This window comes from Dermacentor andersoni, chromosome 3, assembly GCF_023375885.2.
Source record: "Dermacentor andersoni chromosome 3, qqDerAnde1_hic_scaffold, whole genome shotgun sequence".
Taxonomy (NCBI): Eukaryota; Metazoa; Arthropoda; class Arachnida; order Ixodida; family Ixodidae; genus Dermacentor; species Dermacentor andersoni.
Genome location: NC_092816.1, coordinates 129216231 through 129288319, shown reverse-complemented (window position 1 = coordinate 129288319; position 72089 = coordinate 129216231). Strand labels below are relative to the sequence as shown.

Sequence of the window (72089 nt, the reverse complement as noted above, 5' to 3'; positions counted from 1 at the left end):
AAATGAATAAATCCGGTTTAATAAAAGAATGAATGCGTTTGAAGGCCTATAGTCTTCGTTGCAGTAAATATATTTAGGTAGCGTTTGTTGTTTGCTTGTTTAAGTTTGTAGAAAAGGCAGCTCGTGACCCACACATCTGCAAGGGTAGTATGGATGGGGACACTCATACGCGAACTCAATATATGTGTGCCATCCTGTGCAGTATTACCATATACTTTGAAACATCTCGGTAGAGTGAGATGAAAGTCGAAAATGTACCCGAACATACTTGGAATATCGCTAAAATTGTCGCTACAGCTTGGGAGTAAATTTTAGATAATGTAGGCGATTTTTAATTCTATATCATAAACTAATCTAATCTACATGTTTCATGTTTTTGCAGGGCCCGTGTCGGTTAGGAATAAGAGGGAACTTACTAGCAGTGTGTATTAGGTTTTTACTTGGCAATATACTTGCAACGAATGATAACAGCTGAAATTCAGCGTTTAGCTTTATATTGTGAGTTTACAAATGCAGGACGATCCAAGAGAATACCAGCGTGACGATCTCTCTAGCATGCAAATCCAAATACCTCACATCATCTATGCATATATTTGCGTCCTGACACCATTAAAAGGAGGCGTACATTTTACGACTTGCAATTCGCAGCATGTTAACATGGCGAGGACAATTTCGTTACCTCTGTGCAGTTCCAATGCAACGCTTCTGGCAACACTGGTCCTTCATTAAGCCATGTCGCGTGATGACGTATTTCCTTTGAACTTTATGTCTGCGAAAAACCTCGAGAAAACCCATTTATACAGTATAACCTATGCTAAACTTTTTTCCCAAACAATGAGTCTGGTCTGCGCCGTAAGCCACAATCTCGACAGTTGGGTTGTTGTTTGAGGCCTGCGTTTTCTCTAACGCTTAAGATCAAGAGGAAGCAAAGTCTGCTTCCACCATTCCCATTATTATCATCACCGTCATCTGCATCAGCCTATTTTATGTCCACTGCAGGACGAAGGCGTCTCTCGGCGGGATCCAGTTACCCCTGTCCTGGGCAACGGATTTCAAATTGTGCCGGCGAATTTCCTAATTTGATCACCCCACCTAGCTTTCGAGCGTCTTCGACTGCGCTTCCGCTCTCTTGGCACCCATTCTGTAACTAATGGTCGATCGGTTATCTTACCAAACGAATATATCGCCTGCCCAACTCCATTTTTTCCCTTTATAGTCAATTCCAATATCGGCTATCCCCCTTTGTTCTCTCATCCAAACCACTCTCTTCCAGTCTATTTACGTTACGCTAACAGTCTTCCTTCCACCGCTTTTTGGGCGCTCCTTAACTTGTTCTCAAGCTTCTTTGTCAACCTTCAAGTTTCCGGTCCATATCTTAGCACCGATAAAATGCAGTGATTATACATCTTTCTTTTCAAAGAGAGTGGTAAGCTCCCAGTCAGCATCTGACAATGTCTGCCGTATGAATTCCAACCCATTTTTATTCTACTGTAAATTTCCTTCTCATGATCAGAGTCCCCTGTGAGTTTACCTGTTGTCTTTGGTAAACGTACTCCTTCACCGGCACTAGAGGTGGACTGGTGATTCTGAACTCTTGTCTCCTTGCCAGGCTATATATCATTATCTTTGTCTTCTGTATAACATTCTTCAACCTCACTCTTCAACCTTCAACCTTCAACCTTACACTTTCTCTGTTAAGGGCCTCAATCATTTGTCGTAACTAATTCCATGTGTTGCTGACCAGGACAATGTTATCTGCAAACAGAAGGTTGTTGAGATATTCGCCATTGATCCTCACTCCTAAGCCTTTGCAGTTTAATAGCTGCATCGCTTGTATTAGGTGCCTGCTATTGTCCTAGATAGTTGCAGCTTGTAGTCGATGAAACGGCAATGCCGCCTTGTTTAGCAAGTCAGCCTGTTTTGTCATTTCCGCGCGTAGCTAAAGAAATACACGGGGTTCAGCAGCCACAGCACGATGGCTTATCCTGCCTGCAGCTCTTTTACGTCACACATAATTTGCTTTGCCATTGTCCAGCCGTATTTGTGATGTACTTGATATTGTTATCAGTGCCTGCGAGCTTTCTTTGTGAACTTTTGCTGCCTATACAGTTGACATGACAAGTTATTTATTGTCTGATTCCTTCACATTTCAGACCAACTTTGTCAACCCTTCGAAGTTTCCCAAGCTGGCAAGCTACTACGACCGTATCAAGCGTGAGCAGCCTTATTTTGAGGAAATTTACAAGCCCGCCATAGACAAGTTCAAGGGGCTGTTGGCTGATCTGAAATAGTCTCAGACACGTTAATAAAATGCGTGGCGGGATGATTGAGTACTGTTGTTGTTGATAAACCATACATACGTTCCAATTTGTTCGCAGCAATCTTTACAAGCTATGTTTGTAAAAAGCGCACTTTGTCAAGTGCTTTTTTTGTATTTGTGCTCTTTCCTTTTTAGCATGCTGAATCGGACATAATTAGGCTGCAGGCGAGGCACTGCATGGATATGGTCGACCACTTTGAAGTCAATGAAACGGTGTGGCGACCTGCTGCTTGAATGAAAGTGAATGCCTGGTCATCAGGGAATTAAGGAGGCGCTAAAATTCCTTTATATATGTGCATCGCTTGTATTACATAATTATCAAGGCGTAAATATTTATAGAGATTTAAATGAAAGTCAGAGAGTCAAAAAATATAGTGAAGAGTAAGAGAGAAAAATTTGTAAGTTGATTGGTATTGTTGACTAGTTGTAGTTGTAGTGACTAGTTGTAGTGTACCCCTGGCAGAACACTTTGCGAACAGTTGCCATAGTAACGCCGCGCAGCACATGCTCCCAGATGCTCCTTCGGTCCGCGACGCCTAGTATATATATATATATATATATTTTTTTGACGGATGGCAGTGGACTGAACTCAAGGATCTCATGCTGGAAATAGTACGGCTTCTAGAAAGGAACGGCTTGACCAAAAATAGCAAAAAGGAATAACATAAAAATTGGAACCAGTGATACGTTCCCTAGACGCTGCTCCTTTCTGAAGCAAACTGGTGAAATGCTGTTTAGGCACTGCCACCATTCCTTTACAAATTAGGAACAGGATCTTTTCGGTGCAGCCGATAAGGACCACATAATGAACAAAGCGCACTGCTGCTTCTGTTATGTGTATTACACAATATTTGCTGGCCCCATACACTTTGTGACTCCGTGGACCTGATACTTTCTGACGGGTTTCATCATACGGGCAATACTGAGACGCTGTTGATCGCATCCTCCAAGTAGAAGTTCAAGTGGAATGGTTTCCACTGAGAAGTACGAAACGTAACACTTCGCGTTTAACGCTTCAAGCATTTAGTTCTATTGAATTTTGTATAATTCACTTGCATAGGCATGGTCAATTCCAATTTCAGGTCAACGCGTAGGGAAATGTTTTTTAGAGTTTCCATTATTAGTAGCAACACCATTTTTGACGAATAAAAGTCAAGTTTTAATCGATGCTAATGTATTTTATTCAGTGGGATGGGAAAGTAGATAACGCCGCCATAATGCGTATTCAGCAAGCCTAGTTCATGCAAAATTATCTACGTTCCACCAAGAGTCCTTGCTCTCGTACTATGAACTTGTTAGGCATAGCGTCACCACCAAAAATAAAGCCCTAAATTATTTTGCAAAAGAATTTGTGAAAATCACGGCCGAGGAAAGCCACAAGCACAATTGGCTCACGGCGACAGCAGGAAAGAACGACCGGGGAGCACCAGTTACGGTGCGTGGATCTATGGAGTCCATGTCGCTGTTCACAATGCAGGAACAGGCCTTTACCTCGAGAGACTGCTTCCCTATGCAAGTGAACAGGCGCAAACATCCGAGAAACGTAAAACGGCAACCACGACCAAGCGCCGCAGCTAAATCATGTTCTGCATTCAATCACTTCAGTGTAGCTTGCGCAATGAATCAAGCTATTGAACAATCAGAGCAAACTATGCACACTAGGAATTACCTATGGGAATAAGAAAGCTTGCATTCAAGAAAGAAGCCACGCAGCTCTGCAAGCAGTGAAGGACAAGAGTATTAAGAAGACTCAATTGCTACATCGCACAAGGTGCAAAAGTGAAAGTCGTCCTGAACCACTTCTTACCAAAATGGAGAAAGACATTTATAGCGAAAATAGGCTATTTGAAAAATACTTTGCCGCAAACAGTTCTTCAATGCGTTGAGCAGAAGTGGAGTTATTGACACTCAAACGCGGCCTCCTCTGTGCTCCCGCTCCTTCTTGAATGCCTTGCACTGGAAAGGCTATAGCGCATTTGGGCGCGCCCACAACGCTACGCCTTCTAAATGTCACCATGGCGCACAGTTCAAATTTCATTTTAGATCTGAACGTAGACGCCATGGCTTCCGCCTTTGGTGCCTGCGACGAGCTAAACATATCCAAACGCGGTTGTCCTCAGCCAGCCGCAGTGCGCTTAGCCAGTGGACTCGAGGCGGCACCTCGCGGCCGCCGCGGTATCTACGCCATGTAGCCGACTGCTACTGTCAGCTATCGTCCAATAGCAGTTGTCTAAGCGAATGATGAAACATTGCGTACGATGAGGAAATAGTGAGCCTAGAAGAGAGTGAGGACGGGGCCTTATGTTGAAAAGACAGCGTTTTAGAGAGAGGTGACTTCGCGATGCGCTTGCGAACTCTACGCACCGCGTACGACAGCAAAACATGGCTGAAATGTTCACAACAGCGTATGCTACCCGCGGCCTATGTTATTTCACCAAACCCGAGGGGTGATACAGGGCCCCTTTGAAGGAAGACACATGCCGATACCACATCAGCTATTTCAGGTAAGGAATTGCCCGTGGCAATGGGCACTAGAATATGTTGCAACATATGTGTTGACCTGTATGTTGACCTGAATCCGTTGTCCTGTATGTTTTAATGAGGTAGAGGAATTATCTCTAATAAGAATGGCACAATAAAAAAAGCTCGCATTCATAGAAAAAAAAATATAGTTGGCATATATGGCATTCAACGTGGCCAGAGACTTGATTAAGGAAAGCTAAACTGATGGAACTCTCCTAGCGAGCGTCATCCACGCTTGTTGAGAGGTCGCTGCCGCATCTGAACACGAAAAATTTCTAGAAATTCTTAGTAAGGTACATGAATGATTCGGCAAATATCCGTGCTGGTGAAATGATAGCTGAAGCTCATTTCAGATTTTACACAGTCCTCCATAGGCTTGATATTCCATCGAAATACATCTGCACGAGCTTTGTTGTGGTTGTAAGAGCCTTGGCAATTCGGCTCCTGCCCCTTTCTGTTGGTGTAAATCAAGATGTTCTTGGTGCAGACTCTGTTGAGGCAAAAGAGTAACATGTGAGATACAGGGCAGATTAGCGAAATTCATGTTGCGCTTTCTTTTATGTTTGAACGAATTATGCTGAGCCGGAAATTCGAACAAGCATGCATGTCATCTGCGACAAACAAACGACATGCCTCTCAATACTAGCAAGCCAATACAGCATATACCAAGAATATTTATTTCTGAAACGGTCTAGTTTAACTTTATCATCAGCCAAAGTGCATACAATCGCCTTGTTGTTGCAGGCAGTAGCTTCTCTTTAGTGTGTGGGGTGTGTTGCATTACACTGGTGCAGTCCACTTTAATGCATGCCTGGGACAGAAATATCGACTGCATCAGAAATTGAACAAGCACAATTTTCAATATGAAATGCAGAGGTGTGAACTATATATTGTAATGGTTTGACACTTTAGAAAGCATGCAAATGTACACGGTTTGTTCTAGCCTGCTTAAGCAGTGTGTTAAATAAATATTGCTGCTGTCAATAAAATTGACGTCTATCTAACTACAATGCATGCCGATAGGTGAAGTATTTTAAGCTCACGACTGAGGAGATCTGTGCTCTCATTCATACACTAGAAGAGACAACACTGCTGGTTCCACAAGCGAATGAATGAAAGATATGAAGCTCTTGGAAATGAAGCATTCATTTTCGGCACGAACGGGAAACACCACTTCACTGCTGCAAAAATAAAAGCCCTAAGGTAAATAAAACTGGACAGCAAGACCATTTGGAACCGGCACGTAGCAATTATGAGTGACTTATTATGCGTGCAGCTGTTTAATACAATAAATTCACTATTCTCACTTTAAATTAGATAATGGTTATTTCATTTTGTGGACGAAGAAAGCTGTCGGCAGACTAGAAAAGAAGATATGCAGCGGGTCCCAGCTAACTTCAGCCACAGTTTAGAAATATGCGAATGCCACATAGCTGGACAGAACCAAGTTAATGTTGTTTGCGATGGCTAGGAGGTACTCAAATTAGGCTTTTCATTCTACCAAACTGAATAATTAATCTTAATTCACAAATCAACTTCTCCAATATTGTAATTAGGTGAGAAGTGTCAATGAGAAAAGTGTAGAGCAACATGAAAAACACCCGATGCAGCTTTTTGTTGCACAATACGTGCTACATCAAAGCGTTTTACCGAGGGTGAAAGAAGCCCGCAAATACGTGCAATATTTCCGCGTGAATGGCCACTCAAGGCACTTTGCGTGTATTCGCTGGCTGCTTTCACGCTAAGAAAAACACCTTTATGTAGTACATATTGATTAACAGAAAGCTTTATCGGGAGTTTTTCATCTCCTCTAAAATGTTATCATCGACTCTTTTCAACTAACTAGATTATTCCATAAGTTAATCATTTAATTAGGAATCATTATCTAATTAGGCGAAATAAAATACATAATTTGAGTATCTCCAAGCGACAGCAAACAACATTCATCGTTCTGCCCAGCTACGTGCCATTCTCATATTTTTTAACTCTCGCTAAAGTTTGCTGGGACGCCCTGTATAATATTAATATGGCTACTCAGTCGCCCAAGCTCACGGCTCCAATAAGATGAAAATTCTCACCGCGTTCCGATGTCGCTCTCTCTTTCTTTGGTGATTGTGTGTATAACGATCACCTCGCAAATAAAGGTCAAATTCAACAACATCGAAGGAGGATCGTGAGTGCCCATGTGTAAAGCCTTCTGTTATGTCTCACCGCCAATATAATCTCATATGAATAACTTGTCTCCGCCTGTAAATTAAAAGACGAATATTACATAACAATTCAAGCGGCGATGTTAAAAGCCTCACCTGTATTGCCGTCGTCAGCCACAGCATATTTCGGCTCGTAGTTTTGATGCGTATTTGTTCCGCATGGCTCACGACGAAAACCTAGCTTTTCGGCTTACATCTCCGCTGGCAACACGTCACTTTACCGCAAGTCAAATACCGCGAGCTATCGAAATGCAATAAAGTGGTTTCAGCACAAAATAAGCACCGAGCTGATGCGTATGAACCAATGAATCCGTACCTGCCGTGCGTGCGAAGATACCAGGTAAAAAATTTAAATCCAGGCCAGAGGTCACGTGGGAGGTCGCTTATGCTGAATGCTATTTTGCATTTATAATAGAAGAAAAAAACAACCCAGTTATTAATAAAGAGTACAATGTATAATTAGGAATGATAATTTTGTATTCTCTGTCATGTAACAAAAACGCTTCGATAAGTGTAGGAGAAAGTTTGTAGATTGAACGTGTGCTTAATGCCGTCTCTAGCGGGATATATTAGACTCGCGTAGGCAGACTTCAAATGGCTGTACTATGCCTGTTTCATTAGCAACGCCGGACGGCCGATTTTTTCGGCCTCTGTGGCCATTTGGCGAGCTTGAGAGTGCCCCACCCCTGGCTTCACTTCACTGAGCCCTTCTAGCCTCTGCCTTGCAGGCCTACGTGCCATTGCATTTTATGATGGCTGACAGGGCCAGAGTGTTTTCGGCGGTAAGAGCCTCTGATGATGATAGTTTTGTCGACGCACATGAAAAATTGCCATTGAACTCTAGCCACACACAGCTTCGCTGTAAAATCTGTAGAAAGCGTGCGTAGGCAGCAGAAATCGCTCGTTGAAAAGCGTGTCCCATCCGTAAGCGCAACTAATTGATTAGTGACTTCACGTCGCAGTTTGTGAGTCATTGCGAAGAGCTCGCACCTGCTGGTCCTCACCTACCAGTTGGTGGTTTGCGGTGGCTTCTCCTGCCGGTGCTTGTTCTCCACCGGGTCAAATATTCGGCGCGCTAACATTGATGCTCACGTGATCTTCTTGGCACCGTAGTACTTGTCACGCCACTTTTCGCTTGCGTCTGGTTTCAGAGCATTTCACAGTCCCAACAATTATCCGCCGTTGTTGCTTGCTAGCTATAACGTTGCACTGCTGCGCTAGATGTCGCGGGTACGATCGCGATAACGGCGGCCTCATTTCGGTAGTAGCTAAAGTTATAAAAACACTCGTGTACTTGAATTTAGGGGCACGTTATTGAACCTCAATAAACAAAATTGCGAAACAACTCGAACATACATGTACTAGACACAACAAACGCACACAGAGAATAATTGTGCAATGGAGTGTGGCAATACTGTGTACAATGATTTCGACTGAAATAACATGAAGCCCCATGAAGCCATCTTTAAAATCACCTGCGAAATATCTGTGGCATGGCTCGCACCTGGTTGCCTGAGGGAGGTGCAATAAAATAGCACGTGAACTTACATTGTGCTTATCAAGAAGAAAAAGAATGGTCGGCGCATAATTATTAATGGACCAAGCTATACATCGCGGCTAGTTAGCGACAAACACGTTTTCACAAAGTACACGAAGAAAGACGAAGAAATGTGTCGCGTTTCCTTCTGTTGATAAAATGAGGTCTACAATGCATAGCAGCAAGTGCGCCACATGATCTATGCATGCAGCGGCTTTGCAAATTCTACAATTTGCTCGACATCTGCGTTCCCTGCGTGAGCAGCCGGGTGTGAAATTTTATTCGACTTTAACGCGTTTACTCAGAGGGCGGAGAAAGCGGGCCGTTGTGATCGCGCTGTGAGCATGCATTTGCAATACGAAATAGTGATTGTTACATATAACCTGGCACATACTAGGAGGCCCAAGTTGTTTCTGGGTTAGATGGCGAATCCTTTATGAACGAGTGTTGACTACAAGCAACATTCCAGAAAACGAAATGTTTTGCTGAGTTTGGTCTTTATTACGAAGTTTCTACCTATGTGTCTTCGACTAACATTGAATGATATGCAGGAAGGGTAGTTTTCATGCAATTAGTATTATTAGCCTCCTACATGTATTGTGATCTATCTATCTATCTATCTATCTATCTATCTATCTATCTATCTATCTATCTATCTATCTATCTATCTATCTATCTATCTATCTATCTATCTATCTATCTATCTATCTATCTATCTATCTATCTATCTATCTATCTATCTATCTATCTATCTATCTATCTATCTATCTATCTAAACCAACCTCATGGGGCCAAGTGCACTGCCAGCTTGAGCGACAAGGCAAGTGCTCGGGGTCGTGACACCGTCGCGGTCGTTCGGTCGTCGCAATTTCAGCTTAGTCATCTGAGGCTCGTCATGCCATCGTCGTCATGCCTTCTACGCCGAGTCAGTGACCTAAATTGCCTACTTGCTTGTAATACAAGGTATTGCTTGTGGTCGTGGTGCCATCGTAGCCACAGCTTCGTCGTCAGTACTGCTGTGTCATCTGCCTCTCGTCATGCCGTCGTCAGCATGCCGTCGGCGTCGTATAGTCGTCGTGAATTTGTTGTCATAATGTCATCGGGACGCCGTTATGATCGTGCCATCCTCGTCACTGCAGCTTCGACTACCGACTCTCGTCATGGCGTGGATGTCATGGCCTCATAGTCGTACAGTTTTCGTGATACAGACGTCGTTATGCCATACTTAAACACCTGTCGTCAGCCCGTTGTCTCTGTTACACGGTACACCATTGTCGTTATTGCGTCATCCTACAGTCGTCGTGGATTCGATGTCGTACCATTGGCGTGATGCCTTCGGGTTCGAGGTCAGGTCATTATGCTGCCATAGTTGTACAATTGTCGTCACTCAGTTGTCACCGCACCATTCTGACCCTGCTGTCGTCGCCCCACTGTTGTTTTACCATGACTTAAAAAAACGCATTGTTCTCATGCCGTCGACATCATACCGCATTCAGCGATCCATCGACGCCATTTGACCTTCGAGATTCTATTGTAATGAGGTCATCGTTAAATGTTGTCATTTTACCGCTCTCATGCCTTCATCATCATTGCGTTGGCGTCAGATATTCGCTGTCATGCACGTGTTGTCACACCTTTGTCGTAGTGCCATTATGGTCGTGCCAACGTCGTCATTGAATCTTGGTCATAAGGTTGTTGTTAAGCCGTCGCCGTCGTGCAATTGTTGCCATGAACGGGTAATCATCTCATTGTCCTCATCCAGTCGTCCTCATTCGGCGGTCTTATACCATCACCATTGTTTCAGAATCATCATCTCATTGCCGTCATGCCATCATGCAACCTGTATTGTCGTATCGAGCTTATTCATATGGGGTCACGGCGTCATCATCATACGTTCATCCTCTCCTCTTGATGCTGATGTGTTACCTTTGAAAGTAAGTGCCATACTCAAGTGGGCTGATACGTCTGACAGTGCACATCACACACAGCCGAAGCAGCAGAAGTCTCAGACTGACCGATACATGTTTCAAATAAATGTTACTTCAGAAAGATAGTCGCTCAATCGCAAAGCCAGAATAATGCTGCGATCGTAATGCTATTCGGATTACCTTCGAAAGACAACACCAGATGAGTTCTGTGGTACGTTTTTTGGTTTAGAGCAGGAACACTGTACAAGCAAAAAACGTTTGGCACGTGACACACAGTCTTGAAAGCAAGGTCAGAAGAAACAGACTCATGCAAGCTATGCGGCTGCAATTTCGTCGCACGTGTTATGGTAAGTATATTAAACGTACACCTGGGGTTCACAAACGATGAGAGCTGTCGGTACAAATTGCAAATGAAGCCTCAGAAGAAACGCGATTAACTGAGGGGCCCGCTTATTTTTAATCATATCATAAGAAGCCAACATACAAAGACACCAACGACAAAACAGCGGAATTTACTGGCACTTACTAACTGGAATAAACAAATTATAAATTATTAGAATTGAAAGTGGTTGAAAAAACAAGTTGCTGCAAGTGGAAACGATCCCGCGTCTTCGCATTACGCGTGCTATGCTCTAACCAATTGAGCTACCGTGGCATGGTTTCCACTTCCTTGTGTATCACATCCACTTTCTTGGGTGTTTATGTTTTGCTACTGGAACTAACCTTGGGAATGTTAGCCACACTCTAAAAACAAAGAGAGTTCCGGGCACTCTCTTCGAGGGAGTATTTGCTTGTTCACTATTTCACTCCCTTTTCTAGAGTAGATTGACCTTCTTTGTGAAACATTAGGATAACTCCTCCTGTCAGAGTTTTGTTACTTCACCGCAAGGGAGTGCTAGTACTCTTCCGCAGAGTGCTAATACTCTCCCCACAGGGTAGTAGTACTCCCCCAGACCGAGTGCTTCTACTCAAATTGGGCAAGAAACTTATCTTGCGTGCAATACTCTAAGACAGCAGCTCATCTGATAACGTCCTGTACAACGTGTGGACGATCGATCCTGAAAGAGAGTACAGTGCATTTAGAAACGTGTTGTACATTCGCACGTGAGGACGCAGGTCTAGCTAGCTTTGCTTATATTTCATATAAAGTTATTCATGTATGGGCTGCACCACATTGTTTCTAAGTGGGTCTAAGTGTCGTGATTCTGCAGCAATATCCTGCCCGGTCTCAAAGCGGTAATGAGGTGTATCATATTTTCTGTTCGGTTGGCCTCCTCACGAATGTATTTTCCTGGTGCTGTTGGAATTGATCCGTTACACTTTCTCACAAATAAATAAAATTAAATTTACAATATTATCTAGTGTGTAGAAAATGAGTAAAAAATTACAAGGAGCATTGGCACTAAAATCTTGCACATTAAATTTCTTCTCATATATGGTAGCTTGTCATTCACATTATGGTAAGAATGCTATACTTATGAGAAGCAGCTTGCATAATTACATGATCAATTATTGTAACTGGTTGATAATGCAGTCTACCTAAAGTATAGCCCTTTGTGGGACAGTGGGACACATACGTCCCACATAGTGCTCCACTCTAAAGGGCTCGTACGAAGCAGAAGGAAACCGGAATCATTCTTGTGATGTGCTACCACCTATTGAGAGGTTTCAGTACTTCTTTTAAATATAGTTTCAGCAGCCTCCACTAGATGAGGCAGTGAGTCCAGAACTTGAAACTTCGTTCTTTTTTTTCTGATGCATTGGAAGTTTTCGACTATATGCGATCCGGCAAAAAAGAAAATCAACATGCCTGGTAAGTAATTCCTTTTTTCTGCATTCAGAGAAACAACCCTGGATTAAAATCAGCTCTTGTTTCTGAGATTTGAGCTTACATATAATGAGATAAATGCAAATTTTCAATACCATGCTGAAAAAAGTTGCACATTTTGCTAAGCCTAATGGCAGAATTTTGAGCGGTAATTTTCGAATTATTTGATCTAGAACTTGTCGTTGCTTTCTAATGCAGGCAAGCGATTTCTATCACAAGAAGAAGCTCTCGAGCTCTATTTTAGCATATCGGACGATCCGGACTCCAATGATTCGGATGGGGAAAGCACAGACGAGAATGTCATTCCCGAGCTTGCGCCTCATTGTACAGATGAGGATGCCAGTGCAGATGAAATGGCTGCGTCAACGAGCAGACAGGCAAAACGCAAGGCAACCTATACAAAAAAGAAAACAAAGAGGCGGAAAAGATCGCTAGACCTGTGCGACAACATCGTGGAAAATGAGGAAGAAACGCCGGGCACATGGGGTTGTGACGAGCCAGACCATGTTCTGCAAGTCCCAAAAACATGGGATCCTGAGATGTCACAAAAGTTGCCATCCAAACCGATTGAAGCTTTTTCACTCTACTTCGACGACGAAGTAATGCAGCTCCTTGTAGAGGAAACAAACCGCTTTGCAGAACAGAAAAACCGGCGAAAATGGAAAACGATCACGTTAGATGAGCTTCGGGCTTTCTTCGGCATTCTGATTCTCATGAGTGTAAACCCGAGACATCAGCTGTACCTTTACTGGAGCAGCGATAACTTTTTCAATGCACCAGAAATCTCAAAAGTCATGTCGTTCAAGCGATTCCAATCCATCATGAATTGCCTGCATTTGAGTGACAACACGAAAGAAAAAAAAAGAGGCGAAGATGGATATGACCGGCTGGCAAGAGTACGCCCTCTCATCGATGCTCTGAACAAACGTTTTCAGAAAGAGTACACGCCATCGGCTCATCAAGCTATAGATGAGAGTATGATCCTATTCAAAGGAAGATCGTCTCTGAAGCAATACATGCCAATGAAGCCCATCAAACGCGGCTACAAGGTGTGGTGCCGGGCCGATTCAGAAACCGGCTACCTGATTGCGTTTCAGGTGTATGAAGGAAAAAATGCGAAGCGTCCTGCCAACCAAGCACTTGGAGAGTACGTCGTATTGTCTCTGGTAGAAGGCGTTGAGCCTGGCACGCAACTCTACTTTGACAATTTCTTCACTTCCACTCGCCTCATGGAGGACCTTGCACAGAAAGGAATTCTTGCTGTTGGTACAGTCCGGACAAACAGGAAGGATCTGCCTGATGAATTGAAAATGGACAACAAACTCCAGAGAGGAGAATATATCTGGCGATCAAAAGGAAGCATTGTTGCATATCAGTGGCGTGACACAAAAAATGTGCATGCTTTATCGAATTTTCACCACCCAAAGGACACAGAAGAAGTTGTCCGCAAGCTTGCAAATGGGTCTTCGGTTTCCGTCCAGTGTCCAAAGGCTATATCCGACTACAACACTTGGATGGGAGGAGTCGACAAATTCGACCAAAAGCGCAATGCATACCGAGCTGACAGGAGGTCCAAAAAGTCCTGGTACAGAATATTTTATTTCTTGCTCGATGCAGCCATCGTCAACGCGTTCATTCAAGTAAATGCTGTGAATCCAATGACCTACTTATGGTTTCGATTGGTTCTTGGACGGGAACTCATCAATGGCCAGACATTCAGAACCACCGGCAGCAGGAAGCCGTTCAGAATGAACAAGGAGGGTAGAAAAAATGGCCACAAAATGGTTGGCGTATCGGATGAAGTTCGGTTCATGGGAAGAGAGCACAACCCTGTGAAAGTGGAAAATAGGCGCAGATGCCGTTGGTGTTCCACGAGGGGGAAAGAAGTGCGAACAAGTTTCTTGTGCAAGGCATGCTCAGTCCCGCTTTGTGTGACCTGTTTTGGACCATTCCATGAAGTGGTTAGTCAGAACTAACCTAGTGTGGCACCCGTGTAGGTCAATGGGATAAATACGTCCCACATTTCATTTTCCCATTTAGTGTCAATGGGACAAATGCGTCCCACATTTTTTTCTTTAACTATACATAATAAAACTGTGAAATTTGTTTAGAATCATTTCTGTACACCTCATTTTCAAGTGTAATAAAAAATTTTTTATAATTCTTGCAAAAAATATATGTTGTCCCACAAAGGGATAGCATGGCTTCAGATGTGAACCAATAACCAGATGTGATGAATATGATTCAACAAAGGCGACATAAGCTTAAGCACAGGCAAAGAAGTGCGCGAAAAACGACCAAGAAAGAAGCAAATCATAAATTGAGAAATGCACCATCCTGTTTCCCATATACATTCCATGCACGTGGATTTTCCATGCGACTATGCATACACTTGCACAATGAACTAACTCTCTGAAACCAAAGCTTCTTTTCCTTCTGAAGTGGTTAAGATGCGCTAAAGAAAAATTATCGCACTTCACCGAATCTTCGTCTCAAAACAGGTACATATGGATCTGGGAAGATTAATGGATCGCCTCACTGTGCACTTTATCTTAGTCCAGAAATTTACCACGTGCAAAAATGCTTTAATTTTATTTTGCCTTATAAAAAGTATGTACGTTATAAAAAGTATGACGAACAAGTGTTCTATTCAGATGCTCTCAGTCCTTTCCGTTCAATGCATCTCTACCTCAACTAGCATACTTGGTGGACAAGTAGATTGAGTCACCCTAATCGAGATATCAAATACCATAGGACTATTTCACAGAAAGCGAAATTGAACTTTTACATTTTAAAAATAACGTTCAATTCCAAGTGACTCCCCAGCTTCTATGACGTAAGGTGCGCACCACAGTGTACACAGTTAAATGCATTAATTGCTCCTTGCTTTCGCTTCGGGAGCCACGAGCGGTTCCAATGAACTGGTTTCGTGAGCATGCAAGTTAACGGTGACTTCTTAAACATGGGATTCTATTCCCCCAATGCTTCACCTTTCTGGAACCTAAAAAGAAACCATACTTCTAAAATTACGTTTAAGAAATGGATAAAAGGGAATACATGAAAATCTGTCTGCTTCATATCAGCATTTAAAATACAGAATGATATAGGCTTGTATTTGCACCGCTGCATTCACGTGCTGTAAAATGTAAGCTACTAAAGCTGTTAAATGCTAAATGTATGTAAGCACCTAACCAAGCATGAGCATGCGGCTTTTTATAGCGAACACAGGCACCGTGCTCATTGCATATATGTATCATGCCACTAAGCAAATATGCAATTTCATTGTACCACTATTTTTTGTCGCGTGGATATATAGGTTGAGAGGCACGACAAAAAGCAGTGACTTCTCACAAAACTAATAATCTTTCTTTTAAACACATTTCTCACTTTTCAATAACACTTGCTCCTATGTGTTTCTTATCAGAGAGCATACTTGAGTTTGACTTTCGTATCACATACCTTAAATAAATATAAAATGTTGAGATGACTGCCTAGAGCACGGGAGAATTTTAACCTTGGTGTGGCATGCTGTAGTTTGAAAGTTTTGTTCAGATTAAGTGAAATGGCACACCCAATATACCCACTTTCTAGTTTTCTCAGCCAAATTACATGGCAACGTATTTTGATTCTTTGGTGTGCGCTCCTCTGCACTATGTGGAGTCGGGCTGGGTTGGCTCTTTGACATCCTTGTATCCTTGCAACTGCTTTCTTGCGTTATTTAAAGCGGGTGCCCGAACAATATCGCGTGCAAAACTCAACACGAGGACATGGTGTAAAACAACATCAAGACAGTCCAAAAGTAATGTCATGGCAATAACAGATAGTCTTAGCTCTTAGTCTTCCTACAGAAATGCATGCGAAACATCTAAATAACTGCAAACGGTGAACTGCTAAACTAATTTCAATTTTAAATTTAAACAAAAAAGAAACAGCTGACAGTTCATCCTCTTTCAGCACCAATGTTAAAATACTCCAACTAATAAATAGAATATTGGTCATTGTCAGATGTCATAAGTCTGTCATTAGTCTAGTGTATCGCTAACACCACTTGTGACACATCCTAAGCATGTGCCCCGTTGTACCACCGCACCATCTCTGGTTGTTCCACTGCTCAAGGCACAATTTGAGGATGATATGTGCAAACATGACGCTCAATAGGGACGAAAATATGGGCCTCCAGTTCAATGGATATGACTGGATGTGCCCATAAGAAAGGGCAACAAGGCTTGTTATGGCAAGCTTGCCCACATTTCAATACTAACAAGAAAGTTCACTGCGGCCTCCATGTAAGCTTACTAAAAGGCTTGAACTTATTTTCATTTATGAACTGCGCAATGGAGTTCATTTTTGAAAGGCTTGACTACTGCTGCAGTCTAAAAATTAGCACTTTCCATTATTGAAGGCATGTAAAAGTTGCAGTTAGACCGCAGTTATTAGTTTATTAGACCAACTCATTGTTTTGTGTACGACCGATGACTGGTAACACGGAATTAAAGCAACGTTTTATTTTGATACTTTGTTTCTCCACTAAAAATAAAGCAAAGACATTTTAATCTGCGATGCAGTAGAAAGATACACACATTACGCTTGTAACCCCCAAAGGAAGGGTGATTTAGCTGTTCATATGACATAACTCTGAAATGCCAACTCATATTAGCAAATGCACAGGCACGTCAAAAAAATAAGCGTATGCAAAGCGCCTCTGCAATTGTAATTCAACACAGCAGCCGTTATATTCGATGCCGATGCATGACTAGCTGCTTGACAATTAACCAAGTTCGTAGACATATGCACTCTTTCAGATTCTCACCGCGCTCGAAAACCGCAACAGGAGACATAAAACCAGATATATAATCATACCACTTCAATACATGAGCAAAAACACTTCAGTCTTAGGGCTAAACCACATAAGAGAGAGGTAATGCGCGACGGCGACGAGCGACGACTTCGAGCGACAAAACGGGCCGTGGCTTGAACAGATCGCTCGGATTTGGAAATATAGAATTCGTCACTCGTCACCCGTAAGTGCTATGAGCGACTAGCCAATAGCGCGAAGCCGGAACTAGATGTACATCGCTTAAGTACTACCGATTGTCGCACGGGACGAGCAAACGATAGAATTTTTATACGTGCAAGGATGAGAACCTACTGCACGACCTTGAGAAATATTTTATGCTAGAGTCCACAGTTAGATACATCAACTTAAACTACTAGAGCACGCGCCACGCTAGTTTCAACGCGTATTTGCAGCCCTCATACCGGTAACACCGTGGAGACGTCGCACAAAATCATCGTTCGCGGGCAGTACGACTTGAAGGCGACGAGCGAACGCGACAGCCATCTCCATAGCATCGCTTGTAGCTGTCACGCGCAAGATCGCTTATATGGCGTTTATATTTTATTCAGCATAAAACAGGAATTCCTCACGCGTCTTCAGTAATTTCAAGATAACGCGCCCAACTGACCTCTTGCAGCATGGATCTGCACATAACTTCAGTGGTCGCAGATTACCCATGGACGAGACACCGTAAAGCGCGCGGCATATTTCTAACGAAAGCATGCCGCCAGCAAGATGACGCCTTCTGTTGTGTGTCGCCTTTATTGTACAGCGTTCCGCACGAAGTAGACTGCCGAACCGAATAAATTCAAACACACAAAACGCACGCGAAGCACGCTCCGCATAGGCTCGGATTCATTGGCTGGTGAACAAACCATTTTAAGCGTCCTCTCGTCTCACGTCTTCTTGAACATACCATGGTTCTGGCAGCGTTTGAGATTTTCAAAGCTATTACGGATAGCGGCAAGTGATAAAATCATATGCAGTTATCGCGACTACTGGCTTTTTCGCTTGGCATTGTGAGGCACAGCGCGCTTACCAAGTCCGTTGTCAATCGCGTCGGCTAGGCGCCGCCACGACTTCCTCGCGATAGCATGTCATATACGCAGTATGTGCACCTAAGTTAGAATTCACTTACCGTAGACGATTTGTTCTTATATCCCACGAATGACAAATGACTGTCGCCTTTTCGCTGAGACGCGAGATGGCCGACACACGATCCCACTTTGATGGCTTTCGTTGCTGCTCGCTGGACGGATAACCTTTCTCCGGTGCGGTGCTGTTTTGCGATGTTGAGCGCGCGCTCGGTGGAGCAACTCCGTATGAAAAAGTAGAACGCGCGCTCCGCGTTCCTTCGAACTGTGGCTGCCTGTTCTCTTCAAAGCAAAACGGTGTGTTCTTTGCTCAGCGTGCGTGAGTGATACATCGCCATGTTCGGGGCCAGCCTCCTACAGTTGAAGCAGAAGGTTATGCTATGTTTTGTTCTCTATTGCCGCAAGAGCAGAACGGGCAATCTACTCTTTCTCTGAAGGGCGTAGTGAAAAGCACATTTCACTCTCGCCTTGCTGATGGAGTGAACACTGCATTTCACTGCACTCGAGATTTTGCGAGAGTAAAACAACGCTTGGAAGAGTAAATCAGCGCGATTCACCCCTGTGATAACCTCTCTAGATTTTAAAGTGCAGCGCCACCACTCACAAACATTGGCGGCAAATGTAGAACCTCTATTCGGCCGTAGACGTTACGACGGCGTGAATTTTTTGGATGAAGGCAACTGGTCGATAAACCCACACGGGCTACATGAAGGCATCAATGTTTGCTGGATTTGAAACCCTCGTTATGTAATGAACGAGTAGAAATGTTGTTAACCGAGGGGCCCAATTTTTTATTAATCATATCATAAGAAGCCATCAAATAAAGACACTAAGGACAACACAGGGCAATTTACTTTCATTTAATTATTCAAGTGAACAAATTATAAAATATTCGAACTTTGAGTGAATGAAAAAAACCATTTCCCGCAGGCGGGGAACGATCCCACGTCGTCGCATTACGCGTGCGATGCTCTAACCAATTGAGCGCGGCGCGGTTTCCCCGTCCACTTTCTTGGGTATTTATGTTTTGTTACTTGAACTAACTTTGGGAGTGTTAGCCAGCGCCACTACTCAGAAACCTTGGCGGTGGATGTAGAACATCTTTTCTGCGAAGACGTGGGATCGTTGCTAACCTTCGCCATGTTGTTTTTTTCATCCGCATTCAATTCCATTAATTTAAATTTCTTTGTTTCGAATAGTAAGTACAAGTAATTTCCCCTGTGTTGTACTTGGTGTCTTTGTTGGCTTCTTTTGATATGATTAATAAACATCGGGCACCTTGGTTAACCCCGTTTCTTCTCGTTCATTACATAACGAGGGTCTCAAATCGGGCAACGTTAATGCCTTCAAGTAGCCCGTGTGGGTTTACTGACCTGTTGCCTTATCCCAAAAAGTTCACGTACTCGTGACGCCTGCGGCAGAAAGGGCCTTCCACATCCTCCGCTAAGGTTTGTGCGTGGTGGCACTCGCTAGCACTCCCAAGGTTAGTTCTAGTAGCAAAGCATAAATACACAAGAAAGTCGATGAGCTAATCGCGCTGTGGTAGCTTAATTGGTTAGAGCATCACACCCGTAATGCGATGACGTCGGATGGTTCCCCACCAGCGGGAAGCTGTTTTTTGATATATTTTCGATTCCGTTAATTTATAATTTTTTATTTCAACTAGCAAGAACAAGTAATTTCCCCTGTGTTTTGCTAGGTGCCTTTGTTTGGTGGCTTCCGATGACATGATTAAAGGTGGCTTGTTTTTAAGCCGGCATCCAGTTTTTTGAGTAGGGTTGCCCTATTTCTGAAAAACTTTGTGAAGCATATTGTTCCTTATGTATGCTTATTCTCGATGTTTATTGCACATAAACATAGAAAATCTAAATTTCTGCGGCATTTATACGTGCCGCCATCAAAAGGCTAAAAAGCTAGATGGCTTGACAACCGGGGCAAGAACTGGTCTGGGAAAATGCCAAGAATCGTATTCGCATCGTATTCGTCAAAAAGTTGCTGGAAACTAGAGGCTATGTAATGTGCGATTGTGGCAACAGTATTTGGGCATTGAGGGCAAGGGGAAGATGCACTCACTGAAGATGAAGAGCACACTATTGATACGGAAGACAAATGTAGTTGCCACTATAGTTGCGTGAATACCACTTGAATACGAGACTTTATCTGATGCTTTTGTTTTCTGCTCTCAGGAGAACGTTGAAGATAATGTTGCAGATCGTGATCATGAGCATGATTATTTTGACAATGTCTTATATGTTACAGCACCTTTGCAAGTAACTGCTTCATAGCAGAGAAATAGATGTTGTGGTGAGTCTAAAGCATAACTAAAACGCGAGGGCTGCGGGTAACCCTTCTGAAACGTTTTGCACCCGAACACGTGCCTTTCTCAGCAGAAGCGAAGTGGTATTCATAGCAGAGCGCAATAACGCCCTTCTTTATTCAGCACAGTAAATTAAAACCAGAAGGGTCGTTTTCAATAAATAATTGGAAATTTTTGTGCCTTTCGTCAATACGAAACTCCTGCGTCCAAATGAGACACATTACAGCGTCGTGTTCAGTTCACTTTGACCGTAGTCTACGTTACATCAAAAGGTAAGCACGACCGCGAATGAACACGTATTATCCTATCCTACGTTGCACGCAACGTCGCTTTAGAATGAGCCGCGTGCTTTATTTGTTGCTGCGCAACTGCAGGACACTCTCTGGGAAATTCTGTTGCACGGGGGGAGGCCCTACTGTTGGCAAAAAGTACGTCGCCTTAGGTAACGATAAATAGCCTAACATTTTTACAAGACACCCATCAAGAATGTACAAACACAAATAGTGCAAAAGAAGTGGGCAAAGGGAGAATTTGCGCAGCATGATGAACGCCTTTTCTCGCTCAGTCAAGCGCCGTTTCAGTCCAGCTTGGCGGCTGCACCTGACCAGACGGGCTTCATGGCAACATTGTGTCATAAAGGTGACTCCCCGGTGCTTTTTTTTAAAAGCATCTGTAGAACTATTGTGCCAGTAACGGTATTTCCGAAAAAGATTGTCGCACGGGTGTCATCAAAGTATGGTTGGTACAGAGACCCCCGCACGAAGATAAACGTGTGGTCGGGTCCGGTAATCACAAGAGCACCGACCAGAAGAAGTAAACCTAAGAGTTGGCTTTTGGAGTTTAGCCAACTATTATCTTTCACAAACCGTAAAGGCGCTTTTCGCATCAAATGCTGCCGAATATGAGCCTGCAGTGCGATGCCTGAGATTAGGACAAAACTGTACTTCGAAGCAATAATTTTTTTCTCGCTAGGGTTCAATGCTTTCCACTTCCTCTGCATGCGCAGAGGCCTATACTCAGTTTCACTACATGTCTATAAATATACTTTTTTATACTGCATGACTGCAACGTTTCCGTCCTAAGCACCTGCACATTTTGCAAGCACTGTTGCCGGTGAACGCCCGCCCCGCAAATGTTCGATCTCCGTTGCACACGTACGCCGTATGTCTTTATCAGTGAAGCCATTCAGGTGCTGCGCTGGCTGCATCCCTGGGTCTGTGGCCTTTAAATAACCTTCGCCATCGTTCTCTCGCACCATTCACTGTCGGTGTGTGGTGGAAGGAGCGTCGCTGAAACCCTTGATCCCAGTCATGACCATTACTCTCTACAACATAAATGGGAGTCCACCCTGCAACTTAGTGCGCACACTTGCCAAGCATTTGGGCATTGAGTTGAAGCTGAAGAATTTGGACGCTGCCAAGAAGGAGCACCTCAGCGATGAATACCTCAAGGTCTGCCGTAACGACAGAAATATACGCAGTTAGAGATTAACAAATTGCGCACTGTCCGTATATGATCGGTTCCCACAAAGTGTTTACCTTGCCGTAGTGCTGTATCTGAACTTTTGTACTGCAAGCCGAGACAAGCGAAACGAAATTTCGAAGATTTTCTCCTTCTCCACTTCGCCAGTTCTTCACATTGTATTGCATTAGGTTTATTTTTTTCAATGAGCTAGAACTTAGGCACATAATATTTTCGAGATAAAATATGTTTTTTTTTTGTGTGCCTTCGAGCAAGCACCTGCTGAAACAAGTTAACCACGTTAAATATTAGCGTGCCCAATATAATGGTCGTTGTCGACGTTGGCATTATATTCGTTCTGCCGACTTTTCGGCAATAGGTGCAGGACTAAGAATATTGCAAGGCACACATAGTTGAGATGGAGTGTATGCCTTCTGACTGAAGCGCTATCGCTGAAATTTGCAAGCATCATCCTTGAAGTGCTTGCAGATCATGTATTTCTATTTGTTCTGGTGTTCCTGTACTTAGGCGCCGTTGCAGTTTTCTCTATCAAATATCTCAATGACTTCATTGATGGTTGCTTCTAGGCGTGGCCTATAAAAAGAACAGCAGAGCCCTTGCGCTCGAGGAATGTTTGCCTATAAGCTTGGTACAATTCACAAATACAGTAAAATGTAACTTATGGATCTGCAGCATGCTTAGCACATGCCGGCACAAAGCATTGTCGACAAGGTGGATAATTATTATGAATGGATTCTTTAGGAAGCGTGTACGTGACTAAATACTTTGATGCATGCGTTTTGACAAGGATGTTGGAATAATCGTGCTCACGCACACTTATTTTGTCCGTATTCCAGATCAATCCATTCCACAAAGTTCCTGCGATTGATGATGAAGGTTTCATTGTCTATGAAAGGAAAAGCTTGAATCAATATGTTGAATCCATGCTGAATTATTTTTATCCGGAGTGAAACAAACTAAGACACATCTACATACTCCGAAATATACTACTCGATCTAAGCGATGTTCCGGTACCTACGTCATCGTTGCCGATGAGGTTGACGTGATTCAGAATCACTATAAATGTTATTAGCCTTCATTGCTAAGGTGTTTTTGGCAATAACTTTCAAGTAAATGGGTCAACATTTTCTGGGCCGCAGTTTCAATCAGGGCATATTGATGCCTCCGCTCACGAGACATATTCACCAACTGAAATTATTTCGCAAATAGAACCGAATAATAGAGGTGTATTAGGCTAAACTTGTTCAAATATCAAGGAGAGATGGTAATGCATGTGGAGATGAACAAAGACCAGCACGTCGCACCAATTAGTTATTTCATGAAGCTGCCTTAGAGAATTGCCGTCTTTTCTCTCAAGACTATCATTATTCTAAATAACAAGTTCCCAAGGATGCCCACTCAATGAAAAACAGCAAAATCGCTATTTACTTAAACACAACCACAAGAAAATGGGTAAAAAATGGCTCATTTTTCTTTTGCCACAGATCTGGGTGAAGAAAACGAATGGTATACGGCGTTCATATTGATTTTCAAGCAATCGCCTTATGTGCAAAGCAATACTTTAGAGGCTAAATAACGGACAAGGGCGTGTTCACAGGGGTACCGCGCGCGATGAGAAGCCCAGGCAGCAAACGCAAGCGCACTGCAAGCGTTAATTATCAGCATCGAAACAAAAAAAGAAACGCTCCAGAGTGTCTACCAAGTTGACATTTCCAAATTCCCTAAGTTTTCCAGGTTTTCCCTAAACACCTTTGCAAAATTCACTGAGTGAGCAAGAACTTTGTTTTATGTCAAGAGAGGCTGACATCATGTTGCCTGTTGCTGTCACTCTCTAGTAACTATGTTGAAGCAAAAAATGACTTAATCCAGTTTGAATAGTGAGGAGTAAAATCTATTTTATTTAAAAAGAAAAGAGAAGGAAGGTGTTCGTAAAATGCACAGCGAAAAAATGGTAAAACCTATTGCAAGTTGAGTCGAACATCTTCAAATACAAATGAAAAGGTGATGCATAAATAAGTAAATATTTTCGAAAATGAGCTATTTCTACCAACTGATAGCAAGCTCATCGGCATGAGGCCTGAACTTTGTCAGAACTAAGATTCTCTCTCAGCAGCTGCGAAGTCAACCTCAGCTACCCTGTCATACTCTCAGCCCGTACACAACACCTCAGTGTTGGGTTTACTGCTTTAAAGAGTTTATTTTGGTTTGGATGAGGGACACCTGCGTCTCGGCGTCAGCCAACACAGGCGGCGGCACGCTTCCTTTCCGTTTAATTCCTCAGTGCGCCGGTCCCTTCTGTTCGCATCCTCCTTCTGCCACGCGTTCACCCCATGGATCATTTGAAGCATCCTCTTGGTTGGTTGTAGAGCCAACGTCCGATTTTTCGGACTCCCTAGGCGCCGCAATAACAGACGAAAAATCGGGCAGCACGAAAATAATGAATGCATGTCTTTAAGGGCTAAAACTGCCACGATGGGGGTGCACGCGTGTATAATTGAGGAATACATACTGCGTCCCGTGACAATAGTCCCTTCCCACGCTTATGCTTCACCACCTACCATTGCTGTAATGTGGCAAAGCTAACTTTCGAAGACTGGCATTACGCAACGCGTTGTGCTCTGCGAGCTTCTAAGCCAATCGCGAGGATTACAAAGGCGGAGTCGGTGCCATTAATGACAGCGGTGAATTCTTTCAATAAAAAACATGGCACCGCAAGCAGCTAGGCCTAATGTTGCCGCGGTGGTGGCTACGGCTGCCAGCGGATCTGCGTGCGAGAGTGGCGGTTCGAGGCGGCGATACAATCAAAATCAATATCAGGTGGTGGCTCTGATTAATGCGACTTCAGACCTACAGTCAGGGCAATATACATTGACTATATGGAGTACGTGGTGGTGCCGCAAAGCCATGCGAATTATAGGGCATGTCCGAAAAATCGGGCGATTGGAAAATCGGTTGTTAGCTACTCTAGTTAACTACTGGTGCCGATGACACGGCGTCAATGACGATTCGTTGCGATTCCTCTGTTACTGGAGCCAGCATTAGCACGACTTTCGTTCCCTTTCAATAAAGCTACACCTAATTTTCCCTGATAGAAGCACAAGTTCTCTGAGTTTCCCTGAGTATTTCCAGACTATTCAAATTCCCAGAGAATTCCCGGTTTTCCCGATGTTCCCGGTTTTCCCGGTTGGTAGGCACCCTCCCCTCAAATTGAACGGACAAAAAAATGGGCAGAATGTGAAGTGGTTATCGCATGTGCATATCGTGGATGCTGCATAGAACCTACTTCACGGTCTAGCCTGGTCGTGGCTACTTGTCACACTTTCGCCTACGTGTGCTTCAGTCAGCATCGAGGTCCAGTACGTCCAGCAGAAGTGGTGCCTTATTGTTGATAAAAATGAGACCTCCCAGGTAGTTGTTCATCATTAATAATGTAACAGCGTGACTTCGGACAACTACAAAAACGAAGCAGGAGTAAATGCCAATCACTGAATGCCCCACGCTTGTATTTGCCTATTCTCTTAGTTTTTCACGCGTTACATGGGCGCTGTTCCTTCAGGGGATAATAAGGGGGTGGCGTTTGTCGATGCTTTATATTTAAATGCAAAGCAAACAACAACACAAAGGGATGACATAGCACAAGGCCAATTTTCAGCTATTTTACAATACTTCTTTTGCACACGTCTTCCGAGATGGTAGGTCGACACACGTACGGCTTGTGCACAGAGCCACATGCCGCCAGGGGGCTCATAGAAATGTTTGTACAGCAGTCAGTCAAGACATATATGAAATTATGGCTACATTCCTAGTTAATTTTCTTTTGACGACGTAGTGTCACTAATTATTAGGCATTTCAGAACATTTATTTAGTGTATTTTGAAACCTGCCATGGCCGCCTCAAGATGTTCGTCTTTCTTGTTTGAATCACGCGGGAAAGCCATGTTGCAAACGCAATCCGGAAATTGTTGTTGGCGGCTCTGATGCACCTCGACAATTCTACCGCCTCGAAATCGTGCCTGATGTCTTTGCACCAACTGAGATGCTGTTTCAGAACATAATTCATTCATGACAGAAAATGCCGGTTGAACTCAGTCTCCATGATGCATGGTTAGTCTAAGGGAAAATTTTGTATTTTTCTTTTTCCATACTATGGATAGTTTTCTTAGCCATATTTTTGACCTCCTTTCAATTGCGTCGTAGCACCTGTCTTTCTCTTTCTTTTAAAGATTTTTATGAAATCATCTGCGAGAAATAGTGGTGTTCTCTCCTGACCGCTGCATTTATAAAGCAACGCTTTTATTTATTTTATTTATTTATTTAATAATACTGCAGGCCAATACTTTGGCCCAAACAGGAGGGGCATATCACAAACAAGAAAACACAAGAAACAAGAAAGCCTTTTACCTTGGATGACTAAATAAAATATATATGAGCATAAATAAAAGAACAATATTCCTATGGGTTTTACGCATTTCCCCATGTCTATTGTTCTATCTATCTATGTCCATCTCTAGCCAGTTTTCTCGACCCAAACGAAGTTGGTTCACTGAGCACATGGTCTTATAGGTAGAGATTAGGGCTGCTGTGCTCAGTTAAACGGGTTCTCAGATCCTGATACTTGAGTTTGATAGCCGGTAACTGAGCATGTCGTGAACAGCATTGGGGAGATTGGGTCTATTTGCCAGGACCCCTTTGTTAATTAGTTATTTTCTACTCTCCCTATGGGAAAGCTAGGTAGCTGTAGAAGCTTTGTAGATATTTCCCGAGATATTCAGGTATGCCTTATGTACTCCTCGATGAGGCAATGCCTCCATGACTGCTGGTATCTCCATGGAATCAAATGTATTTTCGTAATCTTAAAGGACATACGGGGAACTTGATTGTACTCCGCAGGTTTCTCGCTTTCCCGGTTGATTACCCGAATGGGATCTATTGTACAATATCCCTGCCTCAAGCCAACCTGTTCTCTTGGTTCTATTGGAAATTATCTTGGTGAATATTTCATACAATACTTAAAGCAAGCTAATGGGCCTACAATTCAATTCTTTGGTGTCTTCATTTTTATGGATTACTAATATTTCCAGAAGAATATTATGCAGAAAACAAAGGTTATATTCAACAGACTCATAAGGGAACTAGACTGCATGATCGCCAGTCAGCCTCTAGCGTCTGTGCTGGAGCACGTTTATCTAGATAAATTACACAGACGGGATCCTGATGGTGAAAAGAACATTTACAGGAGACGAAAAATGACCTGTAGTGCATACGGAAAGCATTACCAAATCCGGACCCCATGTTTACCAGTGTCGCCGAAAAGGAAAGTGTGCAATTATTAAATTTACCGCTGCTAATATATGCAGGCAAACAGCCATGTAACGCAATATCTTAGTCGTAACGTTGAGAGATAAACAGAGTGCGGTGTTGATCAGAGAGCAACGGGGATAGCGGATATTGTAGTTCACATCAAGACAAACAAATGGAGCTGGGAAGGATTTGTAATGCTCGGAGCAGATAATTCATAGACCATTAGATTTACATAATGGGTGCCGTGGGAACTGAAGCGCAGCCAGAATGCCAGTCAATTATTTATGTCGAGTGATGAAATTAAGAAATTTGCAGGCAAAATATGAAATCAACTACCTCAAGACAGGGAGAATTGCATGTCGCTGAGAGAAGCATTTTTCCTGTAGTAAACATGCACATAGGCTGCTGCGGCTGATAATATGCTGCTTTTTAGTTAACCTCTTTGATGCTTTGAGTATGTGCCATTCACAAAAAAAACTCTTTCTCGTGAATCAAAACCACGTCAGAGATATTCGCACGTGATTGTATGAATTGCCTAATAGCCCCGAGAACGAACTACAGGGGCGCTGCGAGCGCCGCTCGCGTGACGTCAGGGCAAGGACTCGCGCCTGTCGTCTGCTACAGTTCGGGCGTTGTCCGGGCGCTTTCTGCGGTGTTTTCGTTTGTTCGCCCTCGTTCTCTCTGCTTGTATATTTATGGTGGTCGTCTCAAATATATTTTTACGACGTCTTCCTTTGCGAACATTTATTCAAAGAGCTAATCTCTTAGACAACAATGCAGCTCTCAAAGGCAACGCTACAGTGCCAGCCGAAGGAGCGCAAAAGAGCCCATTGCGGGTTTTTCATGCGCGGATGGACAATCGCAAAAACATAGCATACAGGAATCCAGTTATGCTACCATACCTGCTGCGGTGCAACAAGTATGTCACAAACGCTGGCTAGATATGACTTCTACAACAGTTACGTTGATTTTAATCCGCTAAAACAGGTTTGCTCACGACGAGTAGTTCATGGTATAATATCGAATTTTTGCATTTCTTCACAGAAACGCTCGGCAGCAACACGGGGACTTAATTTAGATTCTACAAGCACCACTTGCTTCTTTAACTGCTTGTCAGCATTAGGTGGTTCTTCCCGTGTTTACTTTAAGCGGCGGAAATTTGAAGTAAAGTTAATGAAGGCTTACAGCTATTTACAGAATACTAATAGGAATGTACCAATATATATTTCCTCTTCCGTGATACACGTTCAACTCACTTGAGAAATTTACTGGTGCTTGTTGCTTGAGGAATATACATGACGAACCTGTTTGGCGAACTGGCACAGGCTGCTCGGCCCAATTGTTTTAGTGAAGTATGCCTGTTGGACCGCATGGCTGCGGCCAGAATGAAGTCGAAGCGTCAATCATTAGTAGTATGGGAAATATTGAAGATATCGAAATTCCCCGGTGGAGGGGCAGAAATCAAGTGAAAGTATATGCAAGGCTTGTGGTGCTTTCTTTATGAATGTTTGTGATTGGATTGGAGCAAACTTTATTTAGCGTGCAGTTGGGCAAGGTTCCCTTTTATGTACTGACAAAGCGAATAGTTATCCGTTTGTATAATTAAAGAATGCTGGATCGAGACATGGTGAGACAGAAGGAGCTTGAATTTTCCTTTTCTGGCAATCTAAGCTGCGCTGTAGTAGCTCGAGAATACTTTAGCCATTTCAGTTGGCACTGCAAAAAAATGCTTTACGGTTTCAATTCGAACTTGTAGTGCACTGATGGGTTTCGCGAACATAGCGTGCTTCGCCATACCGACAGTCGATTGCTACCGTTACGTGATCAGGGGTGTGCCGTATTGTCGATAAAGGCTACTGAGGGCCACTATGAAACATTTCATCGTTTTCAATTGATTGGCTCTCGATCTTAACAACGAAACTTTTCTCTCAGGTGATTGCTACTATGGTGTTTGTGAATTAACTATGTAAATACTCTACATGACGCGCCGTCGTGTTAGCAGCCATGGGCAATTCGTTTTTTGGAAGCCTGTTTCAGAGGAGGATGAAAGTAGCAGCAAACTTTTTCATAAGAAATGCACGCCTATTTTTTTTAAGCATTAATGAATGGCCATATTTGAATATAACAACACACCAGAGTAATAAGAATCATTATGCCAGCTTCGCTGGGCAGTGTCTTTCTAACGTCGTATAACATGCTGACGCCAATTACCAAGATTTTTCTTCCATGTAAAATGCAGTCTCTCATAGCTAAATACTAAAGGAATGTTAAATGTTTAGCGAGGCATCATACACAACTTATCGTGTTGAATTTGCCGACATTCTTTTTACGCAAAATTCACGGATAGACACGGCGCATATGTGCATTGCAAAACCAGTAAACCCCTTTAACGTTACATAGCTTGCGATATCCAAGCCGCAAAGTTTCTCGACTCACGCGCATTTGAAGAAGAAACTGTGGTCAAGGCATGACAGCTGAAAGAAGCCGACGTATTCCTCAATACGTACGGCTCGAGCCACCCATACCCCAAGCATATACGAAGGGAACGAGCGCGCGCGGGAGCCGAGCGAGCCGGAGCGCCGGAGCGAGCGGCGTCCTGGCCGTGACGTCACTCGCGAGAGGGCGCCACTCCTAATTCTCGCCGCTAATAGACATACACACCACGTATGTACTTCATGGCTGTGTTGCTAGATGGCGCAGGCTGTCCAACGGGAAGCGTGAGAGAGGACATTGGCTGCATACGCAGGTCATACGCCTCAGCAACGGAAGTACGGTCTGTCACTACCTTGCTCCAATGCTAATCGCCTTAAGGTCGACGTTCATCACAAGATGGGTTCTGCCGAAATCATTTATTATAACTGCATGGTCCAAGTTATATATTCTAAATAGAAGCCAAGGACTAAATGAGTCAAGTTTGCTTACCGGCAATGGTAAGAGTAGCATCATTCTTAAAATATCCAGCCTTGAAGTGTTCAGGAAATACATTAGTGTTCGAACTAACAGTCTAATATGATTCACGACCGTTATATGCTTATTTCTATGCAGCAATGCCATCGCCTACTACTTGTTGCGGAAGTACGCCCCTGAGTCGGAGCTATACCCGGCTTCCATCAAGACTCGCACTCGCATAGATCAAATTCTCTCAGCAGTTGTCACTACAATCCACAATGCAATGATAGACGCCATCGTGAGTACTGTTTTCACTTGCATTTTGTGGGTAACCATCAGGTTTTCAAATCTTCTGAGCGTGATCTCTTTGTTTTTTATCTAGATAAGTCGAATACCTTTTGAGCGAAGTTCCTTTGTCGAATACCTTTTCGACAGGTCAGGAGTAATAATTTGACAGGCGCGCTAGCTGCTAATGCGACTAGTACCAGGGCACTTTCGGAACAATACCTTCCATAAGCAGGTGGTCTACCTTCCCGAAAAAATAAACTTTATTATGTGGACTAGCACCCCACATTACTTTTGGAAACATTTCCAGTAAAGTATTGACTATAATCTACAACCATACAGCATTCTACTTCTGGCTTCCGGGTGCTGAATGCAAATGCTTCATCGAGTGCTTAGACCGGTTCTTCCAATTTGTTAATGACAATAAATGCGACAATATTTTGTGGAACGATTTCATCATAGACATCCTATGTCAAAACTGTTGCCTGGACAGCCTTTAGGTATTTTTGTTTTCTAACGGCTGCTCCAATGCAATCGAGGCGCCTACTTGAGTCACTGCACAGTTCGAAATATTGATAGATGTTTTCATAACGAACATCCACGCTTCACTAACCAGGACTGGTATAGTTTGCTGTTACAGTGGCGACCAGGTGGCAATTAAAAATTTTCCTAATGACTGTCATTATTAAAATGACTGTTATTGTGCAATATTTTAGGTTAACGTAGATATGCTACTAATGACTAATATTTTAGTTTCACGTAGATTCATAAATGAATTTTGATGATTTTGAGTTTACGCTCTGATTACTTGCTTTAGTTTTGTCTTCAAAGGGTAAGCAATTTTCTGCACTTTCTCTTATTGTACACGATTCTATATACAAAGGAAAGTTGCACCCTTAAGGGTGGCTTCTCGTGTCTGTGCGTCAACTCCTGTACCTTACAAAAGGGTGGTGTTTAAGGGAACTAATGCACCCACGTACTTGAAAGGGAACTTTTTGGGAAGTGCACCCATTTGCCCAATACCTGGTGTGCGCCGCAATGCTATGCGAGGTGCTGACAAAATCAATTCCACAAAACATAATCATGGAATATTGCCAGTGGAGTACACTGGTGAAAAGTAGCCTTCCGGCAGCCGTAAGAGGCAGCCAACGCCGTCACCTGCTGTCCTCACTAAGAAGGCCATGACGATGGATAGTTAGGCATTTATGGTTTTATGGTGCAAGAGGAATTACGGCTATGATGCTTCCCATCACGAGGGAGGAGGCGCGCGTCTTTTGCTAGAAGGAACATCCAACGCATGATTGTAACGCATCGATTGATAACTTCGTGGAAAATCGTCTACTGTCGACGGCTGGCTGCTGCTTTAAGTGTACCACCAAGGGACACCGAGCAAGGGGCTGTACGGGTAAGGTGAGCTGCTCGAATTGTCAAGGAAGATACGCTTCTTCGATGTGTTCCAGAATGGGCGCTAAACGTGCTCCCGTAAATACGCCACCAGAACTGGCAACGAGCAGTGCTTCCATGTGTGCTGCGTCAGGTGGAAAAGAGCGAAGTAGCATAGGCACCATATTTCTGCAAACGTTCAGAGCTTGGCTATTGGATAAAGGGTGCCAAGGGTTGATGGTACATCAGAGGTATGCTGGATAATGGTATACAGCTATCTTCCATGATGGAATATTTCTCAAGGAAGAGGGGCCGCAAGGTGTTAAGAAAGATTGACCTTACCGTCAACGTTCTAGGGAATAAAGGTGGAGGGCGAAGTACTCGTCGAAGACTAGTGCAAGCAAACTGACAAATTAATTTCGACAGTGTTATTCACGTGATCAAAGCAGTAGAATTAGCACACATATGCGAAGTCCTTGTTGAAGTGCCAAAAGACCACGAAATAATCAAAGGCCTACACAATCGTGGCCCAGGATTGGCTGATGCTCTTTACTTACCGAACGTTCACCAATAAATTGTTTGCTTAATCATTGCGTCAGACCTGTTGTCGAAGATATTCGGAAATACGTAGCTTGCGATGGTAATTGGAAAGCACTCCTTTGAATTGAAGCTGTCGAGGCTGGACATTCCAAGCACCAACAAGCAAGGATGAGCCCGTTCATCCACACACACAAGCAAAAGTCGCTGTAATTAGGAGACATTTCTCGGTATCCATCGAACTGCACACGGTTTGGCAGCTCAATAGCTTAGGGAACACAGAGGCTCTTGCTCTCATGACAAGCAAGTTTTTGAAAGCCTTCCGCGAAACCATTGACTTGCCCGATATCAGATATGAAGTTTGTCTGCCTGGGAACGACTTGCAAGCAGACCTGCAAGATAATCGTGCGTTAGCTATCAAACAGTTTCGCGGCTTCCTTCATCGGCTATCTGAGAAGAAAGACGTTCTGCTTAGCTGCGATGCAGCAGTCAGACAGTATCTTAAGGATGGTCATGTGAAACCAATTCGCGTCATGGAAGAAGTGATTATGACAAAGGATTATATGACCCAACGTGAACTAATCAGGGAATCGTTCCTCACGAGTAAACTCAGAGTGGCCTGCGATTTGTCGTCCCATGACACTGGGATGATTTCGCTGAACAACCTCCTGGAGAGAGGCCCTAACCTCAGCAATAATAGTGGACGGTGTTGCTGTGCTTTAGCCTGCGCCAGTTCGAAATCGTTGCTGACGTTCAGAAAATCTTGTTGATGATTGGAATCAAACCGTGCGTCAGGGACGCCCTGAGATTCATGTGGTTTGAAAAAGAAATGCCAAGAGGAATATGTGGCATGCATCATGTGCACGATTGCCGCATGATCTGCGTACCGTTAGGCACGACGGCAAGCCCCTTTTTTACTCAGCGCGTATCTGGAAACAACTGTCCATTAGCTGAGAAGTTAGCAAGTTGCTTTTAGGTTAGCGACATGGTCACCATCGTTCCAACTGCCCAGGTCTCCTGTGAAATAAACGATCACAGTACAGAAATATTCGCACAGGCTGGAATATAGTTGCAAAAGTTGGTGACTAACTACACTAATATGAAAAGACGGATAAAACAGCAGGAGCAAACGAAGATACTTGAGTACTGTGGACCATCAGATGAGACAATCTAAGCTTCGGTTATTGAATCTTTACAAGGAGTTCAGTGAACGAAACGGTCCATCTTGTGGGTCTGCGCTCGTATGTTCGACCCTCTATGTCTTGAAGATTCATTTCTGTTCCCCGCCAAGATTCTCTTTCAAAGAATTTGGCAAATGGGACCGGATTGGAGTTGCGAGATTATGACAGAACTTGACAGGGATTGAAGCATACGAGGTGCAAAGATGTGCCTGATATTAGGATTCTTTGAGTGCCCAGGCTTTGTTGACTAACTAGCGCCTTGCACTCATATGATCTCCACGATTTTACGAACGCAAGCAACGCAGCCTATGGTGCTCCGACTTACCTGAACCAGAACCACGAAGATGCATCTGTAGAGATGCTCATGGCGAAAGCCGGAGTTGTTCCACTAAAAGAGCTAGCACTTTCACGGCTTTACCGGTTACCGAAGCTTTAATGGGTGCCTGACTTGCAAAGTACATAGCTGTCACTCAGGCAATCCATTGTTTGAAATGCTATTTTTGGACCAATTCAACGGTGGCTCTTAGTTGGATGCGAGGTGTCGCTACAAGGTGGCAACAGTTTGTCATAAACAGGGTCCCAGAAATTCAAGATAGCATAAACTTTTCTCAGTGCAACTACTATTATGTAAAAGAAAACCTAGATGTCCTCGTTTTTCAGGGCACTTCAATCTGGTCTATGACCGACAGCAAAATTTGTTGGTTAGGAGCGGTTCGCTTACCCAGACATGAAGAATGACCCAAGCACTAGGCTTCCAATCTGCCTTTTGCACAAGACAGGGACTCAGAAGTAGACACCATTACGCTACAAGGTTGAGCTGCATTGGTGCACGCTCTCTTCGACTTCTCAAGACACAGTAGCTTGTTGCGGGTGCTAAGGGTGACAGCATGAATACTGAGGTTTGTCGCAGCCTGCCGTCGTCTGCCAACCTCTAAAGAACACCTAACGTCGGAGGAGCTTGCCGCTTCGGAAACGTATTGATTCTCGATGACCCAAAAGCAGCGATTCGGCCTTGCATTATCAGCCCTTCTGCCAGGATGAGACCTACACAAAGCGTTAAAAAGCAAGACAGGCGTCGTACACCATTCTTGCCGAGGAGAATGGTTTGCGGCAGATTCAAACGAGACTTGGGAATGTCGCGGACCAGCACGGCATCAAGCGCCCGATCCTATTTTTGGGTGTTCACAGTGCCACTTACTTCATTGCAACGTAATTGCACCGGAGGCTTGCTGCAGTTCTGGTCCGCGACATCCCCAAGCCTCGTTGGAATCCGCAGTAGCCTTCTTTCCATCTACAAAACAGTGATCAGTACTTTCAGCACGCAGGCACAAAGCACTTTAATAGACAAAGGCACGAAACAACCCATTTTCTTCAGCAAATGTCGACAGGAAAGGTTGTCTCTTAAATTTAAAGAAAGACGTTTTGACACCTGAGGGAATGACGATTCACCGGACACGCTTAAGTACATCAAGGTAAATACCACTGTAGGCTAAGTACACAATAAAAGGGAACATGGAACAATGTGTTTACAAGTGCAGCAGAATTTAGGGAGGTAGTGAAAATATAAGCCATGATGAAAGCGAGCCTTTAGCACGTTGAAACGTCCAAAATCGCCCTTTAGGAATACCAAAAGATCCATTGGAATATCTCTGGCAGGAGATGAAACTACTATTTATGTAAGGTAGCTGCATAAGGAACTAACATTTTTGTAAAAATGGTCTACTAACATAACGAAAATGGAATAAATCGAAGACAAGTCGTCTAACGAAGAGGTGGGCCGGGCCGAGTCCGCCGTTTTCAAGAGGAAGGAAACGGTTATGACGCCGCACGGCTTCAACACGTCAGCTACGGACTAAAGTAGCAAACATGAGATGGCAAGCTTGCAAACTAAGCAGTGAGGAGTGTGGCACTTGCAAGACATAAACGCGGCTGCCTGGAACCTATTTCAAGCTTCAGCTCAGCTCAATGTGGCACAACTGCTACCACTGTTATGAGTGAGTTTGACGATATACATACATCCGCAAATTCTGATAAGCAGTTCGTGAGGTCTGCTGTTACCGTATGAGAGAGGGGTATACCTATGTACTTGAAAATCTGCTTCTAATGATTACCTGGAAAGTGATTGGGCATCTCACATCTTAGTTCAAACCAAAATCCTGAGCTTTTTCGAAGTTAACAGCTGCACCGCTAACTGCACAAGAATGCTGCGTTACGGCTGCGTTATTACACTTTTCATATCAGCACAGAAAAAGGCGATGTCGTCTGTATAGGCCCGTACACTCATCAGATTGCAGTGTGAACCTGGGAAACGTATGGTCTTACCGATGTCGCGCACATAGCGGCTCCAAGTGCAAAGGGAACAAAAGCTTGGACATGACTCACTTTAGCTTACCGACGCTTTGAGGAATATGTGTTTGGAGAGACAGTCATTATTAGCTGAGACATTAGCATAACAGGTGCTCATACCTTTAGGAAGCGTGATCTATTGATTGCGTGCTTTAATACACGTAACAAGAAGTAGCGATCTACATTGTCAAATTAATTTGCCAAATCAATCTACACTATTGGGACCTGACCTATACTGCCTGCTTCACATATGAGCCCAGACCACGTAACGTGGGTATTTTTCAGGATTGAATTTCCTGTAGTGTTACATGTTTGATGGTTGCCCACGATTGAATGAATTACTGTTTGAAGGCGGTTAGCTAATATCTTCATGAACATTTTATAGCCCACTTTGCACAGTGATATGGGACGATAGCCCTCAACTTTGCGCAATGTAGTTGCGCCCCTGCTTTTCGAACAAGTACGGTGTGCCAATTAAAGAGTGTGGCAGGCAGGCATTCTAGTCTGTAAGCTTCCTTATACACCATAAGCGTAAACGAAGCCAACGCAGAATCGCAACTTATCTATAATACAGCTGCGAAATGAACCAAATTAAACGAAGGAATTGGTAAAAAGAGAAAGGCAGAATAGAAAAAGAAGCTGTCTTTCCACTTCACCACCGTGGGCCTCATGTACTATCGCGTTCAATATGAGTTACAACATGGCATACACCTCTCAGTTCTTTCAGGAAAATCTAAGGACGCCTAACAGTTCTCATAAGTAATGAAAGCCAAATCATTATTGTACAGTTGAACGCCGCTCATCTGTCCTTCAGGTTACGCGCTGCGAGTAAGGTACGATAATGGTACGTGCTGCCCGTACCAGCCAGCAGCAGCAGCCTGCTTTGCCAACGCAGCATGCCATCCACGTCTTGCGTGACGAGAGACCGAGGAAGGAGCAGGAGCCACCAAGGCGGGCAGGTGCGCAGCAGCTAGTGGGGTGAGAGAGAGACACGGACCACGCGCCGGCTTCTGAGAGCGAGAGGGAGGGTGACGTGGCGTCGCGGCAATGCTTACTGCCGTCACGCAACACCCGGCGTGCTATCGCAGCAGTAGGCATCCGCATTCTCCAGCTCTGCTCCATCTACTCGAGCTTTTGACGCAGCGTCGCAGCCAACGGGGACTACATCGAGGTGTGCTCATGACGTGGCGTTGTAGCCAATGGCAGAGCAAATTTTGGTGCGCTGTCGCTACTACAGACGACAAACGCCCGCTCTTATGTGCGGAGCACTTTAGGGGCCTGGATGGCGTCCGTCCAATGTCGTTGGCCGTCACGCACCCAGGCTGATACCAAAACTAATCAAGAGAGCCACCACAACAGCCAGGCTAATACCGAAACTAGTCAATAGAGGGCGCTACGCCCTCTCTGAATAGACCCTGCGAAAGAAAAGCCGGTCTATTCCGCCATGGGCACGTGCCATGTCGGGCGCTTGCTCATGAAAGACAGCCACGCCGGAGGGCCGATTCGTCTGTGCGACAACGTGAAGCGGAAGCCAAGCGACAACACAGAGAGAAAATCCCCAGCTTCACACAAAGGAAACACTGGCGAATTACCGCTCCGCATTTCCGACAGCTTTCCCGTTGAGCGGAAATGCATCCAATTTTCCACTCAATGAGGCATTTGACGCTTTCACATCAACAAAAAATGGCCAGTGCCATTTTTCGTGTAAACAGTGCGCTACCAGTAATCAGAACGGAGTTCAGCAATTTTTCGTTTAAGTGCTGCCATACTGCCATACGGGCACTGTATGGCACCATTGGAGCGACTAGAAATAAAAAAAAACCACGAAAAATGGACTCTCGTGTTGCAAGCCAATGGAAAGAAGCCAATGGAAGCCAATGGACAGAAGAATGATAGGTGTAACGTTAAGGGATAAGAAAAGAGCAGATTGGGTGAGGGAACAAACGCGCGTTAATGACATCTTAGTTGAAATCAAGAAAAAGAAATGGGCATGGGCAGGACATGTAATGAGGAGGGAAGATAACCGATGGTCATTAAGGGTTACGGACTGGATTCCGAGGGAAGGGAAGCGTAGCAGGGGGCGACCGAAAGTTAGGTGGGCAGATGAGATCAGGAAGTTTGGAGGGTCAACATGGCCACAATTAGTACATGACCGGGGCAGCTGGAGGAGTATGGGAGAGGCCTTTGCCCTGCAGTGGGAGTAACCAGGCTGATGATGATGATGATGATGTTGCAAGCCATATTGAGCGCGAGAGTACATGAAGTAGTAGGTTGACAGCCGTAGCCTACTGCGACCACATGACGTGCTTTAGCAATGAATTCGTGCAAATCGCTGGGAAATAGACACTTATGGCTTTTTACTTGCTTGAAAGGATGAAGTGCGCGATCACCCTTAAATTCTGTACAGTCTATGTTTTCCACATAACGCCCATTAACACCCTGAAATTATTAAACTCGTGCACTGAGCGTACTGTGCTAACGAATGCACCCTTTTCCGATATTGTCAGACAAAGTAATTGTGCAAAAAGGGTGTTTGGACATTGAATACACATTCGCGGTTTTAATTTTTCTGATTGTATAGCTTGTATATTTGTTTATTTTAACAATTTTATTTTATTGTGTTGTGCTTTCTCCTTAAGGTACGTTGTCTTTCTGCTAACCTATGAGTAGCTGTTGCAATCCTGCGTATAATCTTTATGGTCAATTTTCATATGCTTCTTGTCCTAATTGGCCCATTTGACGAACAGTGTAAGGTTCAGGAGCTCGATAAGTTACCGCTTTTTCTTCTATTGCCTTCTGGGGACTGTAGCGGAAGTAAAGATAGATTGAATTATGGATATTTCTTTCTCAGTTAATTAAGGCAAAAATAATATTTGGTTACCTGCTTATCTACATGCATATATTGCGCTCCTCACGAGGTGTCTTATTTAAATGTACAGGAATTGCCTTAGAAGCACATCCTAAATTTCAATATTACTCTACTCCGAAGGAAGTGAGCCATAAATGATGCAAACAAAGTCGTCTTGCTTAAGGGATAATACGCAGTGGATTATACGAGCACGAGTATCTAACGTTTCTCTCTGGTGCCGCTTACTGCTGCCGGCACTCTGTTCCCTCGCCTATGTCATAGTTTCTTGTAAATAAAGCAAAAGGAGTCTTCATTGTTATTGCGAACCTGTGCCATCAAAAACATGCTCCACTCAAACAACGACAGCGGCGAACACAGTCGCTGCTCGTCGAAAATTTGTTCAATGGGTCAAGCACGTCGGCTTTCATACATGAGTCATTGAAGGTTCCAGAGCAATCGCTGGTGTCCGCGTGTCTTCAAGAAAGTACTATGCAATTCGCGTCGCGTACACATGCAATCGGATTACACACGGTTCAGTGACAACAGACAGCGTATAGAACCATAGATAACATTCTAGAAACTACCGATACATGCAGGCGTGGCCTGTGCTGAACGATAGCTTTTCTAAGGCGGTGAAACGCGGCCAGCGGATAAAGACAAACGAGTGCAAGTTTCAATATGGACGCTCCCGGCGCAATTTTGCTGTCGCCGTCGCCGTGATGTTCTGTACAAGGTCCAAGGGTGGTAACACTGTCGCCGCGCGTCGCATGCGGTATGCGAGTGGAAGCATGCGAGGGAAGCCACCGATTGCGGCTAAATTTGGCTTGGCGGGCGAAGAAAGCAGCGAGCAAACGTGCTGTTTTCCTTCGCGCGAAAGGCCATGGGGTGGGAGGTAGGGAGACGGGGGCGGCTATGTGCAACGGTTGCAACGGCACATTTCGTGACCGGGCGCAAGGGGAACTGATTATTGCAGCTCAATCTCGTCGAGCCATATTGGGGGCGAGGGCTTACGGAGTCGCCATCTGTCGGAAGCGCCTCCCTTGCGTAGTATGAGGGATCACGTGGCATGTTCCTGAATGGTTTGGCTTACGGCGCTCAGTAAAACCACCACGTGGTAGCCCTCCTGGACATTTCTGTAAGTATTCTCAAAATGGGGAAACTTTCTTACTCTTAAAGACGCCTCTTAAGGACCGACTGGGCATATGTATGCATGTTGGCGCAAATTGCTTCGCTTTGGCTGCGAGCGCGTTGTCGCGCCGTGCCGTAAGCTTTAGGCCGCAGAGCATGAGCATTTAACAGTACACAATCAACCATTGTTGCGTGGATGTTATCAGAGCTCTTCAAAAATAATTTCGTTATAGAGATTTCGACGCCTACGGCGACTGTGATGTGCCGTCGCGACTATTAAGCCTTTATTTTTTGTTCAAATTTCTAGGACGTTTCAATATTATTTGTCAAATTGTGTCGCACTGAATGTTTACTGGTATTCTGCAGAGTGTGATTTCCCGCTGCTTCTGTATCGTAATCCAGTGCTTTAATTCATAACACAAACATGACCGTATGCCATGCTTCTTTTAATGTGCTTCTTACTGCTTCCTTTTATTTATAGTGAACTTGCCAGCATCTAGCATCAACAAGTTCACAGACCAAACAATTATGACATTAGCCGGGTTGCGAGCACGGGCGACTATCTCACTGCGCGTTTTCTCCTACTCACCGAACATGGCAGTCCCGGCGCCGTAGTAGAAATTTTCCGTGCGTCGGGGCTTGCTGCATAACCGAGTTGTAGGCGATGACTGTTGGACGTTTCTGAGTTTCACGAGCCAAGCTTCACGCCAGACAATTGCCAGGCGACCGTCTCACTGATACAGTCCGTCGTGTGTCAGGAATCGGCCAACATTGGCTTGACCAACGTCTGCTCAGTTAATCGACCTGACTACACTCCGTCCAGCACTGTCATACGCACCCGCAGCCTGAATGCCCAAAAGCGGTGTCGCAATCCGGCCGAATGGCGCACTCCAGACGACAAGCCTATATGCTTCACTTGTGGCCGCATCGGCCATATTTCACGCCACTGCCGGTCTTCGTGGATTTCGACCCCCTGGCTCTACCTCCCATCCCACGGCCCTCATGCTGCTCCTCGGTTCCCCCCGCAAACGCAGCCAGTACATTCTGGCGACACTTCTCTGCCTACCCGCTCTAGCCGCTCGCATTCGCCATGTCGCCGCTTCTCCCGATCGCCCCCATTTCGCCGATCATCGTACCCTAGCTCCTTCCGGCGCACACTTCCGGAAAACTAACGGCAGCACCTGGAGGTTATGCTGCCAAACCGAGCCGACACAGAAATCCTCTTCTGACCCTGCCCACACATCGGAACCTCATTAACGTGAACGTGGATGGTGTACCTGTTACGGCTCTGATTGACAGTGGCGCGCACATATCTGTGATGAATGCTCAGCTTCGGAATCGTCTCAAGAAAGTCCCTACTCCTGCCCCGTCACCTGTGGTCCAAGTCGCCGACGGTGGAACATCAGCCGTTATTGGCCTGAGTCCGGCTCGCGTGAGTGTCGCCGGACATCATACTTCTGTTTTAATTTATGTTCTAAAGCACTGCCCTCACGACCTCATTCTGGGCCTTCACTTTCTGTCTACACATTCCGCTTTTATAGACTGTTCTGCTGGTTTAGTGCAACTCGCTCTACCCGCTGCTATTGACCCTCTCGATAGTGCTCCGATACGGCTATGTTCCACAGAGCATATTCGCCTCCCGCACCGTGCCTTTACCTACGTACGTGTCTCCCCTTTCCACCTATACCAGACGGTGACTACATCGCATCCCCTAATCCGGATGTCCTGCTCTCGCATAACGTCGCTTTTCCTCGCACCGTCATTACCATTTTGGACAACGCGTCCTGCCTTCCACTTGTGAACTTTGTAGTTTGTACACAAGTACTCCCGCGCGGAATATCCCTGGCGCAAATAACGCCGGCCAGAGACTACAACGTTTCGGCTTTAACTTGTAACAGCTCCTGGTGTTCAACTCTTGCTTCGCCCCCTGTCCCTTCAGATTTGAATGCCCTAACAAAAATGATTGCTCCCGACCTTCCGCCCCAGCGTGCTAATGAACTACGCTGCCTCCTTGCCTCATACTGGGACATATTCGGCCTTCGAGAGCGCCCTCTAGGACAAACATCTATCGTAAAACATCGAATAAACACCGGTGATATGAGCCCGATCCATCGGCGACCCTACCGCGTCTCACCTACTGAGCGACAAATCATCCAACATGAAGTTGACAAGATGCTTTCTCGAGACATCATCGAACCTCCTTGCAGCGCATGGGCATCCCCTGTTGTACTAGTTAAAAAGAACGACAACAGTTTGCGATTTTGCGCGGATTACCGACACCTCAACAAGGTAACCAAGAGGGACGTCTATCCGCTACGACGCATTGACGATGCTCAGGATTGCCTGCATGGAGCACAATAGCATTTTCGTCCATAAACCTTCACTCCGGCTACTGGCAAATTGCCGTCGACAACATGGACCGCGAGAAGACAGCATTTATTGCTCTCGATGGCCTGTATCAGTTGAAAGTGATGCCTTCCGATTTATGTAAAGCCCCGGCCACATTTGAACGAACGATGGACGCCCTCCTACATGGTTTCAAGTGGTCCATGTGCCTCTGTTACCTGGAAGACGGGATCGTTCTTTCTCCGACTTTTGCGAGACACCTCGAACGCCTATCGACGATCCTATCTGTTTTCCGTCAGGCGGGGCTACAAGTAAATTCGTCCAAGTGCCACTTCGGTCGTCGGGAAATCTCTGTGCTCGGGCATCTCGTCGATTCTTCTGGGTCCCTATAAAGTAAAACTATTCCAATATGTTTCTATTCGAATCTCCTGACGTCAAATTTGCGTAACCACCAACGCAAGCACTGGGCGGTCACCCGCAGGGTTGTCTGAACAGACCAATCAAACGCTCTCCTCGTTCATAGGAGGTCAGTTTTGTTTGCTTGAAAAACGAATAACATTGCCTACACTCAGCGGCTTGTCGTATTTAATTGGCTGACAAGAGGCGAGAAGAACGCTCAAGGGGAGAGGGATTCGATGGGGTTGAGCCACTGCACTGAAAGTCGATAACGAGATGAAGAGGGTGGTGCCGGTGTCTACGATTGGTTGGCTTTCCCTTACTTAGCTTGCGGTGGCTGGTCGAAAATCCCGGCGACATGCATCGGAAGCTCAAGAATGACGCTAAAACGGACCCTCAGCAAAGAAGAGTTGGCAGAATGAGGGGGTAAACTTGCCGAAAGTGCTCGAAAACGTTACACGGCAACTCAAGAAGATTTATTATACGCAAATACACCCATGCTTTCCGGCAGGTGCGAGTAGCCAGCGTCTGAGCGATCGCCGGCCATCTTTTATTCCTTTCGGAACGGGGCAGCCTGCGGCTATTCCGAAGAAAATTCAGTTTTGTTCGGCAGAACAGTGCACCTTTATCGTGTACACGTCACTTTGACGCGTGAGTTCTTGCGGTTTTGTGACGTCGCGTGACAGGCAGGTGAAGTGGGTGCAGCCCGAAAACCTTTTACCAATAGCCGAGGGATAATGGCGAAAAGGGGTCGAATCAGAAATAACTGTTTTTCTTTTTTCTTTCAGATCCTGCATAATAGTGTGTACACATTATGTCAGATGGCGAGGTATCGCGGTTTTGGTGACGTTGCGTGACAGACAGGTGAAGTGGTGGTGGTCGAAAAATATTTTTGACCAATCGTGGAGGGCTGATAGCTGAATTGGAATAGAAAAGTTTGGAATTGTTTTACGTTATAGCGCCCCTGGTGTACGCCCTGATCCCGATAAAATACGGGCAGTGCAAGAATTTCCCGTGCCAACAAGTGCCAAGGATGTTCGCAGCATCTTGGGTCTTTACTCCTACTTCCGTTGGTTTGTCCGAAATTTTGCGAATGTTGCGCGCCCTCTCACTCAGCTCCTCAAGAAAGACGGCGCATTCATTTGGGGCCCTGAGCAAGCTGGTGCTTTCACCGAGCTGATTGGGCTGCTTATTTCCCCGCCCATTCTCGCTCACTTTCATACGTCAGCTCCAACACAAGTCCGAACCGATGCCAGCGGCCACGGTATTGGCGCTGTCTTGGCACAGAAACAACAAGGGCGAGAACGTGTTATTGCCTACGCCAGCCGCCTTCTTTCCTCTGCTGAGCGCAATTATTCCATCACCGAACGCGAGTGTCTGACTCTCGTTCGGGTAGTGGGTAAATTCCGCCCCTATTTGTACGGCCGCCAATTCACAGTCATCACTGATCACCACGCTCTGTGTTGGCTTTCGTCCCTCAAAGATCCTTCAGGGTGCCTTGGTCGCTAGGCTCTCCGCCTTCAAGAAGAATACAACTATTCAGTTGTATGCAAGACCGGCCGGTTACATCAAGATGCGGACTGCTTGTCGCGCCATCCTGTCGACCCTCCTGACGTTTCTGCGGCCGGCATACCTGTCACAGTTTTCTCTCTGGCTGCTTTTCGCGATATTGGAGCCGAACAAGGTCGGGAAGCTTCCTTATAAGACCTCATTCAACGGCTCACTTCAACGACGCCTGATCCTTCCCTTCGCATGTTTGAACTCCAAGATGGTAGGTACATTGTACCGCTCTAACATGCGCCCGGACGGCCCTGCCCGACTCTTTGTTGTGCCTGAGCATCTGCGTCAGACTGTTGTCGCCCTGCTTCATGATGTCCCGACTGCCGGTCACCTTGGTGTGTCGCGGACCTATGACCGCATTCGTCGGCGCTTCTATTGGCCTGGTCTATACCGTGACGTCTGCCGTTACTTCGCTGCGTGTGACCTGTGTCAACGACGCAAAAAGCCGACCACACTGACTGCTGGCCGCCTTCAACCAGTTGACGTACCATCAGAACCATTCTTCCGTGTAGGTGTTGATCTTGTAGGTCCTTTTCCCATGTCTGATTCGGGAAACAAGTGGATTGCTATAGCAACAGACTACGCCACCCGATATGCAATCACACGGGCTCTTCCGACAAGCTGTGCAACCGATGTCACGGACTCCCTCCTAGAGAACGTCATCCTTCACCACGGGAGCCCCTCGACAGCTCCTCACCGACCGCGGCCACTACTTTCTTTCTAAAGTTGTCAACGACATTCTGCACTCGTGCGCGAGTAAACACAAACTTGCTACTGCTTACCATCCACAAACGAACGGTCTAACCAAGCGCCTTAACCACACTCTTACTGACATGCTGTTCATGTATGTCTCCGCTGAACATCGCGACTGGGACGTTGCGCTGCCGTTCGTTACTTTCGCCTATAATACGTCTCGCCATGATACCGCCGGCTTCTCTCCATTCTTTCTCTTGTTTGGCCGCGACCCTAAGCTACCTCTCGACACCATTCTGCCTGCTAGCCTGAATTCCACGTCCGAGTTCGCCCGTGAAGCCATACTCAAATCTCAAGAAGGACGCCATATTGCACGACGTCGACTTGTGGAGTCGCAGGACAATCAGCGGTGCATATATGACGCCCGCCATCGTGACGTCCATTACACACCGGGTACCCTGGTTCTCCTTTGGTCGCCGTCGCGACGCGTTGGCCTCTCGGAGAAGTCACTTTCACGCTACTCTGGCCCTTACCGTCTCTTGTGTAAGGTAACTGACGTAGCGTATGAAATCGCCCCTCTTGAGCCAACCGTGCTTCAGCATCGCTCCGACGCGGTCCATTTTGCGCGTCTTAAGTTGTATCACTCGCCCGCCTCCTAACCAGCACCGAGACGGTGCTTCCGACGCTGGGGGTCATGTGACACGCTGACGAAGAAGATGTTGTCAGCTCGGTCGGAAGAAGACGACGCTCTGGACTTCGCGCGCTGTCTATCATCTTGTCAGCCGCTACGATTATCGTAAATGTTCTGTAAATATACGTCTGACTGTTTTTTAACCCCGTAACAATATATATATATATATATATATATATATATATATATATATATATATATATATATATATATATATATATATATATATATATATTTATTGTACTGTAAAATAAGGAGCAGTGGGGCTGTGGCTAGGAGAGAGACAACGACGACGAGAAAGAACAACCTTGTTTCGGTGCTCGGTCGGCAACACTACCTCTCGCTGCTCCAACGTTCTAGTCGCGAACGCTTACTGCTCAAAGTGCTTCGCGACATTTGGCGGAAGGTGCTGGACTTATTGCAAACCTGGAACTCCGAAGCCGGACGATCCCTGTCACATCTCCCATGCCTGAGGAGACTAGGCCTACCGCGCCACCCATGGCACCGCCTCCAGTCGTCTGTCCTGGTGCGCCACGCCAACGGGATCCTCCCATATTCAATGGCACTGACGATCATGACGTAGAGGACTGGCTGTCATCATACAACCGAGTGAGTGCCCACAACAAATGGTCTGAAGCTGAGAAGCTTGGCATTCTACCTTTCCGGGGTCGCCCATCTTTGGTTCCGCAACCATGAGGCTGACTTTTCCACCTGGACAGCATTCCGAACGGCACTTCAAGAAGTATTCGGTCGCCCTGCTGTGCGCAAACTTCGGGCTGAACAACAGCTTTGCTGTCGTGCCCAACAAAAAGGCGAAACGTTTACGAGCTACATTGAAGATGTAGTTGACATCAGCCGGTGTATAGACCCAGATATGACCGAAGATGCCAAGGTCAAGAACATCTTGAAAGGCATAGAAGATGACGCCTTCCAAATGCTCTTGGCAAGGAATCCTCAGACGGTCAACGACATCATAACGCTTTGCCAGAGCTATGAGGAGCTGCGCAAACAACGGCTTTCTACGCGCCAAGCACTCGCTCCGGACGTCGCGCTTTCAGCTCTGAGTGATGGTGTCACTTCTACTCCTTGCAGTTCAGAAACTTTCAACAGAATCAAGCAATTTGTGCGAGAAGAAGTGGCGCACCAACTCTCTCTTCTGCCAGTCGCTCCAGCCTCAGAGCCGCGCTTGTCTCCAGATCTCCGTCACATGATACAAGAACAAGTCGCTAACGCAGTACCACTTGCTCATATACCGCCTCTTACGCCTGTGCTACTTACGTACGCTCCGTTGTCGCTAATCCAAGGCCTCCGTCTGCAGGTAATCAATCCAGACTTACCAGCGCCTTTCCTTCACCTCCGCAAGCAGCTCCAGCATATTCTCCTGCCCCCACCAAGCAGCTACTGTCTGCCACAGCAGCCCGTGCGCCCACCTCGCCAATATTTCCAACAGTCTCCGCCCGCTGTTCTCAATCCATGGCGCACCCATGACAATCGGCCTATCTGTTATTCGTGCGGCCTACCTGGGCATGTAGCACGGCTTTGCCGCCGGCGTGGATGGTATCCTTCGGATTCTCCGAGGGCACAAAGTAACGGTTTCGACTCTCCGTCCCGTTCTGCTACTGCCGCTCAGCCCTTCGAAGCCTCGTCTCCTCTTTCCCGACCCTTCAATACCCGTCGGTCTCCGCCTCCCCGTCGGCGTTCTCTGTCGCCACTTATCCGTCGTCCTGAAGCTATCCGAGAGGAAAACTAAGGACCGCAGTTCCGGAGGCAAGAACTGCGATCTCAGCGAACTCCTCAAGACCTCATTTCTTTCCTGCGAACGTCCTTGAAGTTTATGCAGAAGACATTGCCGTTCATGCGCTTGTAGACACGGGAGCAGCAATATCAGTGATTTCGGACCAGCTTCGTCTTACCCTTAGAAAAGTCGCGACGACTTATTCAGCCATTTCATTACGTACAGCAAGCGCTGCGCCGATTGAACCCTTAGGGAAGTGTACCGTGCGTGTTGTTATAAGCGGCGCTTTATACCATATTGAGTTCGTTGTTCTGCCTCGCTGCTCCCATGCCATGATTTTAGGATGGGACTTTCTGTCCTCTCATCATGCGGTTATAGATTGTGCCCGTGCTGAACTCGCGCTGTCGCCATTCGGCACCAACGTTTTTGAAGATATTGATGACACTTCCGGTCGTGTGTTCGTCAGCGCTGACACCGAGATTCCTCCATACTCTGGCGCACTTGTACCCGTCTCCTGCGTTGGGTTGTCCGACTCCACAGTTCTTTTCACGCCGTCCAAGCTTGTTGCTCGCCGCCATCCTTTCTTGCTTCCTTTTGCCATTCTTGCCATTCGACAAGGTTAGAGCGCACTTTATGTATCGAACCTGTTTCCTTGCCCTGCTAGCCTGCTCCACAATGAGTGTCTTGGTTATGCCGACGAAATCGAACCAACCTTCCTTTACGATGTGCCTGACGACCCGGCTTCTCCTCCGGTTGACGCTCTGGCCCTTCAAGTTTCTCCTCCCACGCCGCCGTGTGACCCAACATTTTACCAGTGTATTGATCCCAACCTCACTCCAGCGCAGCACGCCCAGATCGTCCATCTTCTAGACCGCTTTCGCACGTCATTCGACCTACAACAATCTCGCTTAGGCCGTACTTCCACTGTTGTCCATCACATCGACACCGGCAACCATGCGCCTTTACGCCACAGGCGCCGTATCGTGTATCCGCCACGGAGCGTAGCGTGATCGCTGAGCAAGTTGCAGACATGCTCCAACGCGGTGTCATACAACCTTCGCACAGTCCCTGGGCTTCTCCTGTAGTGCTGGTAAAAAAGAAAGATGGCACAATTCGCTTTTGCGTGGACTACCGGCGACTTAATAAGATCACACGCAAGGACGTTTATCCGCTACCCCGTATTGACGACGCGCTAGACTGCCTCCAAGGCGCTGAATTCTACTTATCCTTAGACTTACGATCCGGGTACTGGCAAGTGCCAGTGGCTGAGTCAGACCGTCCGAAAACGGCCTTCATCACACCTGACGGTTTATTTGAATTCACCGTGATGCCATTTGGCCTATGTAATGCGCCTGCCACATTTGAAAGAATGATGGACATCTTGCACGGCCTCAAATGGCAGATATGTCTGTGTTATCTGGACGACATCGTTATCTTTTCACCGGACTTTCCTTCCCACTTACTTCGACTTGAACGCGTCCTAAAGTGCATCGCCGATGCTGGCCTCCAGCTTAACTTGAAGAAGTGTCACTTCGCTGCCCGGCAGCTGGTCATCCTCGGCCATGTCGTGTCGAAAGAAGGTGTACTCCCTGATCCGGCGAAACTACAAGCTGTTGCCCAGTTTCCCCGACCAACGACTTTGAAAGAACTGCGCAGCTTCATTGGATTAGCGTCATACTTTCGCCGTTTCATCCGCAATTTCGCCACTATAATAGCACCCTTTAACGCAGCTTCTTCATGGTGGCCACAACCTTCCAACCTGGTCACCGGATTGCGATGCCGCCTTCACAAAGCTGCGTCGTCTCTTGACGTCACCACCAATCCTGCGCCATTTCGACCCAAGTGCTCCAACTGAAATACACACGGATGCCAGTGGCGTTGGCCTTGGGGCCGTTCTCGCTCAGAGAAAGGCTGGCTTCGATGAGTACGTCGTTGCCTTCGCCAGTCGTGCACTCACTAAACCTGAATCGAACTATTCTGTCACAGAAAAGGAATGCCTGGCTATAATTTGGGCCATAACCAAAATCCGTCCGTATCTTTATGGCCGCCCGGTTGACGTCATAACTGATCACCATTCGCTGTGCTGGCTGTCGTCCTTAAAAGAACCGTGCGGTCGTCTTGCTCGATGGGCCCTTCGACTGCAGGAGTACGACATTCGCGTGCTGTATCGTTCTGGCCGAAAACATTCCGATGCGGATGCCTTGTCTCGTTCGCCAGTAACAGACGAGGCTAGCTTGCTGAAGGCATCATTGTCCGAGTCTTCCCTTGCTGCCACGGACATTCTTCTGGAGCAGAAGAAAGACCCATGGATTGTGTCCATGCTGCGTTTTTCTTCCAGCCCATCGACACCCACTAACAATCGCGCATTACGTCGCCAAGCACATCACTTCTCCATTCGCGACGGGCTCTTGTACCGTCGCAACTACCTCCCGCACGGCCGCAAATGGTTGCTTGTCATCCCGCGACACCTGCGTTCGGATATTTGCGCAGCATTCCACGACGATCCCCAGTGCGCGCATGCAGGGGTACTGAAGACATACGCGCGTCTACGCCTTCGTTACTACTGGCGGGGGATGTATCGATTCATCGATCATGTCCGCTCCTGTCTGGTTTGCCATCGCCGTAAAGATCCCCCTCGTCGTTCAACCGCCCCGTTGCAGCCTTTGCCTTGCCCAGCACGTGCTTTTGATCGAGTAGGCATCGACATTTATGGACCTTTACCAACCACATCAGATGGCAATCACTGGGTAATCGTGGCCATCGACCATCTTACGCGCTATGCGGAAACTTCCGCTTTGTCCAGCGCTTCTGCACGTGACGTCGCCTGGTTTCTCCTGCGCCACATCATCCTTCGCCACGGAGCTCCCAGGGAATTACTCAGTGACAGAGGCCGCGTCTTCCTCTCCGACGTCATCGAGGCTCTCCTCAAAGAATGCCGCATCATTCATCGCACCACTACTGCGTATCATCCGCAGACTAATGGCATGACCGAGCGCTTTAATCGCACTCTTGGTGACATGCTGGCCATGTACGTTGCATCCGACCAAACCAAATGGGACCATGTTCTACCTTTTCTGACCTACGCTTACAACACCGCCACGCAGACTACCACGGGATTTTCGCCCTTCTTTCACCTGTACGGACGCGAACCTTTTTCCACAATGGATACTATCCTTCCGTACCGCCCTGACTCCACGGAAACAACTACCCTATCCGAAGCTGCTGCACACGCAGAAGAGTTTCGCAAGCTTTCCCGTATATTTACGTCAGAAGACCAGCAACGCCAGAAGCACCATCGAGAAAGTTCCAATGCTCCTGTATCCTATGCTCCTGGCTCGCTAGTGTGGCTTTGGGTTCCAGCCTCTACCACTGGACTGTCACCGAAACTCGCGTCGAATTACCAAGGCCCGTACCGCGTGATCAACCAAACGTCTCCAGTCAGCTATATTGTGGAACCCCTCGAGCTACCTTTGGATCATCGCCGTTGTGGACGAGAAATTGTGCATGCCCAGCGTCTCAAGCCCTACTATGATCCGCCTGTGCTGTCCTACCCGTAGGTCGCCGGGACGGCTTCCTTTCCGCGGGGGAGATAACTGTACTGTAAAATAGGGAGCAGTGGTGCTGTGGCTAGGAGAGAGACAACGACGACGAGAAAGAAGAACCTTGTTTCGGTGCTCGGTCGGCTACACTACCGCTCGCTGCTCCAACGTTATAGTCGCGAACGCTTACTGCTCAAAGTGCTTCGCGACAACATATATATATATATATATATATATATGTAAATGATGTAGTTTATAGTTTGGCTATGTCTCAATTTTATTTCAAGGAAGTAGGTTTTAAGGAACGGGCGCATGCATAGTGTAGAAATTTGCGGAATCAGTACCGCAGCGCAGGTGCGTCATTAAACTTTCGTTTTTAGCTCGCGTCGGCGCTTCTGAAGCAACCGACGCGGCCGCTGTGTCCACGTGATTCCTCAATGCACGTCACGCCAACGGTGGCGCCAGCTTTTTCAGTAGTGCAGCTCGCCCCCAATATGGAGGCAAGCGGGGAGGCAGCGTGGGAGGGAAGGGGAGGGGCGGCCACGCGCGCCGTATCTTGAAAATTATGTGCAGACGTCTCACACCTTTGAGCGCGCTGTATGCTCGACGCTTTTGTGTTCAAGCGGCAGACCACACGAAGGTCACTTCGCGCGCTGCTCCATTCACGCTTCTCACACCAGCGTTTTGACAGCGAGTGTGCGCACTCCTTGAATGTGACCTGTTCATGTTTACTCGCGCGCTGACACCATACGCTCGTTAATTCAGTTAGTAAGTAAGCGCTTCCGAGTTTATATAGCCGATAAAACTACTATCCTTACTTCTTATAGCTGTGCACTAATTTGATCTCGAAATCGATGCTTCAACTTGCGAGCGAAACTGCGACTTCTTTTTTATTGCAGCTTCCTATAATAACCCAGAAGACCAAGCCGACGACTGAACAGATTACAGCATTGGAAGAGAATTGCGCCAGAGGGCTGGAACACCTTATCGGTGACGGCAAGTTCGCGGCTGGCGACACTTTCACCGTCGCCGATATGGCGTTGGCCGGACGCATCCCTGCGGTACTCGAGGTAATGCTTCACCGTGTCATGACCACCTTAATTGCAAGTAATCTCTACGGCCCCTGTTGTTATTGAGCTGCCTAATGCAGAAATGATTAACGTTGGCAACCGACGTATCAAAATTTCAAAGGCATTTCTTCCACTAGATATAATCAGTTGTTGGAAATGTCAGTGGGGTATTTGAGGTTTACGTAATCAGTAGCTCGTTTTACAATTATCAATATATGAAAGAACATTAAGGAATTGAGGCATCAACAGTCCAACTTCAGAACTGAGCAATATGTATAGGTGTCACAATCATCTATCGTTATAGACATGAAAAAGGGAAACTGAAGCACACATCTACATTTCTAGGTATGAGTCATGTGTAAATATATATATATATATATATATATATATATATATATATATATATATATGATTATGATGTAGTGTATGACGTAGATATGGTGAAGATATGATGTAGTTTATAGTTCTATGTCAAATTTGATGTAAAGGAAGTAGGTTTCAAGGAACGGGCGCATGCATGGTATAGAAATTTGCGGATTAAATATTTGGAGGACTAAATACCAGTGCGGCTTTCGTACTAATCCGTGCCGTGTTGATTCCTTACGGCAGGCAACTGCTGTCAAATCTGTTGAGTGCGTGTTGTTCTGAACAGTCTAGAGGATCAAACTGCTAAAGGAACGCAGGTCTGCGTACCAAACGTATTCCGAGCGAGAAATTGCACTTTGCATCAAATTCAAATTTCCTGTTTCTATTGCACAACAACCTATTCAGCTGAACCTTGTTTTTAAATTCTATGTTATCATTGTTGTTGTGAATATAGAATGTTAAAGTTCTTGCATTCGTTATGCCTCCACGGAAAAAAAAAAAACGTTTCCTCTTCTGAATCAGCCCAGGTTTCCACGGCGTCTGTTGCAGCCGCAGTACAAGCTGCCGTGGCTGAATGCCATAGAAACAATGAAAGTAGTAAAAGATCGCTTAGAAAATTATTACAATCAAATATTTATTAGCTGCGGAAGAAGACTAAATTTCGAGAGCAGAGATAAGAAGGCAAAAAAAATATTTAGATGTTGAAAAATGCGAAAAGCGCAGCATCTCACTGCGAGTCACCACAAAGCTCTCATGCAACTGCACATGCGTCTTAAGGAGCTTTATTATCAGTGTGTTCTTGCAGCGCTATTTAAGCTGCAGGACTCCTTAGCCAATGGGAAGGCTGAATTCTCCTCAAGATGTGTATATTTTCACTGCGTAGTCTGCTCGACGTCTGCTTGCGATCCTGTCGGTACATGCTCCATGGTCGGTAGATTTACGTAACAAATGTTCACGTGTTCTAACCCTAAGTTGCATTTGCATGAATGCAGGAGTGGCGCCTTGCTTCTTCCACATGCTTTCTGAGCAGTTCATTCCATCCTCCTTTGACAGTAGTAAAGGCTAACGTGCAAAATAAATCTTCGCCCACACCACATCGTCTGCTCGGCGCCTATTTGGCGCTTACTCGGTACCGTCATCACGCACAGCGGAGTACTAAATTAATCACGCAGTGAACAATTAGGCATTAATAGCGTTCCGCATTGCCAAGGCATCACCAGTGCTAATGCTGTGGCGCCATCCGCGAACTGGAAGTCAAACAACTTTACGGCTTGGCGCCTCCTTAGTTGTCCTAGCGGCATCAAAAGAAAATGCTGATTTCAATATTTACGACAAAACACAGCTAATGCATTGGCCACAGCGTGAGATAGGACTAAACGTTGACGGATTTTAAAACTTAGTTCTTGCTGCCAGCGCGGAGAGCCAGTAAGAAGCGCGAAAACGGATCATGATCTCATGATCAGAGTCCCCTGTGACTTTACCTGTTGACCTTGGTAAGCGTAGTCCTTCACAAACTCTAGAGGTTGACTGGCGATCCTGAACTCTTGTCCTCTTGCCAGGCTATTGATCATTATTTTTGTCTTCTGCATAATATTCTTCAACCTCACTCTTACACTTACACTGTTGATGTCCTCAATCATTTGTTGTAACTCGTCCACTGTGTGTCTGAACAGGACAGTGTCGTCTGCGAACCGAAGATTGTAGAGACATTTGCCCTGGATCCTCAATCCTAAGCCAATAGCTGCGTCGCTTGTATTAGGTGCCTGCTATTGCCCTAGCTACTTGCTGCTTGTAATCGACGAAACGGCAATGCCACCTTGTTTAGCGATTAAGCCTGTTTTGTCATTTGCTGTATACATAGTCCTCAGCAGACACAACACGGCGGTCTTTCCTGCGTGCAGCTCTTTTACGTCGCACATAATTTACTTTGCGTTTTTTTGGCCGTGGTTGTCATGAACTGAATATTCATACCAGTGCCTGTGAGCGTTCTGTGTGAGTTGCCAATTTTTGTTGCACATACAGTTGGCCTGACAAGTTATTTATTATCTGATTCCTTTACATTTCAGAACATCTTTATCAACCCTTCGAAATTTCCCAAGCTGGCAAGCTACTACGACCGAGTCAAGCGCGAGCACCCTTACTTTGATGAAATTTACAAGCCAGCCATAGACAAGTACAAGGGGCAGTTGGCTGATATGAAATAGTCCCATACGCGCTAATAAAGTGCGCGGTTTGATGACTGAGTACTGTTGTTGTTGATAAACCATACATATGTTCTAATTTGATCGCAGCAATCTTTACTACGTTGGTAAAAAGCGCACTTTCTGAAGTGCTTCTTTGTATTTTTGTGCTTTCTTTCTTAGCATGCTGAGTCGCACATAATTAGGCTGCAGGCGAAGCACTGCATGGATATGGTCGACCACCTTGAAGCCAATAACACGGCATGGCGACCTGCCGCTTGAACGAAAGTGAATACCTGGTCATGAGAGAATGACGGAGGACGCTAAAATTCCTTTAAAAGTGTGCATCTCTTGTACTACATAATTATCAAGGGGTAAATACTTATGTGGAATAAAATAAAAGACAGCGCGGGAAAGGTATAGAGAGGAATAAGAGAGGAAATTTTGTAAGTGTGCTGGTATTGAACGAAGGAGTTGAGTTGTTGAGAGAGCAAATAAAAACAAACGAAGGAACCTCTTCACAGCAGTGGCCGTCCTCACACCCTGGTAGAACACATTGCGAACAGTTGCTATAGTAACGTCGCGCAGCACATGCTCCCAGTTGCTCGTTTCTTTACGCGACGCCTAGTTTTTTGGGCGAATAGCCATGGACTGAACTCAGGACTCCCATGCTGGACGTACTGCGGCTTCTAGAAAGGAGCGCCTTCAGCAAAAATAGCAAAAAGGAATAAAATGCAAATGCAAATCAATGATACGTTCTCTAGACGCTGCTCCTTTCTGAAGCAAACTGGTGAAATGCTCCTTAGGTACGGCAACCATTTCGTCACAAACTAGAAACAGGATCTGTTTGGTGAGGCCGATGCGCACCACATGGGGACCAAAATGCGCTGAGGTTGCTGTTATGTGCATTAGAAAATATTTGTGGTTCCCACACACTTTGTGACTCTGTGCACATGATGCTTTATTACGGATTGCATCATACTGGAAATGCCGAGACGCTGTTGATCACCTGCTTCAAAGAGAATTTCAAGTGGAGTAATTTGCACTGAGAAGTACAAAACGTAACGCTTCTCGTTTAACGATTCAAGCTTTGGCTTGTAGTCAAGATTGTATAACTCACTTGCGCAGGCACGTTCGATTGCAATTCCCAATAAAGGTGCGAGGAAATCTCCTTTATGGTTTTCATTAATTATATGAACACCATTTATGACGTATATATTTGAAGCTTTAATCGATTTTAATGCGTTTTGTTCCGGGGGATGGGGAAGGAGATCACGTTGTCAGAATGCGTAGTCAGCAAGCGTAATTCATGCAAATTTATCTAGCTTCCAATAAAAGTTCTAGCTCTCGTACTGTGAACTAGTTAGGCAAAGCGTTGCAACCAAAAATATAGCCAATAATTATTTCGTGAAAGGAGTGCTGAAAATCGCGGCCAAGGTAGGCCACAAGCACAATTTGCTCACGGCGACAGCAGGAAAGAACGAACGGGGAGCACCGGTTACGATGCGTGTATCTATGGAGTCTATGTCGCTGTTCAGACTGCCGGAGCGGGCGTTTAGGTGGACAGACTGCTTCCCAATGCAACTGACCAGGCCTCCACATCAGAGAAACGTAACACGGCGACCACGACCAGGCGCGGCTGCGAAACCACGTTCTGCAATCAATTATTTCCGTGTAGCTTGCGCAAGGAGTCCAGCTATCGAGCAGGAAGAGCAATCTTTAGGGAGACTAGGAATTAACTATGGGGATAAGAGAGCTTGCATTCAATAAAGAAGACGCTCTGCTTTGGAAGCAGCGAAAGCTAAAAATATTAAGAAGACTCAATTTCTACACAGCACAAGGTGCGAAAGTTCAAATGTCACTTTGGATGTTAACGTAGACGCCAAGACTACCGCCGTTGGTGCCTCTGACGGGCTAAACATATGATAAATGCGGTTGTCCTCAGCGAGCCGCAGTGCGCCTTGCCAGTGGAATCGTGGCGGCACCTCGCGGCGGCCGTGGTATCTACCCCATGTATTCGACAGCAGCTCCATATCAGCTGTCGGCCAATAGTAGCTGATAGGGAATGACGAAATAGTGCGTACGATGACGAAATTGTGTGCCTAGAAGAGAGTGAGGGTAGTACCGTCTGTTAAAAAGAGCGTTTGAGAAAAAGGTGACTTCGCGATCCACTCGCGAGCTCCACGCACCGCGTACGACAGCAAAACAGCGTATGCTACCCGCGGCCTATGTTATATCACCAAGCCCGAGGTGTGGTTCAGGGTCCATTTGAGGGAAGACACACGCCGATGCCACATCAGCTATTTCAGGAGAGGGATTGCCCATATAACGTACACTGGAAAATCTTGTAACAGATATGTTATGTTGCGAGACAGAGACTGATACTAAGTACGAACGAAGAATCCGTTGACCTGTAGGTTTGGATGAGGAAGATGAATGATCTCTAACAAGAATGAGCAATAAAAAGCTTGCATTCAGAGAGAAAATTGTGCTTGGCATAAATGGCATTCAACGTCCCCAGAGGCTTGATTAAGGAAGGCTGAACTAATGGAACACTCGTGGCCAGCGTCATCTATGCTTGTTCAGAGATCGCCGGTGCATCTGAACGCGAAACATATTTAGAAAATCTTTGTTGAGGTACCTGAATAGCTCGGCAAATATCCGTGCTCGTAGAATGATAGCTGAAGCTCATTTCAGTCTTGACACAGTCCTCCATAGACTTGATATCCCATCCAAATACTTCTGCATGCGCTTCTTTGTTCCTGTTGTAAGAACTTTGGCAATTCGGCTCCAGCCTCTTTCTGTTGGTGTAGATCAAGGTGTGCTTGGTGCAGACTCTGTTGGGGCAGAACAGTAACACATGAGATACAGGACAGATTAGCGAAATTCGTGCAGTTTTTTATTTTATGGTAGAACTAATTATGCTGAGCCGGAAACTCGAACAAACATTCATGTCATCTGCGACAAAAAAATGACATGCCTCTCAAGACTGGCAAGCCAATACAGCTTATGCCAAGCATATTTATTTCTGAACCCGGTGTTGTTTATCTTCATCATCAGCAAAAGTGCATAAAATCGCCTTGTTGTAGCAGGCAGTAGCTTCTCTTTAGTGCGCGGTGTGTGTTGCATTACACTGGTGCCGTCCTCTTTAATGCATGTCTGGGACAGAAATTTTCACTGCATGAGAAATTGAAAAAACACAATTTTGCAATATGAAATGCGAAAAAGGTGTGAAATATATATTGTAATGTTTTGTCCCTTTAGAAAACATGCAAATGCAAACGGTTTGTTCTAGGCTACTAAAGCAGCGTGTGAAAAAAATATTGCTATTCTCAATAAAATTGATGTCTATCTAACTAAAATGCATGCCAATAGCTGAAGTATTAGTTAGCTCACGACTGAGAAGATCTGTGCTCTCATTCTTACTAGAAGAATAACACTGCTGGTTCCACAGGCGAATGCAGGAAAGACATGAAGATATTCGAAATGAATTCATTCCTTCTCGGCACGAACGTGAAACAATGCTTGACTGCTGCAAAAATAAATGTCATAATGTGAAGCAAATTGAACAGCAAGACTTTTTGGAACCAGCACGTACGAATTATGAGCGAAATATTATGCGTGAAACTGTTTAATACGTTAAATTCAGTATTTTCACTTTAATTTAAGCATTGGTTATTTGGTTTTCTGGATGACGAAAGCTGCCGGCAGACTGGAAAATAATATACGGGGTGTCGCAGCTAACCTTAGCCACAGCTTATAAATATGCGAATGCCCTTAGCTTGACAGAGCCAAGTTAATGTTGTTTGCCGTCGTTTGGAGATACTCAAATTATGATTTTCATTCTGCCGAACTAAATAATTAGTCTTAATTAACGATTCAACTCATAAAATATTACAATTAGGTAAGAAGTGACAATGAAAAAATTGCAGAGAAACATGAAAAACTCCCGGTACAGCTTCCCGTTGCTCAATACCTGCTACATCAAAGTGTTCTTGCGATCGTGAAAGAAGCCCGCCAATGCACGCAAAACTGCCGCGCGACCTTCTGCTCGAGGCACTTTGCGAGTATTCGCGGACTGCTTTCACGCTCAGAAAAACACTTTTATGTACTATGTATTCATTTACAGAGAGCTTTATAGGGAGTTTTTCATGTCGCCCTATAATTTTCTCATTGTCATTTTTCACCTAGTTACATTATTCTAGAAGTTAATCGCTTAGTTAAAAATAATTATGTAATTAGGCAAATGAAACACATAATTTGAGTATCTGCAAGCGACGGCAAATAACATTATCTTCGTTTTGTCCACCTACGCGGCGTTGGCATATTTTTCAACTGTGGCTAAAATTAGCTGGGACGCCCTTTATGATATTGATATAGCTACTCAGTCGTCCACGGTCACGGCTACAATAAGATGAAAATTTTGACGCTCCTTCCGACATCGCTCTCTCTTTCTTTCGTGATTGTATGTATAACGATTGCCTCGTAAATAAAGGTTTATTTCAAATACAACGAAGGAGGGTCCTGACTGCCCATGTGTAACGCCTTGTGTAATGTCTGGCCGCCCATACAATGTCATATGTAAAACTTGTCTCCGCCTGCAATTATAAAGAGACGAATATTACATAACAATTCAAGCCGCGATGTTTAAAGCCTTACCGGTATTTCCGCCGTCAGTCACAGCAGATTTAAATTCCCTGCTTTGATGCAGACTAGTTCCGCATGGCTCACGACCGAAACCTAGCTTTCGGGCTTACATCTCCGCTCGCATCACGTCACTTTACCCCAAGTTGTATACTGCGAGGTATCGAAGTGCAATAAAGTTGTTTTAGCACAAAATGAGCGCCCAGCTGAAGTGTATGAACCAAAGAGTCCGTACCTGCCGTGCGCACGAACATACTGGTAAAAAATTTATAGCCATGCCAGAGGTCACGTGGGAGGTCGATTATGCTGAAGGCTATTTTGCGTTTATAATAGAAAAAACAAGTTATTAATAAAGAGTAGAGTGCATAATTAGGAACGATAATTTTGTATTCTTTGTCGCGTAATAAAAACGCATCGATAAGTGTGGGATAAAATTTTTAGATTGAAAATATGCTTATGTGCCGTCTCTAGCGGGATATATTAGGCTCAGTTAGGCAGACTTCAAATGGCTGTACTATTCTTGTTTTATTGTCAACGCCATGCGGTAAATTTTTTCGGCGGCCTCTGTGGCCATTTGGTGAGCTTGAGAGTGCCCCACCCCTGGCTTCACTTCACTGAGCACTTCTAGCCTCTGCCATGCGGGCCTACGTGCCAATGCATTTAATGATGGCTTACGGGGGCATGAGGGTTTTCGCGGTAAGAGCCATTAGCCACTAGCTACGCACAACATCGCTGTAAAATCTGGCCGAACCATGCACCAGAACTATGCAGGCCGTGCGCGTGGCGCATAGGCATTAGTGCTCTAATTGAATTTCTCAAAGTAACATTTGTCAGCAAATTCGTAAAGTACGACTTACACACAACCTACAGACATGCTAGCGTAGGATTGTAATTTGAATATACGAGAAAACATAATTCTGTTATGTGCAAGCTCATACACAAACCTGTTTTCCAGCTGATGTTTGGGGTCTGTCTTAGTAGGAACGGCGCGACCCGCTCAGTTCCTTGCAACATCATATAGATGGTGCTCACCTCCGCGCATCCGCGGCAGCGATGGCGCCCGCCGTAGGGGGGTCGGAAAAAAGAACCAAGATCTGGCCTTCGTAAATAGAATTTGCCGCCTATGTTTCCAAGAAAACATTACAGCTGCATAAGCTGCAGTTACCAGGAAGCGTGAGAAGCAGTCGGCGATTTTTGAATGCTGTTGTGTTCACTCTTAAAGGCGAATTTTAAGCGTTCTCCAACTTGTTTCTTTGTTTGTTTTTCTGTTTGTATTGCTCAGGTTCAGTAACTTAAACTTCCTTTGCTGGCGCATAGACATCGCAGTGCAATGGCTCATTCCGAAGTGGAAACCGTTAGTGCGCCTATGTTGAGTGAGTTACCGTGATGCGACGCTACGCAGATGGCACGACTAAAGCTCCTCAATAAAGGTGCGACTGCGTGCGCCAAGCGTGCATCTGAGCGCGCGCCGCTGCCGCTCCGGTGGAGAAACGGTAGACGCTCTGTCCCTGCGTCTGTCAGGTTATCACGCGTCTGTCGTAACAGGCCAACTAGATATCACTCTCGCCCACGACCGTAAAACAGGTACGAACGCTAGCCGACGGGGAGAGTAGGAGAGGACGATAGGAGAGGGTAGTGAACGGTTGGAACGGCCGCATCTGGCAGGCATTGAAAAAGCAAATAAAGCTCGGGCTAGCATATGCATATGCTTGGTTTCGCTGTGTGCCTACAAACGAACAATTTAGGCTTAGCGATTTTCATGTCTGCACAATGAGCAGCTATAGATGTGGCTTGTTATTTCTGCTAGTTTAATGATTTTAAATGCCTAATGTTCTTAAGTTTAATGCCTTTAAACAGACCTCTTATACTGCTCGAATGTCATCTTTTCGTCCTATGAAGCCATACACTTTAGTTACCTTGTTTTTTTTTTTTTTTTTTGTTTGAAGCACCGTTACCGCTAAAAACCGGTATAGCTCGACTTCAGTGCTTTCTGTTTCCTCTGCTTGTGAAAACGTGAATGCTTGGTTTCACCTAATGCCTATAGACGGACCTTTTCTACTTCGCTATTGCCATGTTCCCACCCTAAACAGCTATGCGCTTAAGTTGCTTATTTTAAATTTTATTTGAATTAAAGCATTGTTACTGGTAAACACATGCATGCCTCGAGTTGGGAGCTTTGAGCTTTCTCTGCTTTTCAGAGGCCTATGTTCAATTTCACTTAATGGCTATAAACAGGCCTTTTATACTGCGCGATTGCCACGTTTCCACGTTTCCACATTGAGCACCTGCACATTTTGCAACCACTATTACCGGCAAACGACCGCTTTGCTATTTTTTGCACTGTACCGGATACGTCTGCTGTTTTCAAGGTCTTTATTAGAAAGGCCACTTTGGTTCTACGCCTGGTTCTACGCCGGATTGTGGTATTTAAATGCGCTTATCCAAACAATTTCGCATCATTCGCTGTAAGTCTGCGGTGGAAGGAAGGTCGCACGTACACTTGATCTTAGTTATGACCATCACTCTGTGCAATATAAATGGCAGTCCGCCCTGCAACTTTGTACGCACACTCGCCAGGCATTTGGGCATTGATGTGAAGCTCAAGAACTTGGACTACGCCAAGAAGGAGCAGTTCAGCGACGAATACCTGAAGGTATGCCACAACGATATATTTAAGTGTAGGTAGATATTAGCCATTTGCGCGTCATCCTATATGACCGGTTCCTGCAAACAGTGTTTCCCTGCTTTAAGTGCTACATCTGAACTTCTCGTTTGCAATATAAAATAAAGGAAACACAATTATCAATACTGTGTCTTTCTCCACTTCGTCATTTCTTCACATTGCAGTGGATTAAATTACTAATAAACTACAACCTATGCGCCTATATTTTCGACCTGAAGTACCTGATTTCCTTTTCCTTCCTTCTCCTTTTTGATAAGCAACTGATAAGCAACTTCTCCTTTTTGATAAGCAACATTTTTTAATGTTATTGTCGTAATTGGTGTTGTTACATAGTGGTTCTGCATATATCGTAGCATTAGATACTGAGAATCCTTCGGTGTGCACAGGATTAGAATGGGGCCTGCGCATTGGGAATGAGGTGCTATCATTAGAATTTTTATTAGTTTTTCTTTCAATGTTTATAGAGCATGTATTTCATTGGGGGCTGTGGCGTTCCTACACTTTAGTGCCATTGAAGTTTAACGAAATGTTTCAATAATTCACTGATAGTCCATAAGCGTGACCTAAGACAAGAAATAGCAGAGTCCCTGAGTCCGAGGAATGTTTGTTCATGAACGTGTGGCAAGCTGCAAATATTGTAAATATTACTGTTGTCGCTACAGTATAATTAATAAACTTGTGCACAACGCGTTGTCAACAGCGTGTTTAATTCTTATGAGTTTTAAAGAAATTTCCCGTTTTAATGAAAAGGCACCGTAAAGTAATGCATTATGCTTCTTTCAAACTATGCGTTTGAAGACGAATATTGAGAGAATTGCGCTGACAGATATCTATTTTCTCGGTATTCCAGATCAATCCATTCCACAAAGTTCCTGCGATTGACGATGAAGGTTTTGTTGTCTACGAAAGGTAAGTCTTCAGACAATATGTGTAGACTATGCTGAATTGTTCTTGATTTGGCGGCCAAGGAATTGTGCACAATTATGTAATTAGAGATGTATGTGATGTTTGAGCATCTCCGTCCTTGTTCCCGAGAAACGTGATATAATTTACAATCGCTCTATGAGGTATTACCTTTCATTCCTTAAGGTATTTTCAGCGCTTACTTTCACAGTAACAGAACCGATCTTTTCTCTGCCGGAGCAGCAATTTGGCGCATATTGTTGTCTCCCCCCTCAAACGGCAGCGCACATATTTCGCCAACTCGACATAGAACCGAATAATAAAGGTGTATTTCTCTAAACAAGTCGGAATGCCTGGCACAATGGCTGAGAATGCAGTTTGACAGAAGAGAGATTACTACCTCGCACCAATCGGTCTTGTCATAACGGTGTTAAATAGAATTGCCGTCTAGTTTCAGAAAACCATCATTCTTTCAAGTTACAAATTCCCAAATATGCAAATGAAATAAACAACAGTGAAATCGCCATTTATTTAATAACGACAACAAGCAACCTGGAAAATGAGCAGCAGAATCTTTCCTTTTGCCAGAAAGCTTGCTTAGAAAACAGTACATCATATTTGTTCTGATTGTCCAGAAATCAATTCCTTAACGACTGAATATACTGTGGGCATTCTAACGGAACGAAAGAGACTATGTTCCCAGGTGTGCCACGCGCGACAGGCAAAGCTGCAGACGCATAGGCACCACAAGCGTCACAAGCAGAAAAATAAAGGTGCGCGTAAGTTCAACTAAGAAAAGTGAAGAACGCCAAGAACGTGAAGTAGTGCACACAATCAGCTTCACAGTGTTTATCATGGCCATGGCTGCTTGCAAATATCTGTGTCTACGTGGGAGCCAGTGAGCAACGATGAGCATAGTGCAAAGGCGCGCAAGTGGGTTTTCAATGTTATTAAACATGGGGCACAGTTACTTGTGAACAATCGAAAATTTGAAGCGTGTGATTTGTGACAACTATAAGAACCGTACAGCAGAAAAAGCCAAGCACGGGGTTGACGGTGATTAACTTTGTGGGCAATGAAGATGCGGTACTTCTCCAATTCCCCCTGATGCATTAGGAACAATAAAGGAGCGGCTTTTTCAAGCAGATGGTTTATATATATGGAGAAAGCAAAAAGAAAACAGGGTAAGAAAGATGAAATATTACAAGCGATATCTTTAATTTGCCTCACGCATGAAGGTGATGGTGCAGGACTTGTGCCTGAAGGCAAGGTGTGTTAATATTAAGACGCTTCTTGTCCACTTGTGTGCCGAGCCTCCAGGTGTCGGCTCAGGTAAAGTTGTGTGCACCAGTCAGCTTGAACATAAAGAAAGGAATGGATTCGATCGTCGTTAATCTTTCTTTGTGATCCCAATATCATTGCCATATTCGAGTTTTTGAATTTTTTTCTGCTACTGTTCTCAGCCGGGAAGGGCCGGGCGGCCGTGTTCCTCTCCATTGAACTAATCACACTGGAAAAGAATGTGGAAAGCATTCCCAGACACAGTTTTACAGGCAGCGGATGCATACGTCTGTTGCCACCAGCCCTAATACGTATCGAAGGTCTGTTCACCAACAGAGAAGCTGTTTAAGAACGTATATCATTGGTGACAAAACACACACACATTAAACTCAGGAGCAGCGTTAGACTACGGAGTAATTAAATATCTTTCCGGTCTCTATAGTCTGGTTTGTTTTCTCAGCCATATGTCGGATTTGCATTTTGTTCGCTTTATTAGCCTACTCTTTTCGAACAGGGTTTTATGTAGTCGTCTGTGAGAAATAGTGGTATTCCACCCTCAGACGTGCACATATGAAACAACTGTAACAGTCTTCTGTGACTAATCAAAATGTGCATGTGGGGAAATAAAGCAATTGTTCTTATGAAACGTGGCGCACTTCTCGATATCTATCGATGTACAGACTTGGTCAAAAACTTGAACCCGCTGTGAACGGCCGGCCAGCGGATGCACTCCGCAGTCGCGCACCGCTTCTCGCTTGCGCCGAGGGTAACGGGGGCGACGGAAGCATGTCTCTTACTCTCAAGCGTCGTTTGATAACAGCGCTCGTGAAAAACTAGTGCTACGTTCGTTCTGTCAGCTGCGAGGTAGTCTTGCGGCCGCCGTGGTCCGGAGCTTCGTGCGAGTAAATGCGCTCGCCTGGACTATCTGTCCGGCTTCCATGCAGCGCATTACACTATAAAAATTGTCCTAATCATGGAAATTTCGTATTTCCACTTTATCCTACACACTCAAATCCGTGAGCCTTCGCATTATGCTCCTAGGTATAGATTTTGAATATGCTTCTGAGTGTGACGAACACGAAAGATAAAATATAAACTGACATCTCTCTGTGCTGTCTAGCGTTCTTCCAAGTTTTATTGTAGTATGCGGGCAATTCATCATCGTTCGTACAGAAAAGACCAGAAGCAGCAATTTAGACTACAAAGGCTCTCCTCGGAAAGGCCTGTAACCACCGTTACAACATTTGAAATAGGTTGACCGCACTTTTTCACTAAGGAACGGCCACACGAGTGCGTTTGGCGTTGAAGCTCTTCAATTAAACCCACAGTGAGATTATGAAAACGTTTCGGGGCTAGAAGACCCTTGCCCTGCCTGAGTAGCCGATTGAGCTAGACCCATTCCCCTGGCATTTTGGAAAGTGTCCACTACCTCGCATTTTTTTCATATCTTTGTGCACATTACCTCATTATCTTAGGGCGCACTTTCATGCACACGTGAGGCCAGTGTAAGTTCATCCCTTTTGCATTGGGCATCACGCGTTTGAATCGCATAAAGTTGACCAGGGCCACGAGATTATAGGATTCTTGCATCGTGAAGGCGACACACCGGTGGTGCTGTCGCAGTCCCGGGTTTACTGGAAGAAGTATTTTGGATGTAATTTACTGAGGTATCGTTCGTCTCTACGAGAAAGGGCTTCACAGGCAGTATAAAAAAATGGCTTATACGTAGCGTCCATTCAACCAGAGACCTTGACTAGTTTACAGTGAAACACATCGACAAGCTGCACTCGAGGCAACCACAGCCCAAGCCACACTGAATGCCTTGAAGGCATGCTTCCACGTGTGATTTCGTCGAGAGATTCAGGTGCCACACTGAAGCTTGTCCATTCTTGAATTATTTGCTAGTTGTGAGATTCATGATGTCGAATACGAGATGCCACTGTGGCGCATTTTTTTAATATATCATTCAGCTGCTGAAGTCAGATCTTAGCTACGATCGCCGCAAAGTGCCCGTGTTCGAGCATGCGCAGGACTATTCATAGCGTTGTTCCTTTAATTTGGTCCCGAAAAAAATTTACTGATAATTACGATACTCGGAATTGTGAAATATGAGCGTCTCGCGCTTGACAGCGGTCGCCAGAGACCCCCGCCCGCTCATTCAGCATACGCTGCAAGCGGCATGCTAGCCGGCCGGGTGGCTTCCGCTTCGCCACCGTCGCGTTCGCGCCGCGCTTGCCTAACTAGTATTTCACGAGCGCTGTTATCAAACGACGCTTGAGAGTAAGACACATGCTCTCCTCGCCCTCTTTATCCTCGGCGCAAGCGACCAGCGGCGCGCGCCGAGGATGGCCGCGCCGCACGGAGCGGAGCTACCTCCGGGCTCACTGCTGGTTCAAGTTTTTTTTACCAAGACTGTACGCATTGATGCCAACCTCTAACCATTTTCCATGAACCTCGCCAAATCGAGTGACTGGGCAGTGATTGGCCTTAACCTGTTAACACGCCAACTTGCGTCACTGAGCATGTGCCGCTCTGCCATGATAAAGGAAATTTTAAAGATTTCTCCAGTGTGGGACGTTTTTAAGCTCACGTCATTTTTATGGACACAATTTTTTATTGATAAATATTCGCATATGCGCCATGTCTAGAATGGTCGACAGTGTCACTAGATGGCGCATGTGTCCAGAGTGACGCGAGAGTGGAGCGTGCCAGCATACACGTCGCATAAATGATGCATTTTGGCGGTGGCAATACAGCTTGTCGCTGTGTTGCTTCAATGATAATATCATTACATTTGAAATTATTCGGGAGATGTATTCTAGAGAAATTATTTCTTTATTCTTCATAAGCACATTTCGCATTTTCGCAATCGAAGCCAACAATTAGTGGCGTGAAATTTGCTTAACAGTAATCGTAATAGTAGCACTATTTTAGAAATGCGAACATTGAAAGTGCAGTGTTAAATACATTGACATCTGAGCGAACACTCTCCTAAAAGTATGCGTCAAGGAGCTAGGGATGATCTTAACTCTGACAAGAACGCATTTTTAGGAGATTTGGGTGATCGATGCCTCCAACAAGGCACTAGTCACTTTACTGTTAGTCTTCAATTTGATCATGACAACATGTGCCCTAAGCTCTAATTTCCAATGGCTACCTCGAGTTTGCGATCTGCAATAGCGAAATGCAAACACGCACATACACACAATATGTACTTACCTTCACAGCAACGCTATTGCCTACTACTTGCTCCGCAAGTACGCCCCCGATTCGGAGCTCTACCCGGCTTGCATCAAGACTCGCACCCACATCGACCAGATTCTTTCAGCGCTCGCCACTACAATCCACAGTGAGTCGGCAGTATTCGCCGTAAGTACACTATCTCTTTTTTCCGTCTTTGTGTTCCGAAACCTGGATATGATTACGAGGCGCGCCTTAATACGCGCCTCCGGATTAATTTCGACTACCTGGGGTTCCTTAACGCGCAGCAAATTCGCTGTAAAAAGCGTTCTTACATTTCGTCCCCCCCCCCCCCGACATGCGGCTATCGGGGCAGGGATTCGATTCCGCACCCTCGCCTTTGGCAGCCTGACGCCAAAGCAACCACGCCAGTATGTTAGATTACCCAGTTTTCACCTACATTTTCTTGATAATAGTACGCTGTCCATATATCTTGGGTGTGATCGTATTTTGTTGATATAAGAATAGTTCGAATATATTGTCAGTGAAATGCCTCGGACGTATACATTTCGAATAGGTCAGGCAATAACTCACGTCAAGCAATAATTTCACAGATTCGCTATCTCCTAATTGAGTAGTGGCGCTCGAAAGTATTGACACGTGTACTTATCTTTATCGGACGACCACGTTTCGCCGCTTAACAACTGTAATCGCACTGCGACGGACGCGCCTGCATGTATCCGACGTTTCTGGAAAGTTATCGATGCTTCTACCCGGCTGTCTGTTGTCGCCGAACCTTATGTTATCTGATTTCATCGCCTGACGCGAATGGCGTAGAACATTGTGGAATACGCGCGGGTCCCAGCGATTAGTCTGGAACATTCGACGACTGCTGTATAAAAGCCGACGCGCTTGACCCGCTGATCAGATTTTCGACGATCGCCGACAGTGTTCGCCGCTATCGTTGTGCTATAAGTGTAGCCTGTTTTTGTGGGCACAGGTTCGCCCAATAAAAGTTAGTTTTGTTCTTCACAGTATTACTACTGTGTTCTTGAACGTCACCACCACGTGACAGTATTATGGGCATGTCTTAGCGGTGTCTTGAGAAGTAAATTACGCACACAGTGGATATATGAAAGAATTGAGAACTGATTTGGGGAAAACCTTCAGGCTTATACGTTACTTACGGGCTAAGTGAATATTGGTAAGTAAATTTTTCCTTGTGTATAGGGCGTTATTTGGGGCTCTGTAATTGAGCCCGCAATCGTCCGGTGTCCTCGGTCAGTTAAATGTGGCAGATAGTTTAAAATTACACGCCATAGCGGCCACGTCCGTTCTTTGCAACAGTTGAGGAATTCCTCTTGGAAATGTGTTGGTGAATTTTCAGAGGCGCGACTTATTCTCATTATGAGAATATGGATGTCCAAGCACCTTGCAGAAATAAGTTGATGGCACGCAGCCAATTTTGAGCCACGACACAAAACGTGCAGGCAAGCATGTATCACTAGACGTAACTGAATATTTGCATTCGCATAGCTTCAGAACTTGACCAATCAATATGCAAGCTGAAAATGACTATAAGCATAAATGTGGCGTTCGCTTAGTAGGGTTTGTAACTATGGACTTCTATTAATATGTACGTATATTTTACGCGCTACGTACTTTGGAGCTGCTAATCTAACACTGCGGGCAATGTGTAAATGTACGCGTGGTTTCTGATAACATTGGCAATGATAGCGGTGAATGAAAGTACCAATGCACTGTAGCTGCGTTTTTCCCATTCACGCCTGAAACGCAGTTAATGAATGAATACATGCAGGATTTACTAATATGAGGCTAGCTAGCAATTTATTAGGAACCTTGTGGGCGTGATCTTTTTAAAAAGAGTCCAAGTGAATTCGAACATGCGCGACGCAGGGTCAGCGATTGTTCCCTTGCGATGCTGAGCACGAGCTTGTGGGTTTGGTTAAAGTCCCACCGCTGTGCCATTTGAATGGATGTAAAATGAAAATAAATATGACACATGCGGGCATTTAGGTTTAGGGAAAGAATGAACAACACTGGGTTGCCAAACTTAGTTCAGAGCTCTGCACTAAGGCGTGCGCCATTGCCTACGGTGCGAACTCGAGTAGGGAAACCTGACTGTTTGTATTAACGTAAAAAAATGGAAATGGAAAAACTGGACAAGCACTCATTCTCTTGCGTATTTTTTGCTGTTGCTGGCGTGAGTCTCAGAATGTATCATTGACGCATATACCGTCTATTTTTAAATCGCAGAAATAGTCTTGTCGTAAGCGTTAGGCAAATCTATTTGAAACAAACTGGTTTTACTGCACCTGCAATGTGTACTGGATTATGTGAATACGAGTATCCGACATTTCCCGATCGCGAGATAAGGAGCAGTCGGCAATGCGTTCACTCGCATACATGATCACTTGTTGTCCATAAAGCGAAAGATGTGCACATTTGTTTGGTGCAGCGTCCTCGATTCCTTCAGAAGACGAAGCCTACGGCAGAGGAGCTTACCGCATTTGAAGAGAATGTCATCAGAGGGCTGGAACACCTCATCGGTGACGGCAAGTTCGCAGTCGGCGACAACTTCACCCTCGCCGATATCGCCTTGACCGCACGCATCATTGTGCCCCTTGAGGTAATGGTCCTTTGTGCTTGCACCGCCTCAGTCACAATTTCGCGCTTATTCATGAACATGGTCGGTCACCAGCCCAGTTTCAGCTGCGGCACATTCGCAAGGCGATAACTGCAGGACGCAATCTGGAGGGCTGCACCAATTATAAAGCGCGCCAAATGTTCAAATTATTTACATTGACCTCACATGAATGTATATTGGAAATGTCTTTATTAATCCATCGTTAGTAAGTTGTGTCAAATATTACCGGCATACTTCAGTTTGAATATATGTGCTTTTTGACCACTATGAGTAATCATGAAAAACATTTTAAACAACTGGGGGTTAGATGTTCCTACAATGCAAGGGCGGAATAGGAATAGGCATTACCATTGTCTGTCGCAACCAACAGGTACAAAGTCGGAACTAGGTCAATGTACATTACGGAACATTTCTCTTGCATACCAGATGTAGAGTTAGAATTACCTATAGGCTAAAAATTATTGGTAATATCACATAAAAATACTACTGGAGCACCTAAACTCCAGTACGGTAGTTTATAGTTTTTCGGTGTCTCACCTTAATGCAACACGCCGTGGTTGCTCAGTGGCTATGGTGTTGGGCTGCTGAGCACGAGGTCGCGGGGTCAAATCCCGGCCAGGGCGGCCGCATTTCGGTGGGGGCGAAATGCGAAAACACCCGTGTACTTAGATTTCGGTACACTTTAAAGAACCCCAGGTGGTCGAAATTTCCGGAGTCATCCACTACGGAGTGCCTGATAACCAGAAAGTGGTTTTGGCACATAAAACCCCATAATTTAATTTTTTTTCACCTTAATGCAAGCCAAGCATGTTTCAGATTACCGCTACGATCTTTCTGCCAAACTTGCCTGAATATTTAAAGTTTCTGCAATTTTTCAGGGCGAACTAACAGCGCTACTTTATACAAATTCATGCGGTGTTCTTTTGAAGACAGGAAATTTCTTTAAAATCTCTTGAGAGAGCGCACTTCTGAAGGCATCGTATAAGATCAAACTATTAAAAGTGGGCATGTCCACTTTCCAAAGATATGCGAAGGGGGAAATTGAATTGCCGTTAACGTTTTCGCATTGACTGCGCAATAAATTCTGCGACCGTACCTAGTTCAGATATCCTACGCCGCCAATTTATTTTTGTTTTTCTTGTGAATGAAAGCGGACAGTGTTCTCGAAGGTTTTGTGCTTGGAAAAATGGAGAAAAAAAAATTTGATTCCTGCACCAAAGTACGTCTCTAGAAAGCGTTAAGCTGCTGAGAGGCATAGAAACACTAAATGTAGCCCCGAATAGCTGGGCCAGTACAAGTCATTGGAGTTTCTTTTACGTATGAAACAAGGCTATTTTACAACATTGACGAGGGGCAAGAAATCTTTGAGGACGCTTAAGCTTCACCCTTAATAGTGGAACACGATAGCATTGAAAGATCCCTAGTTCTTACGCTTCCCGGCACCTGCAGCTTTGCAAACATAATTTTTACCGGGGAACGCTGGCGGCAAACGGTATGCACGAAGTTGAGCTTTCTGGTACAAACGCGGCCTCATGCGTGGGCTGATGTGCTCTTATTATGTCGCACTTTTAATATTCAAGTCTTCGAAGATTTAACACGAAAGGTATGGCCTGTCAGTGCTTTTTTTTTTCATGACAATTGTGTGCGGGCTGTCATTCTGGAAATTCCGAGGAATAACCTTGTAAAGAATGAAAGATAATGTATGAGAAACTTTGGCGATGCAAGGGTGATTGTGTGTGCGTGGTTCCGAATGACCATTCCCGAAAAGACTATTGACGGTGGACGCCGACGCCGGATTTTTTCGATACGATGTCCTCAACGATGTCGCGTTAAAATATCATCGAAACTTCAGAACCCACAAAGCTGTCACGCAACAGCACGCGCGTGTGAGTCAAATAGCTAGTGGGCGTTAGCCGACCCACATGCCGGATCGAGTACAAAAACAGGCGAAAAAAAACAACCAAACCTAACTATTTGTTTGAAAATGGCAGAAAGAGCAAAAAAAAAAAAAACTGAGAATATAGGTAGTTTGGCATTTCGAGGGTTGCTCCCGAAATTTGGTTTGCAGTTCGGTGTCACCATCCTTGTAGATCTTTAAAATCAAGAGGCAACAAAATCTGCAGGAAAGATTCTCGGTACAATTAATTCAAGCATGTTCCCACCCGGAATACTCCACGAGG

The 72089-nt window shown here is 45.2% G+C and overlaps 4 protein-coding genes across 4 annotated transcripts in view; all 4 read left to right on the top strand.

Moving 5' to 3' along the window:
• The window catches only part of LOC129383229 (glutathione S-transferase 1-like), a 17893-nt gene extending 15572 nt beyond the window's left edge, over positions 1 to 2321 (top strand). The window contains exon 5 of the mRNA XM_055067610.2: positions 2154 to 2321. Within this exon, the coding sequence (XP_054923585.2) occupies positions 2154 to 2291 (138 nt within the window). The 3' untranslated portion in view covers positions 2292 to 2321. The remainder of the gene's footprint in view (positions 1 to 2153) is intronic.
• Positions 2322 to 12318: 9997 nt separating this feature from the next.
• LOC140216405 (piggyBac transposable element-derived protein 4-like) lies at positions 12319 to 14527 on the top strand. Its single transcript, XM_072286759.1, has one exon. It carries the CDS (start codon positions 12700 to 12702, stop codon positions 14320 to 14322), a length of 1623 nt encoding a protein of 540 aa, XP_072142860.1. The 5' UTR covers positions 12319 to 12699; the 3' UTR covers positions 14323 to 14527.
• A 7313-nt stretch (positions 14528 to 21840) lies between these two features.
• On the top strand, positions 21841 to 54650 carry LOC129380179 (glutathione S-transferase 4-like). Its single transcript, XM_055067611.2, has 5 exons — positions 21841 to 22045; positions 22913 to 22971; positions 30423 to 30564; positions 51834 to 52004; positions 54437 to 54650. Exons 1-5 carry the CDS (start codon positions 21905 to 21907, stop codon positions 54572 to 54574), a joined length of 651 nt encoding a protein of 216 aa, XP_054923586.2. The 5' UTR covers positions 21841 to 21904; the 3' UTR covers positions 54575 to 54650.
• A 7021-nt stretch (positions 54651 to 61671) lies between these two features.
• Positions 61672 to 72089, top strand: part of LOC126525242 (glutathione S-transferase 4-like) — a 17951-nt gene continuing 7533 nt past the window's right edge. The window contains exons 1-4 of the mRNA XM_050173277.3: positions 61672 to 61847; positions 62728 to 62786; positions 67289 to 67430; positions 69721 to 69891. Of these exons, the coding sequence (XP_050029234.2) occupies positions 61707 to 61847; positions 62728 to 62786; positions 67289 to 67430; positions 69721 to 69891 (513 nt within the window). The 5' untranslated portion in view covers positions 61672 to 61706. The remainder of the gene's footprint in view (positions 61848 to 62727; positions 62787 to 67288; positions 67431 to 69720; positions 69892 to 72089) is intronic.

What these genes read in the sequence shown, in the direction of transcription:
- LOC140216405 (XM_072286759.1), top strand. Translation starts at nt 12,700, where the DNA reads ATGGCTGCGTCAACGAGCAGACAGGCAAAACGCAAGGCAACCTATACA.
- LOC129380179 (XM_055067611.2), top strand. Translation starts at nt 21,905, where the DNA reads ATGACCATTACTCTCTACAACATAAATGGGAGTCCACCCTGCAACTTA. An exon ending in ATGCAATGATAGACGCCATC is followed by an intron (nt 30,565 to 51,833) that starts GTGAGTACTGTT and finishes TTTTTATTGCAG; the next exon opens with CTTCCTATAATAACCCAGAA. An exon ending in GCATCCCTGCGGTACTCGAG is followed by an intron (nt 52,005 to 54,436) that starts GTAATGCTTCAC and finishes TTTACATTTCAG; the next exon opens with AACATCTTTATCAACCCTTC.